The sequence below is a fragment of the Metopolophium dirhodum genome, chromosome 1, assembly GCF_019925205.1.
Source record: "Metopolophium dirhodum isolate CAU chromosome 1, ASM1992520v1, whole genome shotgun sequence".
NCBI lineage: Eukaryota > Metazoa > Arthropoda > Insecta > Hemiptera > Aphididae > Metopolophium > Metopolophium dirhodum.
Window position 1 is genome coordinate 101,914,100 of NC_083560.1, and position 72,089 is coordinate 101,986,188.

General features: G+C 28.5%; 2 protein-coding genes, 1 long non-coding RNA gene and 1 pseudogene across 4 annotated transcripts; 1 reads left to right on the forward strand and 3 right to left on the reverse strand.

The window, feature by feature from the left end:
- The first annotated feature begins 5,783 nt into the window (after positions 1 to 5,783).
- On the forward strand, positions 5,784 to 6,969 carry LOC132948953 (uncharacterized). Its single transcript, XM_061019676.1, has 2 exons — positions 5,784 to 6,887; positions 6,946 to 6,969. The coding sequence occupies exons 1-2, from the start codon at positions 5,784 to 5,786 to the stop codon at positions 6,967 to 6,969; spliced, it is 1,128 nt and encodes a 375-aa protein (XP_060875659.1).
- A 123-nt stretch (positions 6,970 to 7,092) lies between these two features.
- LOC132936908 (uncharacterized) lies at positions 7,093 to 8,561 on the reverse strand. The gene is made up of 3 exons (XM_061003720.1): positions 7,643 to 8,561; positions 7,439 to 7,579; positions 7,093 to 7,378 (listed from the first exon to the last, which is right to left on the reverse strand). The coding sequence occupies exons 1-3, from the start codon at positions 8,345 to 8,347 to the stop codon at positions 7,184 to 7,186; spliced, it is 1,041 nt and encodes a 346-aa protein (XP_060859703.1). The 5' UTR covers positions 8,348 to 8,561; the 3' UTR covers positions 7,093 to 7,183.
- Positions 8,562 to 19,414: 10,853 nt separating this feature from the next.
- On the reverse strand, positions 19,415 to 36,220 carry LOC132936846 (uncharacterized). Of its 2 annotated transcripts, XR_009663546.1 has the most exons (5): positions 36,147 to 36,220; positions 35,899 to 36,055; positions 33,565 to 33,717; positions 32,963 to 33,073; positions 19,415 to 21,043 (listed from the first exon to the last, which is right to left on the reverse strand). It is a non-coding gene; the product is annotated as an uncharacterized LOC132936846 (long non-coding RNA). The 2 variants fall into 2 exon arrangements; XR_009663547.1 differs by lacking the exon at positions 33,565 to 33,717.
- An 11,369-nt stretch (positions 36,221 to 47,589) lies between these two features.
- LOC132948962 (uncharacterized) lies at positions 47,590 to 51,635 on the reverse strand (annotated as a pseudogene).
- Positions 51,636 to 72,089: the final 20,454 nt, after the last annotated feature.

Sequence of the window (72,089 nt, forward strand, 5' to 3'; positions counted from 1 at the left end):
TTCAGGTAGATGGAAGCTAATATATTTAAAAAAAAAAACCTTGTAAATGCTGACATATAACTGTATATATGTTAGCATATAAATAAAAACAATGTTAAAGTATAATATTATGCCATGTTTTTTCTGTTTCAGGTAGATGGAAGCCAATATATTTAATTAGCCTTGTAAATGTTAACATATATATATATATATATATAAATGTATGTATGTTAGTATATAAATTAAAAAAAACAATGTTAAAATATAATTATGTTTATTAAATAAAATGTATACATTCACAATTTTTTAAGAATTATTTATAAACCATTTCCTTATAGCAAATACTTTATAGAATGTACATTGTTTTGGATTAAATTCCATATGAAAAATACAACAAGGTAGAGTTTCATCGTCACATAATTGGTCCAAACGTGGGCATCCAAGGTCTTCGATGTTGATTAGTGCGACTTGAGGTATAAATTCTGTAAGCAGCTGTTTTTTCTGCTCACCTTTGACGTAAATGCATGAGAACTTTAAAGAGTTTAATATTCTACTTAGTTCTTCATACTCAACATCACCATATTCTATAGTAAGTTTATGATAGTTATGTTCCAACCACTTATTAGTTTTTCGACTCTTGTTGTCCTGCTTAGATTTAGAATTTTTAAAAATCCAGTGTTGGTTCGCCCATGTTTCAGTGTCGACTATAGATAATTCTTTAATAAAATATTTATTGCCTGCTCCAAGAACGCATTGCATGTCTGCGATGGCCGACGGCATAATTTCAGGTTTATATAACACTGGCAAAAGACTACCAAACACGATGGTGTATACAGCTCGACTGAAATTATATTTACCGTATGACTCTAACCAACTATTTTATTTTGTGTAAAATCAAGTTTTCGTAATATTTTTGCCTTCCAGGATTAACAAACGTGAATTTAATTCTGAAATATATGTTCCGTGATTCGGCAATGAATTTTCATCAAATATTCCGGTTATACGATTTATTTCATCTTTTAATTGGGCCACGTCTTGCCCTCGGATAGCGATCGCTGTACTGTTGTCAGCACAGTCATTAATTAGCTGCGACATACGATTTTCACAATTTAATAAATACTTATTACTTGATTGTATATTATTTTCAAGCAATTGTATCTTATCACTTAGATTAACAATATTATTCTTCAAAGTTTCGATTTCTTTCTGTTGGAGTTTCACGTCATTTAGTATCGTTTTGTTACTCGACTGAATATCTGATATAATTCTTTTAGCATCGCTCGCCTGAGAACTACCGAACACGTTCATAGTTATAAAACGACTGACACTATTTTTTAACATCACGTGTATTTATCCAACTATTGTGTGTATTATCGAATCCTAACCACTTGACGTACATTTGATTATGTTTTTTAAGTATAATTTTTTCAATTAAATATTCGTTTGGGAAATTGGTCTTGTATATTTCTTCAGAGTAAAAACAACCAGCTATAGGTTTACCCATATAATCTTGTAGTTGATAAGTAACGGGTAATGTTTTATTTATTTTGATAATCTCGAATATTTCCGTAGACCAGTTTGGTAAATAACCTTTTGTAAATACGCCTTTTTGTGTACTTATTCGAACGTTATCGCCAACTTTGAATTTGATTTTTACAGTATTAATTTCACGATGTTTTATTACCACCGAAGCGGGGTTGGAATCTGCTTGTATCGGTGTCATTCCTATAGTCCTATGGTATGAATTATTGTATTCGTCAAGTAACTTTGGTAAAATTGAAACCCATTCGTGTGACCCACGTGCAGTGAACTCCTTATACATTCTCCCTTTCAAAGTACGATTCATCCTTTCCGCGATGCTAGCCTTTAGAATACTGAAAGTTGAATATTTGTGTATGCCATACTTAATCATCAAAGCGTCGAAAGTGGTGTTGTAAAATTCTTTTCCGTTATCGAGTTGTAAAAGTTTTGGTGAACGATCGAGTAATATTTTTGACATTGCGTTAGCGACTTCTTTACCTGTCTTAGACTTTAATGGTATTGCCCAAGAAAATTTTGTAAAACAGTCAATTACAACCAAGATGTATTTGTAACCGCCATTTATCTTTGAATATGGTATCATTTCAACCAAGTCAGCTTGCCATAAATCATTTTTTCCATAGACGTTAACTCGACGCCTAGTGAAATTTTTCCTTGCTGGTTTGTGAAGTTCGTTAGCGATTTCCCGTTTAGACATCTGGAATTCGCTTTATTAGTCCGGCCTCGTGTAATTCGTCGAAAATCGATATTATTTCGTTTGAAACGCTTGTATTGCCAGCTGCTTTTGACGCGAGAAGCAGACGTAATCGGTCGACCAACTCGTTTGGATTATCCCAATACACTAAGTTATTTTTCTGTAATTTCATAGACAGCTCGCCACCCGATGGGAATAATTTACTAATAATTGTTGAATATTTAGTACCACCCTTTTTTATTTTATTTCTAACTGTAGATAAATGTACCGATGTTTGAGTTAATATAGATTTATATACCTCTAAATCACCATCAGTAAAAATAAGTGGATTTTTTAAAAATAATAACTGATTAAGACCCGACGTAGATGGGTAAACAGTACCGTCAATAAGTAAAGTGTTTTCTATAAATTTTACTTCTTTTTTACCCAAGATAATATGTCCGTTTGGAAGTTTTTTCGGACCATAGATCTTATCCAAGTCTGTAGACTGAAACCAATTTTCAATTTCTTGTTGATTGTAGTCCAAAATCGAGGATTTATTGGCAATATTTTCTTTGTTCAATCGAGGTTTATTCGATATTTTAGTTAAAGGATCGATAATTGGTTTTAATGTCTGTGTCATTAATTGTTGAACATTATCTGATCCGGTTTTTAATGCGATATATTTACGTTTAATACTTTCCTTAGCTTTAACTAGCTCATCTAACACAGTAGTTGCTTCCGTCATGACTACGTTTTAAATGATAATATTTATTAGTTGTTTCATCTTATATAACTACAAAAGTATCAAACCCAAAACGATAACGTCCGTTATCACGCTCACTATCTTTACAAATAACAACAAATGTAAACCTCTCACGGTTCCAACATGTTACACAGAAATGTTTAAATTGTGTATATGACATGTCCCCAGAACAGTGCTCGTTGTATACATGTTTTAAATTTGTTTCGTCCTGTTTAAATAATACTATTAAATTTGCGTTGTCACGTATCAGCTGTTTTGGTACTTTTGAATAACTCTGGGCCAGATAGAATATATCTATTTTATTGTGGCGACCTCGAGAAAAATAATCTCTTATAACGTTTTGGTGTTCACCAATAACATCGTCCAAGATAAAAATTGAATTTGGTAAAACTTTCTCGGGTGGAATTACTTTATCATTCTCGAAAAAGGTAAAAATGTTCATGTCATCTATTCCATCAATAATACGTTTTAATAATTTATATTTAGGTTGTTCCAGCGTCTTGGAGTATATGTAAACGTTTTCAAATCGTAACCCGTTTTCATCGACTAGTAGAAAATATATCAGATTGGTCTTACCACACCCCGAGCTGCCGAGTACCAACGACCTTATCGTATTTGGGAAAAGCTCTCCATGTCTCTGTTGAATTGTCTCGGGAGAATCAATATTATAAATTCGGAGTTTTTTCTCTTGTTCGATAAAGCGCATTTTTTTTTTTAATTTTTCACTATAAATATAGGTGCTATGTTAGCGATAGCGTCACACGATGTCTCACGTTCGTAAGCGAAACAACAATAAAGGCTCCGGTCTTATTAACTCTGTTATAAATCATTTACCCGTGGAATTACATTTACCTGGTTATAGGTAAGTCGCTACAATATATTATGACTAATAAATCCGTTTTTAAATTTTGTGATTAATTGTTTTTAGATTTGCCGGTCCCGGAACCAAATTGAAACAAAGATTAGCACGAGGAGAACGTGGTATAAACAGACTTGACGAGTTGGCCAGAGCGCACGATATCGCATACGAGGAAAGTAATTTGCTAACTGATCGACATAGAGCAGACGAAGTATTAGAAAATCAGGCTTGGGAAGTGTTTAAATCTAAAAACACAGGTATCAAAGAAAAAGCGGCGTCTTGGCTAGTCACTACAGCCATGAAAGTCAAACGTAAGCTTGGAGCTGGTTGCGGATTTAAACAAATGGTTTTGGCTGCTAAAAATTCCATCAAAAATAAAATGAACGAAAATAATATAACAAAATTAGTAAGAACATGTCTGTCAGCTGCGAAAAAAATTAAAAAGAATAAAAATAAGAAAACTAAAACACCGAGAATTATACCGATACCGAAAAAAGGTGGTGTTCTACCTTTAATTCCTATTTTTGCTGGTTTATCAGCATTAGGCGCGCTTACCGGTGGAGTAGGTAATATAGTAAAAGTCGTGAAAGAGTTAAATTCTGGAAAAAGCACACCTATTCATTTAGGCAAAGGATTATATCTTACTCCTCACAAGGGTAGTTCTTATAAAATCGTAAAAGGTAAAGGTTTATACCTAGCACCACACAAGGGCGGGTCGGTTAAAAAATCAAGGTCAAAAAACTAATTTCTACGTTACCCGATAGAGCGTTGTACGATTATGAGATTATAAAATACGCTGACATGTTGAAAATTCCTCATTTCATCGGTGTATTTGCTAGAGACAAGTTACCTCGACGAGCAAAACATCAAGAGTCAGCTGTAGTTAATTTAGACATCGAAAACGGTACAGGTACTCATTGGGTAGCGTATAAGAAAATCGGAAAAAAAGTTAAATATTATGATAGTTATGGAAATTTAACGCCGCCGCTAGAATTACAGAAATATTTCAACGGTTGCAATATCGAATATAACTACGAGAGACATCAGAAATATAACACAACAAACTGTGGTCACCTGTGCTTAAAATTTTTATCATGTACACTATAACGTTAACCGGTAACTCTAGCGAATTGTCGTGTGACTTTTTTCCACCGATAGAAGTCAGTAAAAATGCAAAAATCTGTCTGTTAGGTTTTCAAACGAATAATTCTATTCCTAACGTAAACGAAAAGTGTAATAAAATATGCTTCACATACAGTAATGATAACAATATGAATAGCGACAGCTATGTGATACCTACCGGCTCTTATGAGTTGAATGAAATTGAAGCAGCTATAAAACGTGTATTGCATAATACAGATACTTTATTCGAGTTGAGAGCAGATAATAATACACTAAAATGTACAATGTTTTGTAGTGAAACTGTAGATTTTCGTATGACTGATAGTATAGGACAGTTGTTGGGGTTCAAAAATCGTAAATATGCTGCTAATGTCAAACACGAATCAGATACGTTGGTCAATATTACCAAAACAAACTGTATATATATCGATTCAAATCTAGTTATGGGTTCATTCGTCAACGGTAAGCAGTGCCATACAATCCACGAGTTCTATCCGAATGTTCCTCCAGGCTATAAAATAATAGAGGTACCAACACATTTGGTTTTTTACTCCATTAATTCTACATCTATAACACACGCAAGTATAATTTTAAAAAATCAGGACGACGAGTTGATCGATCTACGGGGCGAACCGCTATCAATACGATTATTAATTCAAGACTCGTGATGGGGCTTCAATTTTACAATATAAATAGGGCTGTATATGAAAAACCCGTTAGTCGTGTTAAAAACACTATCAAGGTAACAACTCCGAAGAAGAAAAAATATTCGAGACGAAAACAGACTAAACATAGTCTAACACCTGATAATTTGGCTTTTCTACGCTCGATTAACGTCATTTAATATGGACGACACATATTTAGACGTGACGGCTGGTTACATCGACGATTGTAAAATAACACAAATTGATTATCATTCTTTTTTACCGTATTCAACATCGGCTCTTTCTAATAATGATGAGGTGCGTATTGCTTTACATAACACAGAGTCTTATACTTTACCATGCGAGAGTTATATTTACATCGAGGGGACAATAACCAAACCTGCAGAAATAACTGACGAGATTAGATTTATAAACAACGGACTGGCATTTCTTTTCTCCGAAATGAAATATGAAATAAACGGAAATCAAATTCAGAAACTCGTCAATCCGGGTATATCGACCACATTAAAAGGATATTGTTCGTACAATAAAACAAATATTTCCTCACACCAAAACGCTGCCTGGGATAGTGATTTTAAAAATGTTAATAAAGATTTTATTGATAGTGGTAATTTTAACGGATGTATTAATCTTAAACATTTGTTTGGTTTTTGTGAAGATTATAAACGTATTTTAATCAACTGTAACCAGCAACTCATATTAAATAGATCATCCATCGATTTAAATGCTATTAAGCAATATAAAAATAACGAGTTAGTGGACGGTGCTAAACTAAAAGACGCTAAAATAAACATAACAAAAATATTGTGGCGGATGCCTATAGTGAGAGTTAGCGATAGAGAAAAAATTCGACTGTTGAAAGTAGTCAACAGTCAAAAACCCCTGACATGTACGTTCAGATCGTGGGAACTATGTGAATACCCATTTTTACCTCAAAACACTTCACATTCGTGGAAAGTAAAGACATCCAACAAGTTGGAAAAACCTAGATATGTTATAATCGGATTTCAAACTGATAGGAAAAATAGCACAAGTAAAGCAATGTCATACTTCGATCATTGTAAAATTAAAAACTTGAAAGTCTATTTAAACTCCGAAGTATTTCCATATGAAGATTTTCAAAGTGACTTTAACAAGAATAAGATGGCGACATTATACCGCGCGTATGCAGAGTTCCAAAAATCTTACTACGGTCACGACGATGTAACACCTCTATTGAACCGATCAGAATTCAAAAATCACTCTCCAATCATAGTTGTTGACATGAGCCGACAGAACGACAACGTGAAAATGTCAACTGTTGACCTCAGAATTGAACTAGAAGCTGATGAGGCGTTTCCAGCTTCCACTTCCGCATATTGTTTAATATTACATGACCAAATTATTACTTATAATCCATTTAACGGAGAAGTAAGAACCTTGTAAATATTTAGTGTAAATACTTTTTTGTAAACCTTAATATTTTATTGTAAACCTTAATATTTATTGTAAACCTTAATATTATTAAATAAAAAAACTTTTTTCTTATATATCACGTCTTTTTTTTTATTTTACATAAATTATTTATTTTACATAAATTATTAGAAAAGTCTACGTTTTACTTTACGCAACGGTGTTTGGGGTTCAGCACTAGTTGATCGAGATGTCCGTGGTGTCTTGAATTGAGACGATGCATGGTTTAGATTGAAAAAATCAGGCCCATCATTTTCGTCGAACGACAGTTGTTGGCTACAGCTATCATCGGGTGACGTTGGACCATCAAAATGATCTATCGGCTGGAAAAATAAATATAAAATCAATAAATTGTTTTTACTAAAAATTATTTAATAAATTACCTTAGATAAATCATAATCCTCATCCGTCAGATTAAATCCATTACTTCTAATGGGGTCTTCGTACGATTTGTAGTTACCAGCGTTGACAGGTGAATAGCTTGGTATCATTAATGACGGGCTTCTAAAATTCATGTCATATGGCTAAAATAATATAAAAAGTATTAAATATTTTATATAATATGTGATAATAAATTTCTGAATTACCTCTGGGGTGTTTGGTGTCACCAGACGATTCATACAAAGTTCGGTTAATTGTATAGGTGCAAACATTCTGATTTGGTTGAGGAATTGGTTTTCACTGGTTTGCTTAACTTCTTGGTTGTTAATGAAAATTTGCATTTCTCGTACATTATTAGGCGGTGAATCCACTTGAAGAATTTTCCCGATCAAATTCTCGGAATATTCGTTCATTTGTTTTATAATTTTGGGTTTGATGAAAATATCTTTTTCCCGTATACTCGCAGCAATACTCCATTCCAAGTTCTGAAGCTGAATTAGATCTGAACGATTCAAAAGAACTCTACACCCGTCCTCAGTTTTAGATTCTATTACTAAAACATTTACTCCTACATACACCATACTCGATAATTTGAAAAAATCTGTCTCGAGAAATGTATTTCGTTTATATGATGTAGGTATTTCTAGTATAAATGATAGCACGTTACCCATAAGCGAGAATATTCGTCTTAGAAAATCTGTTGACAACTTTACGTAACGTGAAGAAGTCAATATATGGATGACTGTTTGGAAATCATCAGTCGGATCGATTCCAACAAGTAAAAATTTTCGAGAGGTAAAGTCCAATGTGTAGGATGTAGAATCTATTAGGGTAGCCGGAGTTGACGGTGGAACGTACGCAAACGGCTTCTTTTTGTAGATTGCAGCATTGTCAGCGATCGAACCGGCCATGTTATTAGTGATTTTAAAAACTTATAAAAACTTGAAATTTATTAAGACTTGAAAAAACACTAACAAGAAATAAAAATGTACGTGTAGTATAGTATAAGACTCTGAACACACTGAATAAATGGCCGCTCTTGCAGGGTCAAGCGTCTGTCGATTTGAGTCATTATTCGGTGGGGGTAGCATTATTAGGTGGGAGTAAATCACAACAGATGAGAAATTGAATAACAACACCTGCCGTAAAAGGTGTAGGTGGACAAGGCTTAAAATATACAAAGGGTATACATTTATAACCTTGTTGTTGAATGTTAACAAAAGATAGGGTATGTCGGGACACACAAGTCGTTGCCTGTACACAAAGGGGTATAGTCACAACCCTTGTCGAAGAATGTCAACAATAGATATAGGGTATGTCCAACACATGTCTCGCCATAGAACGTTATGGCGACAGAAATTTAAGGTTAAAAATATACAAAGGGGTGAACATGTGTAGTGTTGTTGAATAATGTTAACAATAGATAGGGTATGTCGGGACACACACGTCGTTGCCTGTATAAAATATACAAAGGGGGTGTACATGTTCAGTCTTCTTGAAGAATGTTAACAATAGTTGGGGTTTATCGGGTTACACAAGACGTTTCATTCCTGTAGAATGTAATTGTACAAATATGTTATTCTTAAATGTATTACAAATAATAACGTGTAGCACAAGTCCTTGATCGTTAAATTATTACATCGAGATGTATTAATTCATACAGTTATATACATTAAGTAAACCGGCTCTGTAGCTTAGTTGGTTAAAGCGCCAGAATGTAAGACGGAGATCGAGAGTTCGAATCTCTCCAGAGTCTTTTTTTGCAATATTTATTGAAAATGCGCATGCGCGGAACAATTGGGTGCATACGTCGCGAGAGTTTGAATATATTGCGGATAAGTATAATAAATATATATAATAAATATATGATAAAATAATATGATAACATATTTGATAACCAGATGACTGATATTAGTAGTGTGCACAATAATATGTACGGTAATATAACTAATATTCACCTATATACGTTAAGAATCATAAGAAAAGTATATCAGGTCTGTGGCCTAGTGGGTTAAAGCGTCAAAACTTTAGCTTGGGGGTCGAGGGTTCGAATCCCACCAATCTTTTTTTTCAATATTTAATGAAAAAAATATTACAATAATATGTACAATAGTATGGTGTGTACAATAATATGGTGTTACGGTCACGTGATGAGGCGGGGTTGGTCAGCAGCTGGTGGGGTAACGTCGCGTACGTGCGCGATCGGGCGGCGGCGTGACGAGGACGAGGGACGAGCAATGACGGGGTGGGGTAAAATATACGTCGCGTACGTGCGCGATCGGGCGGCGGCGGTGATGACGAGGGACGAGCAATGACGGGGTGGGGGTAAAATATACGTCGCGTACGTGCGCGATCGGGCGGCGGCGGTGATGACGAGCAAGGTTCAGCAAGGATCAGCGGTTCAGCGGTTCAGCGGTTCAGCGGTTCAGCAAGGTTCAGCGGTTCAGCGGTTCAGGTGTTGAAAGCCCCCATTTCATACTACTAACTTATAAAATCAGATTTTTTTTTTCTAGTTCTTCATTAATCATGACATTTTCCAAGGGCTCTGCTAAACCATAGTTTTCGTCAGGACCTGTAGATATTTTTGCTCGTATTTTTGTTTTGTTTACCTTACTGGTGGAAAATTGTAATTTTCTTTTACGGTTGTTAAGTAGCCTTCTCTGTTTAAAACCTAAATATTTTTTACCTACACATCCTAAACAGACCAAAACCATATTTAATTTTGTATAAAATACAAATTAAACTATATTATTATTTTTTATGTACCTGGACTTTTATTTGTAATTTTTTTATGAACATTTCTTATAATATACTTCCCAGAAGTATTAAAAGATACAACGGCAGCCTCAACGCGATTGTTATAGGAATTTTTCTGGGAAAAATTGATTCGCTTTCCAGCTAAATGTTTATTTATTACGCTGTTGAATTGCTCGCAGATATTGTTATCAACATCTAACAATAAACTTGGTGCATTATCAATGATTCTAGAATATATTTGATTAATTTCGCAAAGCAACCCACACTCTTCAGCTTCTAGTACAAGGTTAGTTTGTCCTATTTTTGAACCCTCGCAAAAATAACTAGCACATTTTGTATGTTGACCAAGTATGTGATAAGGCCCATTTGAAAAATCTTCACGTAAGCCTAAATTAGATTAATTATAAGTATAACATCCGAAATAATTACTAAATTAAAATATAATAAAGAAATATTAATCGATTAACCTTTAACTTGTTCGTTGTTGGAATCCCTTAAAGATTTTCTATATTTTACTGCCATAGTTATAGCTGATCTAAATTTGTTTAATTTTACTTGATTATTCAAAAATGTTCTGATATGGATTGGGTACTTTCTATTTTTTACTAGACCAGATAATTTCTGTTCTAAATTTCTCAAAAGATGGTTTCTACATTCTATTTTTTCTACCAAAAATTTAGGACCGTAAGGCATTATTTGTTTCAAACGAGTAGAAACTGAACTGTCACCATCACCTATAATATTATGTTTAAAAAAGCGGGTAAGTGGGTATCGTTTTGCTGTACATTAGGGGGTAGGGTAGACCTCGGACTATGGTAGGTTAAATTTGAATGCAATGATAGGTATCGTTGTATACGAAAAACGATTCTGAACGGAGATGATTTAGGATATATTATATTTAAATATTGTCATATATTCTATTTTGAAATAAATAGTATAGTTACCATATGTTACTATAGTTACTTTATAGTATCTGTTTATATAATAAAAATGTATTTGGCCAACATACGCAATATGAGCGTATGAAATTTAATTTAAATATTTTAAAAAATATTTTGAAACTTTAACCGTAAATAGATAATCATAATATAAACATTTGGTGAAAATTTTAAGTATTTACAATGATTCGTTTTTGAGTTACAGCAAAATCAAAAAATCGATTTTGTCGAAAAGTGGTTTTTCGTAAAATTGCCGTTTTTCTGTCACTTTTTTTTTGTTTTTCAATTCTCGATTTTTTTGAAAACTGTAGGAAAATGTTTACTTTTGACCCCCCCCCCCCCCCCCCCCAAAAGTACCAACTAGATGAATTTTCTTATTCAAAGAGGGACTGAAGTAAAAAATCGGAGCATTATTACTACTCCAAAACGTGATGACAGACACAAAAAAAAAAAAATATAATATTATTCATAATGAATTTAAAAACATTTTTTTTTCTTAACTAAATATAAATAATATAATATAAATTAAATAATAAATACCAATAAGTTTGTTAAATTTAATCCCATGCAATTCAATACTTTTTGAAAAGCCATCAGCAATAGCATCTGCCTCCATCCCAGTTGCTGAACCTTTCCAGTTCAAAAAACATCTGTGTTCGGATGCTATTGTGTTTTTATTTTTGGCACGCTCACACACGACACAGTATCTATTTCTGATTCCAATAAACAGAATTTTCTTGGTATTATAACCTATTATTGTTGCCTAGTTTGAAATTATAAGTAAAAATATTATTAAGTTAAAGATAATACCTAATCTTAAAATGTAAGATATATTATTAATTTCTTACAACACCAGAAAGAGCATCATATTTCGTTTTATAGCTTCTTTTACACCAAGCTCCATCAGCTACAACTGTCACCATTGGAATACCATCACTATCAATATTACCTTCTTTTATTGCTATTTTCTTTTCCTCCTCTCCTTAATTAATATATTGTAAAGTTTTATAAGACAATTTTAATCTAATGAAAATTAATTTTGTACTACAAACAAACCAGCTAAACGTATTTCATCCCATGATGTTTCTTGTATGTATTCAGTTAAATTAGCTTCAGTTTTTATAAATGTAGAATTGGTCATACAAGGGACGTCAATAGATGCCGCAAACTCTGTCAGTTGTGAATAACCAGTACCAACTGCAATAGACCCACTTACGGCTGCTTTATTAATGGCAATGTACTCTGACTGTGATTGAAGCTCAGAACATAAATTAAATTTTGTAGAACACATTTTGCACTCAAAATTCCATTCAGAATAAAAGCCAAGATTTCGTTCAGAAATGCATTGCATATCCATAAACGTACAATCAAATCCACCTTTATGCCTACACTGAAAAATCTGACGAAATATAAAATTGATGTCAACAATTCTTCTACCAACGAATTTTGAAATACTGAAAAAATATTTTAACAACACGTGTTTTATATACAGCTTCGGAGAGTATTTGGAATCTTTGTTTTTTATTAATTAAATATTTTAATCGTACTACAAAACTTACTCATAACTAGTAGAAACAAAAATATCAGATTCCTCATTTTGAACAGTAGTACTACATGATACATTCAATATTTCTTCATTAAAACTATTAAACAATATGATATTCAATTCCTATACTATATGTTTATGTGCATTACAATAATATTGATTATAATTCTAGTGCTCAGACGTATTAATTGTGTTACACTTAATATATATATACATGATTAATATATAAAACTCCTTACGACAATGTATAAAAATTTATAGTAATTTGAAATATTTTAGGATTTTTTGACTTTTTAAAATCTTACTTTAAAATTCTGATCACCCTAGTTAGAATAAAAATTGAGTGCACTTACTCTAATTGAGACAATGATTGCTCCGTTGTCAATGGTGTGTCAGCTAAATTTGCCATCGGCTCTTCGACATTACTATTGAGATATAAAATTAATAAAAATAGATTCATGTACATATAGAATATAGTACATACCAAATATATAAAACAGCTTTATGAGCTTTATGAGTTTATTTTAAAATTTAAAAAAAATGGTATTCATTTTTAACTTAACTGAGTTAATAAAAACCATTAACTTGCCCAGTCTATTTTAAAATGTTTGATAAGTTTTTAACACGTTTGTAGAATAAGTAATATTCAACTATGGCGATTTTAAATATATAGGTAATTCATGAAAAAATGAATTTAATAGCGATTTTTTCACGATTTTAACGAATTTTGTAAAATTATAATATTTAAATGTTAGGTTAGTTAGATTAGGTTAATCGAGAACTCGCTCTGCTGTATTATAGTAGTTTGAAGAGTAGAATAGCGCGTTTGAAAACTAATGAAACTTTTTCAGTTTTGACCCCCCGAAGTACAATATACATTCACTTTACTATCCGAAACCACCCCTTATTTTTAAGATTAAAGAACTTTTACTGCTCCAAAACGTGATGACGGATACAAAAATAAAAACACATCATTGTAAAATAAACACATAAATCACTCCGTTCAGAATCTAAAATACAAAGAAAAATTCTAACATATGCATAACACTAAAATAATCAATACACTTTTTTATGTACTGCACTATTCTGATTTCGTACTGCACTAACAGTGTTGTATTGCACACTATTTTAGACCGTGCTAATAACTTACCCCGAGAAAGAATCGACTAGTTTACCATTTGAGTCATCTGTCACAGTAATACTAATACTATTAGATTGAGACTCAACAGTTTCTTCTGTTTGTTGAATGTCTATTCTATTCAATATAGATTTTCTATAAATTAATTTAAAAAAAATAATTGTATAAATTACATACCTATTTTGTAAAATGTATTCATTTTAAATTGTAATAAAGTTCAATTAGAAAATTACTTACAACCCTTGTTTCTTTTTTAGATCTTTCATACGTTGACGTATAGCTTTATTTCCGACTGTCCTTTTTTTAGTTCGGAATTTTTTGGGTGACATTTTAATATTTATCACAGAATAAAATACAAAATGAAACAAATTTCAACAAACAATAACAAATTAAAAATAACAATTAAACAATGTTGAATGTTGGCTATTGAAGCACTAGACATGTAGTATTGTAATGCGCGTCATCCGACGTGTCGCAGCAGTATATTATGTCTATGCCACTCTATGGTAGCTAGTCACCAAAATTAAATTGTTTCATATCAAAGCTATACCTGGAAATTATTACGGGCGCCCGGGCGCGCTGATTACCGATAACCATAGCGCGCGGCGCGGCACGGCCCAGACCCGAGCAAATATAATTGCCGTCTATCGTGGTGGGGGAAATCGTATTCGATGTCGCAACGACCGTAGGACAGCAGCACAGTACAGTAAACAATATTCAATAAAATTGAAATCTTTACGTAAAAACTGTTTTTCGCGGGAAAGAACCACGAAAGCTACAATCATAACTAAGTTACGAAATTTTCACACTGCAAACAAGAGAACTTTGTCTATGCAATGTCGTTTTTATTTTTTCGATATCACTTCTACAAAAAAAGTTATTCAAATCTGAAAAACACAAAAATAATGATTTTTAAAACAATAAAAACTTTTTTTTTAGAAGTGATATCGAAAAATTAAAAACGAGGTTGCACAGTCCATGTTTTCCTTATTATTTGGTGAAAATTTCATTTCTTAATTATGACTGTAGCCGTCCCGGTTCTTTCCCGCGCGAAACGGTTTTTACGGACAAATTTATAAATGTGTAGCATCCTCTAAAGTAAATCAAAGACTATTTATTTATTACCTAATAAGATCCTCCAGGAATCAATCTTAAAATAATATAGTTGTTTCCTCATCGAAGACGAACTTACAAACCCGCAACGGATATAACCGAAAAGGGAATACAACACTATCCGACTTTGTCAATTTGCGACGGCCGGGTCACGTCATCAGGTACTGCGTCGGATCGCGGACAACGTTCACTACTGTCACCAAAAAAGCAAAAAAAAGTAATAAATTACGTTAAAAAAATTTTTTTAAATTTCGGGCGTCCATGCAAAGTGGGTACTAATCAATAAAATATATTAGTTTTTATCTTTAAATATAAATACAAAGTTCTTCGTAAATATACCTTTTATTTCTGATAATATTTTCTATACATCTTCAAACTAATCTTTATAAACTTAAATGTTTAATTAAGCACACAAATTGTGCAGTAATTTAATGTACTGTAGGTATACTACTATATAGGTACAGCATTGTTCATCGACAATGTTAGTATGTATATTTATTATTCATCAACTAAGCACACAATGTGTTTAAGATAGTTGCTATGAGTATAGCCTATATTGGTGGTTAAATATTTAATTAAACACACAACCAGGATGGTCTAATTTACTGAATTGGGGCTATAGTGGTTAGGTTATGTCTCCCTACAAATCTCCCAACCAAACTCCAATATGACACGTTGATCCTCAACTCAAAATAATTTGCTAATTTTTCAAATGTCATTGTAACAATATAGTAGTTGCCTTATGCCTTGTATTAAATTAAGCTTTTTTAACCATCAAATAAAGTTTTATTGACATTCATAGAAAAAAAGGTGCATAAGTGGATGTCGCTCTGCTGTACAGTAGGTTACAAGTGGGTCACTGTAATGGATGGTGTTAAATTTGAATTCAATGATATAAAATCATTGTATAAGAAAAACTATTCTGAGCGAAAACGGTCAGTCAGCATATGATATAACCAAGTACCTATATTTGATGATATTATTGTGAATAAAGTAATTTATATAATATAACCTATTAACGTGGAGCCTTGTTTTAAATTTTCAATCCTTAGCCATAAAAGTTAAACATTTTATACATTTTTAACTACAAAATAATTAATAAATTATAAATTTGATAAATGTTGTCAAAATTTGAACTTCAAATGCTTAGGTATAAAAAAAAAAATTTAATATTTTTCAACTGCTATTAGAACGATATATCAGAAGCCTTATATTAAATTTTCACAATTTTTTACCCAACAAATAAAATTTTATTGATATTTATAGAAAAAAAAACTAAAAAAATTGAAAACTTACAATGTCCGTAAACAGCTAAAAAAGAGTCAAAATATTTTCAAAATATTTTATGGTGTATAGAAAATGCTAATATAAACATTCAGTGAAATTTTCAAGTATCTACAGTCATTCGTTTTTTAATTACAATAAAATAAGAAAATTGTTACATGAGAAATCGAGTGAATATCAAATGTTGTAAAAATATAAATTTCAGACGCTCATAAAAATTTAATTTAAGTTTCCTGAAGACATTTTTTTTTTTTGATGAAGGTAGAAAAACTTATGAGTAATCTTAAATTATATTTTCAAAATCTTAGATTTAAAAACAAAAATTGTTATGAATTCTCAACTCAAAATAATTTGCTAATTTTCGTAATTTTTCCGTATTTTGTCAAAATTTGAACTTTAAATGCTTATAAATAAAAACTGTGACTAAGGATTTTTAAATTTTTTCATCTGCCTTTGAAACAATAACCTAGGAGCCTTCTATTAAATTTTCAAGCTTTATTACTCAACAGATAAAATTGTATTGATATTTATAGAAAAAAAAACTAAAACAGCTCAAAAAGAGTCAAAATATTATCAAAATTGTATGGTGTATAGAAAATACTAATGCTAATATAAACATTCATTCAAAATTTCATGTCCCTACGGTCATTTGTTTTAGAGTTACACCAAAAACCAAAATCAATTTTCTCGAAAACAGATTTTGCGTAAAAATGATCCTAAAAGGTGATGACAGACACAAAAAAAAAAAATTAAAATAAAATAAAAAATAAATAAAAAAAAAAACACACATCATTGTAAAATCAATACATTCATCGCTTCGCTCAGAATCTAAAAAAAGAAATATACTTAACCCTTTATACATTTAAAATGGCATTCAACGTTTGTATATTGGCAAAAAAACATACAAAAATGTTTAAATTACACAAATATACAATATTATACATATAATATAGACACTATAGACTATAGTAATATGTCAACCACAGCACTCATTTTCCATTTATGATTTCCAATTATTTTAGAAGCCCTACCAATTTCATTTTTAATATATTTAGTGAACAGTTAATGTGTTATAATATAATATGAATATTGAATATATGTAAATTATTTAATCACACAGAGCAAATGTCTAGTAGAAAATAAATTAAAAGAGTCGAAGTTCTGAATACTTATACAACGTACCTGTATTCCGGTATTCGTATATAATATTATATTATTATGCGTAAAATAAATAGACAATAGATGTCATAAAATAATAAACGATCGAAACGCTACTTGAAATGAAAGCGGTTAAAGGAGAAAAAACGTACGATTTCACGATTTTATAATATTAAATAATTATTACGGTCGACGTTTTCTACCAGAAATATTACTTCAAATGAAAAAAGACAAGAGATATTTTTTGTTGTATTTTAGATTTTGTTCCTTACGGTTTAAAGTTCGGAAAATGTAAGCAATTTTTTAGCTATTTATAGACATTTTAATTTTGGGAGTTTTTTTGTTGTAATTCGGTTACAAACATTCGTAAAAACTTGAAATTTGGGTTGTTTAGTTATATTGTCCATACCTAGACATGGTAAAATTTTCAAAATATTTAAGCGTCTTATGAGCTTTTTCTTTTATTTTATATTTTTTTTCATTTTTATGATATTTCCTAATTATAAAATTATAATTATATAATTTACCTATTTATATAAATCGTTCTTAAGCTGTTCTTAAAACGCTTTGTTTATCACCGTAGAAACGAATAAAATTAAATAAAAAAAATTCTCTCGTCCGCTCAGAATCGTTTTTTATCGAATGCAATCATTGCATTCAAATCGAATACAGTAAAATACTAAAATTACACTATCCTGTCCGTTGCCCGAAGGGATGATAGACAAACATCCACCACCGAAATACACCGACCTACTAAATTTTAGAGTTGGATCCCAAAAAGTGCCAGGTGGTAAAGTCGAAATCCTCTTAATTTTTTTGAAATTCCATATTATCGATCCGTCATAGGTTTTTAGTTTCCGGGATATACGGTCCGGATAAATAATTACCGGGATTATACGTGAATAAAAAATCCGGAAATACATACATTCCGGACAAATACAGTCTTATGTTTTTTTAGATTCCGGTCATACAATACGGTCTGGACAAGTACATTCCAGGTTTATCGGAACGGATGAAGACGTTTCAGAATTAAAATATTCCAGAATTATACGTTTTTTTAGATTCCGGACATAATATACGTTCCGGAATTTATACTTTCGACTGTACATTTTCCGAAATTTATGACCTTCCTAAATAATGTATCAAACCGTTGTGGAGTGGTAGGTAAGCCGGTAACTGGACGGATAACTACGGTATGTCGATTATGTCGATATTGATCCATAATAATTAGGTAATAATATTAATACATACGTATTCAGGTATTGTTTTAATACAATTTTGGACTTTAAGACTATTATATTATTGATAATTGTAAATTGTAATAATCGTTAAAAAATTGTATGTTCGAAAGTAAATATGTTTATTTTTTTCTAGAATTTTAGGATGTTGTGTTGTATTTATTTATATTTTTGATTAAAAAACTCTCTTAAATTAAAATAATACTCTCGTTATTTTACTAGAATATTACTCATATAATTGAAAATCAAATTTACTTTTTAACTCTAACTAACTATTATGCAGAAGTATAATTAAAATATAAATCAAAATAATTTGAGAGGATTAGATGATGATTAGTTTCTGTTAAACACAATACAAATCTAAATTGATCACGTTTTAATAAGACATGGTATTTAGCATAATATTAAGATAAGACTATGATACTATATATTTTGTCATAAGAATATAACCTTCCAAGCTGCTTGTATCGTTTTTATTCACATAGTATTAATTTTTTTAAGGAAAAAATAAATAATAGATCAACTCTTTTCTGATTGAAATTAATTAATTTGTTTTTGTGTTCTAGATGGAATTTAATTATCTGAAAATATTCAGTTGTCCACGAGTTATCCATATTCCTGTGAAGTTGTTATTGTCCGCTGAAATACCCTAAACGGTCAACTATATTTTATCACCTCCTGACATGTACTATCGAGTGCGTGGGCGTAACCATCTACACTACTACACAAACACACAGTACACACTCACGAGATCGTGCGACTACGTAACGATATGTCAATTAGGTTGCCAATAATTTGCTCCTTAATAAATAGCCAGCACCGGGTGCCTTAATTAAAAATTACTAATAAAGAAAATCACAATAATGGTACTAAATTTACCAATTTAATCAACTCCAATTGCATATTGTAGTCTTGATGGAGGAATGTAACTTATTTACAATGTGTAGGTACTATAAATTTAATTTTATCTGTGTATAACATAAATAATGTCTAATATAAATTAAATGTCATCTGTGTAAAATAAATATAAAATATAAATTATAATACCATATTGTTTACTACAACAAATAATATATTTAAACATTTAAATTAAATAAAAGTTATAAACAATTTGTTCAGATGCAACTGCCAATTATAACGAACATCAAGTACAATAATATTCCGAAAAAACATAATATGTTATAAACATAACACAACTGCCTTGACACATGCGACGTTTCGCATTAAAAATAAATTCAAAATTCAAAACAACCTAATTAAATTGTGTTCATTTATATTAAAAATTAATCAACAAGAATGATATATTATAATTAAACTTACAGCTTATTGTTTAAATATAATATTTGATTTTTATATTTCTTTGTACTTGTGAAAATGTTTTCTGAATATTAGTACATTATTAAAATATCTAAAACATTAATGTTTAAGTGGAAATGTTAAAAAGCTATATATTGCTTATAATGTTATGAAACAACATTATAGAAACATAATTTTTTTACCATGATAATTTTATCATAATTTTAATGAATCTTTAAAAAATGTTATTATAATATTCTTTATAATATTATTACTAAAATTTTAACATTGTTTGAATATTGAAGAAACATAATTTAGTTGTCAGGTCAATTTACATAAGAAATTTTTAAGACAAAGTACTTTATTTTTTTTCTGCATAGTGACTTTATTTGAAATTAATAATATTAATTATATCTGAGAATAGGTGACACCAATAATAATAAAAAGAGTTTTCTTAAAGGTAATTAAGTGGTTTTATTTTACATGGCATCAAAACAACAAATAATATAATAGGTTTTTTTTTTTGGGGGGGGGGGATAATAATAATATAAAATATCAGTCATGGGAATATGATAATTGGGGGCAACATGGCAAATACATTTGTATATAATACAATTTGGGGATTATGAGGATAAATCTGGATATATTTTAACATGACAGCTAATATTATGGTATTTTTGCGTTTAGGTTCCACTGGATACTCGTGCATTGCGCAAAATATGATTCATTAAATTTGTATAGTTTTCTGTAAGAAAAAATATTTTAATATTTGTTTGAATACAACGGACCGCGTTGCAAAAAATGGGAAGGTATACGGGAGAGTATACTTGACAACAGGTGAATTGAGTTGTATCCAATGGATTGTCGTTTGTCGCTGCTACGCCCGCCAGGGCACTTATTGTTGTTGTTCAGGTAATTATGGTTGTACTATACGATGGCATCAAAATATATTGGATACGATGAAAAAAACGGTCGAAAACGAGGTGCCGGTGTGGTATGCTTCCTCGGGTTGAGACTTGATGGAGCTGGTCAGCGGTCTCGGACAAAATGCATTGAGTATCCGAGTCATGTTTGGCTGGTTGAAGAATTTTCGTCGGCCGGGAGGACTTTGTACAATAACAGGGAAACAGCCATTTTGCCTTAAAAATAAAAATTCAAAACAACCTAATAAATTGTGATAATTTATATTCAAAATTAATAAACAAAAATGATATATATTTCATTTTAATTTATTTTGTTTTTGAAATGATTATGATTCGGTCAACATAATATTTGTGTAAAAATAGTATCTATTCTATTGTTTTAAAACGTCCCGAACTCAGTATTTTTCAACCGTTTAAATATAGAAAGATCCAGTCCAGTCTTGGTCATAAATCATAATTAAAATAGGGTGACCATACGTCCTGTTTTATACAGGATTATCCTTTATTTCGGCTTTGTGTATTGTTGTCCTGACAAACTAATCTCAGGACGCCTTTTGTCCCGTAATTTCAAGTCTGTCCTATATTAATCCCGTGTTTTGCCTTACTGTTAATTTATAATTTTTGAAATTTTTGAAATGACATTATTGAATAGAATAATATAAAAATCTATACTTTTCAATTGTATTTTTGTTTTTACCATTAGTAATTGGATCACATTGTTGTCGACGACGTAAACCGTACGTATAATAGTATATTTACCGATCGGCGGGACCAGCTCATTATCAAATGTGAGCATATTTCGAAACAAATAAATATTAACAATAGCTCAATTATACTTCTATATGCCGTGCACAAGCGTTATCTTATCGGACAACAAAAGAATAAAATAAATACTTACTAATTTAAAAATATTAATTTTTAAATTATTAAAATATAATAATATGATAGTATTGTTGTCCTGTATTTGATTTTTTTAAATATAGTCAGCGGTCACCCCACTGGTCCGGTCCGGTCCATAAAAATACGGACCAAACAGAGTGAAAATATAATGATAAATAGAAAAATCGTTTTAAAATGTTTCCAAATTGGTACAGTAATATAATTTACATGCAATTATACAATATAAACAATCCATTTCGGAGTTAAGAGGATGTCAACGCACTGTTTGTTTTCTCTCTCTGACCCACGCGCAACATAGACAAAACGTCTTTGCGCAGAACCATTTTTTCTATGTTTTTAAGTAATTTTAGAGTAAAATCACCCATTACAAAAAAGATAGAGAATAATATTTTAGAGGGAATGACATATCGGTTTTATATTTTATTGTTATTTGACTTTGTATTCGACTTTCAAAATAAACAAAAAAATGTTGTAAATTTAAATTATGTTTAAATTGTTTTGAAACAATATTTAGAAAAATCGATATTTCATTCCCTCAAAAATATTATTCTTTATCTCTTTTATGATGAGTGATTTTACTCTAAGATTACTAAAAAACATAGAAAAAACGATTCTGCGCACATGCATTTTGTCTATGTTGCGCGTGGGCTAGAGAGAGAAAACAAATAGTGCGCTGACATCCTCTAAAGCTACCGGTGGCGTAATTACAAATGTTTTATGGGTGGGTATATAAATTTCCCATACGAAATTGACAAATTCTCCCACGTAATAAATTACGCTGATAGCTATCACCGAATACAATGGAGTATACGTATTGCGATTATAGGCTATAGGTATATATACTAATATTATAATAATATGAGTTATAATTTCATATTTTGGAAATATACAATATATAGTTAGGTACTATGTATAATAATTAGTTAAATTGTTATAACTTATAATGCTTGAACTGCACAAATTCTTTTATTGCACTCGCACACTCATAGTTGCATATATTTCAATATAATATTATCATTTCCGTCGCTATCGTGTGACTATATATGTTACGTACATAACTTAGGTGTCATTGACCCGTGTTTGAGACAAATCATATTATTATGAAATATGACACTTATTCAGTGTCAATTTTTTGTGGTTGGATTTCTCTCATAATTGTTATTTATTATTATACATATTATTATTTTATTAAAAGTGTATAAAAAAACAACACAATAATGTGGCTGAAGTACCTATATTCAGCTGACCGAGTGGCGTAAGATATCATTATTATATATAGGTAATATAGGTGCTGATTTGAAGTGTAATTCCTTTATATATAATATTATACGTATGTGTAGTACAGTTAACGACTCAGATAATTAAGACCATAAAACTTCCAAGACGACTTTCTTGTAATAAATGGGAGTGGATATCAAAACTTAATAATAAGAGACGATTGACCATAATAAATGCGAAAAAGCATATGGATTTGTCAAAATAATTGCTTCAAACCCATGGCTATAGAACATACACACAGAAAAATAAATAAGGGGTTATATTTTTGTGCTTATTGAAAACTCGTAATTATATATTATCTAAAACAATAGGATAATGTTACAAACAAATCCATATAGTATAATCTAATTAATCATATTTTGTTTGCATATTCGTCTGGAAAAAAAAATAAGAAATCGTATCGGTATCACGACTAAACGACTACAGCCCACATTGAACTCCGTTGTAAAGTTGTTCAATATTTTAATCTTAAACTTTTAAAATAGGTCTAAAAAAGACAATTTCAAGATTTTTTTTTAAAAACAATTTTACATTATTATTTAAAATAAATAAAAAATCCGGAGTTCAATGCGGGCTGTAGAATATAATATTATTATAATACATACCGTACCCCCTCCTAAATTGGTATTTGACAGTAGATTAGTGAAAAGTATTACAATTGAGGTGGCAAATAAAACATAAAATAGAATTTTCAAATTTTATAATGAATAATTGCCGAAAATTCAGTAAAGTTGCACCGGGTCCAAATTCAATTGAAATAGAGATCATCGCTGCTTTTTCAAAATCAGTTGTATCTAATATAAACAATCATTAAACAATATACGAGTGACAATAAAGATAAACGTGATGTTATCGGAATCGTCCAATGTTACACTATTAGTACATTAATACCAATGTTACGCTATATTAGTAAAAATAACAACAAAAAAAAATTGAATGATTAATAGGTATATGCTTCGAAATGTAGTTGCCACAAATTTACAAGTGTCTACTCGTATAATGTATTGTGTAATTTGTCATATCTCATAGCTCGTAATAATAATAATAATTAGGTAATAATTAATATCTTTATAAATTATTTGGCGTACAAATTAACACATTATAATATACTAACAAGATAATATGTCGTTGCACTGCACACTACAAAAATATTAAAAAATATTAACAACTAAGCAAAGAACCGTGACGCTCATGCATATCACATACATATCACATTTCTATAGACATGTTTACTTATATGTCTATGATTAGTACTATTATTACCTATTATTAACATTATTAATTTTATATTCCTATCATGAACTAAGAAGAAATATATACTTCTTAGTTCATGATTCCCAATTTTTTGTTATACATTATCATAATGATTGTAATGTTGTCGTATATTGTAACAGGGCCTTGCCCGTTTAATACTTAATAAATAAATATATATATATATTATAATATGATATATAAATATAAATAATATCATAAATCAATAATTTTGGGTGTCGTGAGAGAGGAGGTATTTCGTAAGATAATAACTGCGGTCTACGTCTATACGTTGGTCTTATAAATAAATCTATATTAAATATCATACCAACGCCAAAAAATAAAAACCTAAGTTTGTATGTATCTTGACAACTACGCCAATTGTTGTGGGGCTTTTTATAATTTTGTCCTACTTTACTTCAATAGCTGATATATGATTTATACCGGACCACCGAACGATTTTTTTCGATCGTAACGACCTCGTTTATATTAAGATATTTATATTACCTAATAACTTTTGGTGAGAAGCTAATAAAAATAAAATTATTATACGTTAAGGCGCCTCTTCGTGGCTTATTAAAACAATATTTAGACAATTTATAATCTTGTCTGCATCGCCTGTAATCTTTGTGTTAGTCATAAATGATTATTAGTGTGAGTGCGGTTCTATATGTGTAAAACATAAAATTATTATTTCGAAGAAATTCGAAATCGTATCAATAACAATAGATTTCATATTTATCGTCTGCGGGCGAACGGCCACGACTATGTTCCATAGCACACGTACGCGCGTGCACAAGTCAACGAAAGCATTCTCGAAAAATATTTTTGTTCACTGGCGACAGTGAATAATGTTAATAAGCTGGCAAAAAATGTACATACTTCTAGTAATCCAATTTCAATTGTGAAAAAATATTTGAATTCGTCAGCCTCTTTTCTGTGATTTGTAGGAAACAGATTTTGGACTTTTGGATAGTTTACGTATTACGGTTCCAAATTACTTTTCTTAATTTCTCAAAATTAACTTGCACTTTAATGTCTTTAAAGTACTAATAAGACAAAAAAATTTAAAAGTTTTTCCTACAAAACATAGAAAAGAGGCTAACGAGTTTAAATCAGTATTAAAAATTAAAATTGAACTACTAGAAGTATCAGTATGTTTATTTTTCACCAGCTTAGAGTTCTAAATGCATGAAAAATTCAATCGTTTAGAGCCGCATCGACTCTTATAGTGGCTATATAGTAGGGGCAAACTTTAGACAGCTATATCATCTCGTCCCCCGTGGCCACTGTGTCAGTCGTATTAACTCGTAAATTATTATTAATGATTATTTTTGTGAGTGTGGATTCCTTACCCATACTGCAGTTGTGGGTGGACGAAGCGACTACATTATATTATTATAGAACACGACACACGTACACACATCTAAAGCGGCACATGTCATCGAAAATATTTTTGTACTTACGTGAGTACGCGGCAATGAATTATGCTAATAAGCTGGCAAAAAATCAACATAGTTTTAGTCTAATTTTAATTTTGAAAAAAAAATTGAATTCATTAACTTCTGTTCTAATTTTTATGTTTGGTAGGTAAAGGAGATAGATTTACGATATTTTTGAAAGTTTATGTACTGCAGTTCCAAAAGAAATTACCTACATAACTTATACAAATGAATATCTATATGTAGGTACTAGGTATAGGTACTTTAAAGGGCCAATGAGATAAAACATTTAAAAGTTTCCCTACAAAGTATAGAAAAGAGGCAAACATAATATTCAAATAATTAGTATTCAAAATTAAAATTGGAATACTAGAATACCTAGTATATTTATTTTTTTGTCAGCTCATATGCATGGGCAGGTCTAAATGCATGAAAAATCCAATAGCTTAGAGCCGCCATCCCCCTTAAAAATATTTAAGATATATCATATAATATGTAGTCATTATTTTTTTTATAAGGATTTAATGTTCAAATCTCATATAGACAAAACTCATCAAAATCTCAAAATTATGCAAACTTTTTTAGTTCAAGAATGATAAGATTTTTAATTTAACTATACATGTATAATATGTACTATAATACTTTTACTAAATTATATGGTTGACAGGGTTGTTATGTTTAAAACATAAATTAAAAATATTTGTTTTAAACGTTTTGTTAATCATTTAAAACAGTGTACAATTCAAGGACATTTTCTATAAATATCAATAAAATGTTATTTGTTGTGTTAAAAAGCTTGACATTTTAATACAAGGCTCCTACTATATAGTTACAATGACGTTTGGAAAATATTAAAAATCCTTAGTCACAGTTTTTATTTATAAGCATTTAAAGTTCAAATATTGACAAAATACGAAAAAATCACGAAAATTAGCAAATTATTTTGAGTTGAGAATTCATAAAAATTTTCCTTTTTAAATTTAAGTTTTGAAAATGTAATACAAGATTATCTATAAGTTTGTCTACCTTTATCAAGAAAAAAAAATCTCTACAAGAAAGTCAAATTAAATTTTTATGAGCGTTTAAATATTTATGACATTTAATATTTACTTGATTTGTCATGTAACGATGTTCTTATTTTGTTGTAATTAAAAAACATATGACTGTAGATACTTGAAAATTTCACTGAATGTTTATATTAGAATTTTCTATACACGATTAAATTTTGAAAATAATTTGACTCTTTTTGAGCTGTTTACGGACATTGTCAGTTTTCAATTTTTTTAGTTTTTTTTCTATAAATATCAATACAATTTTATTAGTTGGGTAAAAAAGCGTGAAAATTTAATGCAAGGCTCCTGATATAATGTTACAATAGCAGTTGAAAAATATTAAAAATACATTAGCACAATTTTTTTTCATAAGCATTTAAAGTTCAAATTTTGACAAAATTTATCAAATTTAAAATTTAATAATTATTTTGTAGTTAAAAATTTATAAAATTTTCAATTTTTGTAGCTAAGGATTGAAAATTTAAAACAAGGTTCCACGTAAATAAGTAAATATATAAATTACTTTATTCACAATAATATCATCAAATATACTTGGTAATATCATAGGCTGCCTGGCCGTTTTCCCTCAGAATCGTTTTTCTTATACAAATACAATGATATTATATCATTGAATTCAAATTTAATACCATACATTACAGTGACCCACTTGTAACCTACTGTACAGCAGAGCGACTTCCATTTACTCACCTTTTTTTTTTGTTTATTTTGAAAAATGAAAAAATACACTAACTCTGATGGTTGACAATTTGACATTACTATATGACCTATGTATATAGTTACAAATATTTTAAAATTGATTATAGTTAGTTACTCTTCAATATTTTTATACCAACCATTTTATATGGTTAAATTGTTTTGAGTGTTATGTATACAATTATAACGGTCGCTACGTGCGATTATCAAAAAATGTTAAGATAATTCTTAATAATTTCGTAAGTTAGTAGGGATATACCACGGTAGAAGTTATTCAACCTAACCTCGGGACCAGCGACGAGAAAAAGGTCTGCCTTGAACCCTTAACCCAACCCGGCAGGAAGTCACAACAAAACCTAATATAAAGTATAATCAGATATAATTTTAAAAGCGTATAAAAGTTATAAAAATGACTTGGAAGTTAGCATTGACTTTTTAAAAGGAATATAGCGCATAATAAATTGTACATGATTTTAAAATTCCAATATTTTTCAGTAGGTCAATTATCTATAATATATCTATATCATAAATTCGTAACTATAATTCTAGAGTCCAATCTTAAACATGGTAGGTATTGTTAGGAACCACTGCTAATCATGTAATACCATTACTATAGTAATGTAATGCTATAATATCTATAATGTATAGTACACCTATATGGCTATATATTAAGCGTTATTTATTATAATATATAATTATACATTTATGCGCAATAACTCCATGAACTAATCGCCCAGCGAGGACGGGAATGTGCTGACACAACCCTTCTGGTATATACACAGACAGAACCCGTCACCGGGTCACCGACCCGTGCCCCCCGCTAGACGAGTAGAGCAATACTGTGTTGACTATCATCAATAAATTAGACAGAACATCATATAAAACCGAACGTCGAAGTTAACAGACGTTAACTTTCCGAAATCTTTCTTTAATAAAATCATCTTTTCCTTAAGTGGTGTAATCTTTTCACATAAAAGGACCGTTCTAAAACGTTATCAACATTTGAGTGCTGAAATTAAGAAGGTACGAGCTCAACAGTATTAATCCAGGTATTAACAATCATGAGATATAATTATTTTGTGTTAAATTTATTTAAGTTAATATTAATAAAATAATGTATTGATGTTTAGGTACAATCTTTATATAATTGTTTTGGTAAAAAATATATGCTTTTTGGCGATTAAATAGATACAAAATTAAAATAAATATAATAATATAAGATATTAATCGATCAGAAATATTGTGCAGATAGGAACTCGCAAGCAGATTGCCTGGATGGCTTAAAAGTAACAACCAAAAATGCTCAAGTACTTTTAAGTCCGATTTTTTGTACCTATAGGTATGCAACGTAAATATCATAAAATATAATATTGTCCCCCCGATCCACCGCTTATCCAGCCCACTACTGATCATACTACGGCAACATTCACTCTCAATCACGATATCATATTATTAAAATTAAAGCACGTTATTACTAATTTCTAGTCGCGTAACAATGATTTATACAAATAATAAGGTATCAACAAAAATTATGTGATATTCCAATAAAAACACTCTGCCAAACTCCGTGTAAAAAAAAACGATAAGTAGGTATACAAAATCGGCTTTAAAAGTTGTGATATTTATAGCTAAGTCTTTGAACTATAGATATAATTTATGTTAAAATAATCTGCTGAATAATATTGAACTTAGCTTGGTGACGTAAGTTAAAAATTTCAAAATACTATTGCATAATGAGTACATATACTCGCTATAGGTAGGTATACTATCATTGAAAAATGTACAGTGTATATTACTATAACCAAGTCTTTTAAAGTCACCAAGCTAAATTAAATTATTTAGCAGACTATTTTAACATAAATGATATCTATAGTTCAAAGACTTAGCTATAAAATTATAATACAAATTTTAAAGCCATTTTTTTTCTCACAATGGTGTTTAGCGGAGTGTTTTTGTTGCAGGGATATACAAGATATATTGAATTTTAAATCACACCATCGTGTTAAGCACATAAATATACTTAGGATTATGAAAAACAAAATTCTGAAATACTATCGTAAGTTATTAAAATTATTATGTAAATCAAACTACTTTTACACGTAAAACATGGGCGGTCGCTCACTTGTCCGCTCTATGACTTATCTGGATAAATAATAATTTTTTTGACTTCGGATTTTTACAAAAATATTTTTATTATTTCTACCACAATAAAACATCAGTAAACTTAAAATTAAAAAAAAAATGTTGTGTTGTAACTTTAAAAGAGGGCGGCATTTTCAAAATACTGATAATATAATATTGTTAGGGGCGGCAAAATTTGGTTTTGACTAGTTCACTATTTTCGCCTGAGCCGGCCCTATGTATGTTTGTCCACTCTATTTCTCGAGAACGAGCTAAACGTACAGAAATAAACAAAATATAATAATCTGAATCAGGATAAGCTCTAATTTATTGTGCATGACGAAGAGCATTTTCAAAAATTTGGTTGGTCGCCGCCGCAGCGCATTACGCGCGACGTGTATCATTCACGGAGGCGGCGGCGTGGGGTTCGTAAAACATCGTCTGAATGACAGTCTAGTATTTGACTCATATTGACTGTAGACTGTTTAATGTTCATTTAGTAGACCAAAATTCCAAAGTAAACAGTCACGTTATCTAAAAAATAGATTTACAAATAAATTGGTAATTTTGAATATTTCCAAAAACAATTTAATACAAAATATATACAATTTCTAATTTAAAATTGTCAGTTTATATTAAAAAAAAAATGTCATGTTCTAGATACTACTCTATAGTAGATACCTACTTGTAACCCAAAATTCTTATATATATAAAAAAAATGTTAAATTATTGATTAGAACAAAAGTTATTTCATTTGTCAGGTTTTGCTGTTACATTCTATATAATATATTATGTTATACCTAACTTATAAAGGATGATGTGATTTAAACATTATTTTTACAATAAGTTGTAATATATTATTATTAAATTTAAATTTAAAATTCATTTAATTAATTCAACAAAAAAAAAATGATTACTTTCAATACCACGCTTGGGAAATATACGAGTATTTATATTATATTGATACAATTATAACTGTTAGGTACCTAGTAAGATACCATTCCCTCCTATGTAGAATCTAAGACCTACGTTACCTACTTAGATATACAAAATTATAACACGTTTAATATAATTGGTTATGAGTTTATGACTTCAGACTAATTTATATTATATACTTTATATACCTATATAATATTATAAAGTGTCCATTTTTCTACTTTTAATGTTCTACCATATGAAGTAAGGCTATAATAGAACCATAGTGCAATAGGAACCTAGTTGTAAAAGGTACTATATAAAGGTACTATGTAAATGTCATAATGTAGTTGACTCATGAGTGATTTGCTTAGAAATAAGATACAGGCCACTTAAATCATGTTTTAAGTAATTTTATTTTACAATTTAAAAATAAAAATCTTATCGTTAAATAGGTAATAAAAATGTGAAAACCACGATAGAAACAAAATTTAAAAATATGTAATTGTTCCCGTCATTCTGTCTCTGGCATAAAATTGAAATTAAATAAACTGCACCTTTTTGCATCAAATGAAATCACAACAAAAAATATATTTAGAAATGTAAAAATATTCATTGAAAAACCGATTTTAATAAAAAATTACACAATGTATTATAAAAATTATAAAAAATATCCTATTATAAAAAAATGTCATAAACATGACGTTAAGAACAAGAATAAATAAACTTTTAACAAAACATACACAATTAAATATTATACCGGGTAATTCTTTTATCATTTAACACTCATTATTTTAAAAAATATAAATGTTTTTGAAAAAAGAATAATTTTTAACTATGACAAATACAGTTTTATTTTCATATTCCAAAGCAGAAGTATTTGAATACACACAGGGATGGGCAAGTATACTTTAGAAAAAATTAGTCAAAGCCTATGACGCATAGGATTTTATTTAAATTTTATTTATACACAATTAGATAGGTTATGAATCTAGACAAATGCATTTAAATTTAAAATTCCAAATATTAGTATAAATATATTATAATAAGTCAATCGTTAAATTAAATAAATAAATAATGATAAAAATAAATTATAGATAGGTATCATATCATATTCTTAAAGACGTAAAGTCCCATTCAACGTGTATGTGTGATGCGTCCCAGTACACAGATATAACTTAATATGACTAATAGGTTGAAAAATAATTTCGTGCAACTTGCACTGCAATTAAATTATGGATTTATAAATTTAAATTCACAGTGCATATTATTTTACACATATTATAGTATTATATTAAAACATAGTCAAACAGTCACGGTTGGTAAATAGGCCAGTAAAAATTAATAAAAAATTAATTTTTTAAAGTATCGAGTATTTTTTAACAAAATTATTTTGTGAAATACTCGATACATAGTCTAAAAATGTATCTCGTTACAAGATACTCGATACTTCATATAATTGTATCGAGATACAAGATACAAGATACGTATCTTAGATACTGCCCATCCCATGATACACAAAATAGAATTTAGGACGAGTAGATTATAATAAGTTATTAGTTACAAGTATTTTAAGTTTTGAAGAGCACACTAGGTTACCCCACAACATTTTGGTCCAATACACCGCTCATCTCAACTTTAAAACTTTTTATGCGCCAACAATTGGTTCATAATAAAATAATCACCTAGTGTATATTTATCAAAGGTAAAAATTAAATAACGGTATTAACAGAATGACTGTGCGGATTTTATTATACATCCATGTTTAAACATATATTTCAACTAATTTATAATTTATTATGATCATCTTTATATCAATAAATAATCCATAAACATTTAAAATTAAAATGATTTCAAAGTAGTGTATTTGTATACATTTAATTAAGCAATACAACTACCTACCTATAATCAATTTGTTTATTAGAGATTATTTAAAATTTAAATAAAAAGTTAAAAGAAATAAAATTTGACTATTATTCTGTTTTGAATGTTTATGAGACTTATCATAATTCAACTGTAAATAGATTAAATAAAATATATAAGTACCTAATAATATTGCTATCACATTTTTCCTTTATTAATGCCTCAAAGATAAAATTGTTTAAAATCAGAGGAGCATTTGACTTTATGGTGTGGTGGAAATTAAAAGGGCATTAACCATATTAATGAGTATTTTGAAATTTTATTTTTTATAAAGCTGTATAACTTCAGGTCGCAGGGATGATTATTTACCTGAATTATACAACTACAAATCCCCATATATCTCATCTACTCAATTGAATAATTTGTTCAATGCAAGACTATATTTAAAATATTTTTTTTTTTTTTTTATTATTGAACTAAAGCTCGGCAACTAGGGCCATTAGCTGTTGTAGGGGTTATGAACTGTGGTAGGAGTAAGGTTGGTACGGTAGGTTGATTTTACGATTGTTATTTTTTAACAAAATATATTAACTGCTTACTTTTTATTTGAGATGTGTAGGAACATGTTGGTATTTATAGGTATTCCATAACATTAATGTCCATTACAACACATTTATTGAGTTTAGTATTAGGGCTAAGAACTGCACTTCCTAAAATAAACAAAAATTGAAAAATATACATAACTATTAAATTAAATACTATACTTAAACTAAATTGAGACTAATAAGGAAAATCTTAGTACGTTAAGACTCTTTAGAGACTGATCATCATGCAATTATTTAATATCTGTCTCAATACATTGACCTGAATTTGGAATTTATTTTGTAGTCTAAAAATATATTAGGTATACAGTTCAAATTAATGCTACATTACCTACCACTGGTATATTTTAAAATCATTTATTAACATTTTATCGTGTATCCAGCCCAAAAACATATTTATTTTAAAAAAACTATTATAAGTAATTTGAATAAATTGAATATTATATTTCAAAAATAAAAATATAACAAAAAGTAGAAAAGTAATCGTATTCCTCATTAGTACGTAGTTGATTAAAATCGACCAGATAAAATATTTTATTAAATACCAACTACACACAATAAATCATTTTCTAACACATTACACATCATGAATTACTTACATAAACATTTAATGAAGACAATTTGTTCAATTACTAGTATATTACATGCTTCAGTATACTTTGGTATTTGAATCCAACATTTTTTTTTAGAATTTTTAATCAATTGTTTTTATTGGTTTGGAAGCTTATTACAGTACAAGGTTGTGTTGTATTCTATATTGACACCGTAAAATAAACAGATTCTTAAATTATAATGGATTATATAATAATTTTTTTAGCATCGCAGCATTATATTTAAAACGACCGTCCTATTGTTAATTTTGGAAGCTACTAATTGTTGTCAGCTAGTAGCGAGGCTGGGCCAGTTTATGATTTTTTTTAACTCAGTCAAATTAATATGCACCAATAACAAAAAATTAATTTAACTATAGGTTAACTCAGTTAAGTTAAAAGTTAATACACCTTTTTTGTTAACTTTTTATCAAGTTAAAAAAAGTTAATTTGTTTATACAATGCTAGGGTACTTAATTTTTTTCCAACCCAAAACTTAATTAAAGGATATAGTGTTAATACTTCATACAGTATTTCCATAAAAGTTATATAGATTCGAATGATATACATTTTTAACTTTAAACAATTTACGATACATATTTTTTGACATGAAAACAAAATTGACTGAAATAATGATATATTATAAAATTAAAAACAAAATAAATTAACTTAACTTACTTCTTAAAATGAAAAATTAACTTGTTAATTTCACGTTAATAAAGAAAGAAATTTAGTAAATTAACAGTTAAGTTAATGAAAAGCCAAAAGTAACTAGTTAATGCCTAGCCTTGACTGCTTCACATATATATTATAAATTATAATATATAGTGTTGATATACGTAAGTTAACTACTATGAGCACTAGGTATACTACTATGAGTATCCCATATAAATTATTAAATGTTTAACTAAGCACACAAATTGTACTGTATGTACTGTAGGTATACTACTATATTAACTTTTTGACTCGTTAATGCCCAGCCTTGGCTGCTAGGTTGGCTGTATCTGTTTACATTGCACTTAATGCAAACAGATATAACAAACCTAGCAGCTGACAGCAATTAGTAACTTACTAGCTTACAATATAAACAATAAGATAGCTCTTATTTGTGTATTATAAAATCAGTAATTGCAGTAAAGAACTGAAAAAAATTAAAATTAAGTTATGTTATAGAATTCTACTGTTTAAACAACTTTTAAAATAATAAATTACGCATAATGCTTCTAATAGAACACCTTATTTTTGGTTGTCATACTATTATCGACAAAATTTGAATAAATTAAAATACTATCATAAGTTATATTTTAGTTTTTTGTTTTGCTTTTAAAATAAGAGAATATATTTTTCAATCAATGGCTTGATGTATAATAAGCAAATTACATTGACACATGCGAGTAGGTAAGACATCCAGTGATCGCCCTTAACATTATTTAATATAGTTAGGTATTCAAATACCTATCATGTTCCTATAATAATCTCATAATTTATTTGTATAGCAAATTAATAGATTTAGCTACCAATCATTGAACAGTATTGTATTTAAATTAAAACATTTGAGTTATAGCTTTTTAAAATCTTAACTGCCATCAAACTAACAAATTAAGAATGACAATACTTTGTTTAAGTCCTCATTTCTCAACAATTTAAGATAATTTACTAAAATGCTAATTATAAGTAATTTAAGAAAAATACTAAAACTTTATTTTAAAAAAAAAATGTTTGTGTTGAGTAAAATGTTTTGACAATTGTTTGTAGATTTTTAAAATCTAATGTGAAATTATAATGTTTTTAATTTACTTAAGACGCCTGGTGCCGATGTCATTTTGTCCTCAAAAATACACTCTGAGGGAATAAAGATACCGCCTTGTGGAATCAACCAAATTTCATAATTGCTAGAGGGAGATATTCTACAGCCCGCATCGATCTCTGTTTTTCAATATTTTATTTTCAAACTTTATAATATGTTTAAAAAAATATAAGATAAAAAGCATTTTTTACAAATATTTTAATACAATTACTTGTAATTTAATACAAAATAAGAGATTGATGCGGGTTGTAGGAAGTCTTCTTCTTTCAGATGAAAAATAGTCATCAAAATCCGACAATTCTACAAAGTCTCAGAGTTATAACCGTAAAATCATTTTTTTCTCGATATAATACATCCTATCAATCCCCCCTAAATAGGTATTGGGTAATAGAATAGTAGAAAAGTAATTATAATATAATTGAGGTGGCAACTAAAATATAAAATTTAATTTTCAAATTTTATAGAATTGCGGAAAATTTGAAAACCCTTAATATAACTTATAATTCATAACTATTCATGCATTTATAATAATTAACCTTTAACAGTGACATCTAGATCCTTTTAAATCATGTATGTTTATATTTTATATTGTATTTTGAATCCAAATGTTTTTTACTTGATATAGGTAAACAGTTAGTGTTTTTTTATATGTTATCAATTTAGCTAATTTTGTGTCGCTTGCTATACTGGCACCTTAAACAGAATAATCAGTATAATTATGTTAAGTATAATATATATGTATTAATAAAAAACACTATAAGACATAATATATATTGTATCTTACCATAATATATAGATTCGGCAATACAGTACAGTATCATATTTGTTTAAAATTAAAATATTTAAGTTATACATTTTAGATTCTGAGTGAAACGATGAATGTATTGATTTTACAATGATGTGTGTTTTTTTTTTTTTTTTTTTTTATTTTTTTTTATTTTTTTTTTTTTTTATTTTTGTGTCTGTGTACACGATAAGTAGTCGAAATAATGCTTCGATTTTCGACTTCAGTATCTTGTTCGATGGGAAAGTGAATATCGTTGGTGCATTGGGGAGGTCAAAATTTTAATTTCCCAGTAGTTTTCAAAAGCGATGTGAAAAACAAAAGAAAAATTAAGGAAAAACGGGAATTTTTACGCAAAATCGATTTTTAACAAAATCGATTTTGGTTATTGGTGTAACTCTAAAACAAATGACCGTACATGCATGAAATTTTCACTGGTTGTTTATATTAGCATTTTCTATACACCATAAAATTTTCCAAATATTTTGACTCTTTTTGAGCTGTTTACAGCCATTGTCAGTTTTCAATTTTTTTAGTTTTTTTTTCTATAAATATCAATAAAATTTTATCTATTGAGTAAAAAAGCTTGAAAATTTAATAGAAGAATCCTAGTTTATTGTTTCAAAGGCAGATGAAAAAAATTAAAAATCCTTAGTCACAGTTTTTAATTATAAGCATTTAAAGTTCAAATTTTGACAAAATACGGAAAAATCACGAAAAATAGCAAATTATTTTGATGAGAATTCATAAAAATTTTTCTTTTTAAATCTATGATTTGAAAATGTAATATAAGATTACTCATAAGTTTGTCTAGCTTTATCAAAAAAAAAATGTCTAGAAGAAACTTAAATTAAATTTTTATGAGCGTCTGAAATTTATATTTTTACAACATTTGATATTTACTCGATTTCTCATGTAACGATTTTTTTATTTTATTGTAATTAAAAAACGAATGACTGTAGATACTTGAAAATTTCACTGAATGTTTATATTAGCATTTTCTATACACCATACAATTTTGAAAATATTTTGACTCTATTTGAGCTGTTTACGGACATTGTCAGTTTTCAATTTTTTTAGTTTTTTTTTCTATAAATATCAATAAATTTTTATTTGTTGGGTAAAAAAGCGTGAAAATTTAATATTAGACTCCTGATATATCGTTTTAATAGCAGTTGAAAAATATTAAAAATACATTTGCACAATTTTTTTTTATAAGCATTTAAAGTTCAAATTTTGACAACATTTATCAAATTTATAATTTATTAATTATTTTGTGGTTAAAAATTTATAAAATGTTTAACTTTTATGGCTAAGGATTGAAAATTTAAAACAAGGCTCCACGTTAATAGGTTATATATAAATTACTTTATTCACAATAATATCATCAAATATACTTGGTAATATCATAGGGTGACTGACCGTTTTCGCTCAGAATCGTTTTTCTTATACAATGATATTATATCATTGAATTCAAATTTAACACCATCCATTACAGTGACCCACTTGTAACCTACCGTACAGCAGAGCGACATCCACTTATCCACCTTTTTACTGTTTTAACTACTATTTGATTAGCAAACATTGCTTAAAAATATGTTTATTGAAGCCTGAACTATGGAGGCTTAAAAAACAAAGAAACACGTCATTCATTACCTACCTACTCGTCATCGATGTTTTAACTTATATAAATTGTCAAATCTCAATAATGTATTTTTTGATATTATATTTCTTGTATCATGCAGGTTCGGTGTTCACTATCATTTTGTGTGTTGATAATTTATTGATAAGATGATTTGAAATATTTTTTTTATAATTGATAAAGAATATTATAATACTTTGCAACGTTTCGCTCTTCGAACGAATGTACGTCCAGCCATGACAAAATAGATGGTGCCGTACGAGAAAACAATAATAAAAAGACGAAAGAAAAACGTGTTGGTGGTTATTTGTGTGTTTGGATACAGACATAAGAGTAGAGAAAAAATAACAAAACAAACGTCGGCTATCGCGATGACGACCGGATGATGGTGGGGTGCTCGACGCTCGTAATTACGTTAAATTACATTTATTTATTAAAATTCACAAATAAACTTATAGGTGCGGAGATAGGAAAACGGAACGATTCTAGTTTAGGAACCTATCGATTTTCAAATTTTTTTTTTTTCCCAAATTGTGTGTTTTAGGGTACTTTCTAAGAATGTATAAAAAAAATTCCGGACAAATTTAGTTTTGAAGTTATTGATCGGAAACTTCAAAAACTTCATTTTTTCGTTACGCCCATTTTCTTAAAAAAAAAAATACTTAGAATTGAATATTTTTACCTAACATACTTAGAAGTATGGGCAATGGGCATGCCTATACGCGTGTTGCGGCACTCGTCGCTACGCTCCTCGGCGCCGTCGTCGCTCCGCTCCGCAAATCGAAATTATCCCTGGACCAAATTCAAAATTTAGCCAGGTAACTCACATGCTAATTGCCACGCTTGCTGTTTAGACTGTTTAAACTAAATTGAGTACTTAATCTTCAACTTACCGAAAAAATGAAGTTTTTAAAGTTTCCGATCAATAACTTCAAAACTAAATTTGTCCGGGCTTTTTTTTTTTACATTCTTATAAAGCACCCTAAAACACACAATTTGGGGGGAAAAAAATTTGAAAATCGATAGGTTGCTAAACTAGAATTATGCCCGAAACACGTATAGTTTGTCACATTACAACTTTGTTATCATTTCTATCATTTTTGGTAATATAAATGAATAACAAATAACAGCAGTATTGCAATAGGTATATACTATGTTATAATAATTATATTATAACGTAGGTAACCTAGGTACTTATTTTGTTTAGATATCGTTTTAGTTCCAAATTCCAAATTTTTTCATGCTTCCAAGATCATTATTTTATCCATTATTTGTTGACAATGTGTTGTACAACATATGTGTTGACAAATTATATTTTTACAAAGTGTAGGTACCCACCGAATATGAAATTACAGTTACACAAATTTGTTTATTTACCATTCAATCAATTTTATCTGGCCCTTGCTACATTTTCAAACAACTTTTTCAACTTCATACAATCTTAAGGTTATTCTGTAGGATGGTAAGTAGTAAGTACCTACTACCCATACAGAAATGTCATTGTTCTTAAATAATAAATTCGTTCAATAATCGTATGGCCAGTGGCGTAGAAAGGAATTTTCATTGTGGGGGGGAAGGCTATATATTTATAGTTTTTAAGGTAAATCACAAGGTAGTGCCCCCGCACTAATATTATATATAAAAAAGTTGGCAAGTTTTCAAGTGGGTAAGTGGCTGAATAGTAGGGAGGTGTCTGCTGTCTAGATAAGTAAATCTAGAAATGTATTGACAATTATAGAAATAAAACTTAAAAAAATTAATATTTCTATTAATAGTTAATTTTAATTTTCTATTTTCAATTTTCATGTATAGAAAATAATAAAATAAAAAAGTTTTGTGAAAATTTTAAGTAGGCACCTACGGTGATTAGTTTTTGAATAGTGAATACAATAAAATAAGAAAATTCCCACGAGATTTTGTTAATTTACGGGTGAATAGGTATAGGTATCCAATGTCTAATAACTTATAAAAAATATTGTTGATTTACGTTCAATTTTTTGTTTAATCTCCACTAAAAAATACTTGTGAGAAACCTTGTATAAGATTTTTAAGTATTTAGCCAAGCAAAAAAATGTTGATAGACAATATTTAAAAAAAAAAAATAATAAATTCAAAATTTTTAAATAGCTAAAAAGAGTCAAAATATTTTGAAAATTGTATTGTCTATCAAAAATGGTAGTATAAACATTCAGTGAAATTTTCATTTATCTACGGTACGGTTTTCTTAGAGTTACACTAAATACCGCTAAATAGATCATGAGTCTCAAAATTTCGATATTGAAAAGTTTGCTTCAGAAAAACAATGTAAACATTCACCACATAAATGTATTTAAATCATTATTATGGTATTATATATTTAAATTAACAAAACAAAAATTAAATAGGTATAAAATATTTATAATTTAATAATAAATTTAAATTTTCATTTTTTCTTTTTCTTTTTGGCCTCTACATCAACTTGATCGTATGCAGGGTTCTGCGGTGTTAAACGTGTTGGATTACTTTGATCTACAACATACAAATAACAACGATAATCATAAACTAGTAGTCTCGTAAGCAATTTAACAAAATTAATATGGTAATCTAAATATAATAACATCAATAATCTTGAGCTAGACTAATTTTAAGAAATTATTATAGTATTGAAACTAGTCTTTTACCAAAATTTTACAAAAATATTAATCAACACAGGACTAGAAAGTAAGATACATTTTGATTTTGTCGGTTTAAATTTAAATAAATAATTCATTTAAATATTTGGAGTAGGTATGTTTAGGTATCTAATAGCTTTAACTTTAAACCACAATAATACATTTTTAGTTTCACAACATACCTAATTATCATCAGCAATGTTATAAACAACATGGATTATATGAGTATTAAGTATGGAGGTTCCACTTATAAAATATCACCTCCTGATGACGAATTCAACAACTGATATAGTGTACCTCGGGATTGAGTAAGGCACTATAATATTTCTGTTAGATTTGTTGTTTTGTATGCAATAAGTGAGTTATCTTATTGAGTACTCACTTATTGCATACAAAACAACAATTTTGATCAAATACACGGTTACGATGTACTCATTGGTAGGTACTATTGTATTAAATATATTTTATGATATATATATTGATATAATAGTTATTTATTTTAATACATATATTAATAATAGGTCTTAAAATTGGCTAAATATTTTTAAAATGTCATTGCGTATAGTATAATATCATTAATATTATGTATAATAATAAAAATAGTTAAAGGTTTCAAGTCCCCACAGTTAATATTTTTTAATTACAACAATTTAACTAAAATCCTTGTTCTTCGTTTAAATATCTTATCTGGTCCAAATTTGAAACTCTAAATGCTGAACTTTAATATTTTTAGATTTTTGGTTTCATTATGAACTAGAGGGACTTAGAGGGACTTTGTATTAAATGTTCAAGCATATTATATATAAAAATTGATAAATTTTGTCAACATTTAAACAACAAATATTCTTTAAAAAAAAAAAATAGATATGTCTATGTACCTATCTTGTATATTTTTAAATATCTTTAATAACCGCTTACGAGGAGAGGAACTTTGTAAATGATTTTCAACTTTTTTTATCATTATAAGGTAATAGAAATAAAACAAAAAAAAATCGATAATTGATATCAATAATGTACCTATATTTAACTCATAAATAGTAAAAATATTTTGAAAATTATACAATATACCTATTATATAGGAAATGCTAATGTAACCTTTTGATGAAAATTTTAGATAGGTATTAAAAATTAATTGTATTTGAGTTCCAACTTACAACAAAAAAAGAAAACCGACTTTGTAGAAAACTGATTTTACGTAAAAAATTGCGTTTTTTTAAGATTAAATTATTTTGTTGTAGTATATTATATAAAGTGTATTATATTTTAAATTTCAAGGCAATAAATCTTTTTAAAAAAATGTTTAGTGGAAACTATTTTTGATTCGTAATTTTAATTTAAAAAACCTCCCAATGATTAACGAACAATATAAGATAGCATATTATTATTACGGACTACGCGTATTATAATATTATAATATATTATATTCTTATTTTATATTCGTATACGAATTTAATTTGGTATTTTGTATTATGTGTAGCCATACGAATCTTTTAACCATACGGATATTTTTTGTACGGATATTTTTTGTAGTTATACTACCGGCTAACACAGCTATAATAATACAACTTATACAGTTAAAGTGTTGAATCAGTTAGTTTATAACTAGGTAATTTATAAAGTAACTTAAACGTGTAGGTTATGTATTTAATTTATACTTTAAAACTAGTTATTTTACACATTCCCTGGCATCACTTCGTTAATGTGTCAAATTGTACAAAATATGTACAATATCGTTATTTTACTGTCCAGCATACCTAAATAAATTAGATAAGGCTGACGTCCTTGTAGTCGGTGACCACAATGTTCATGTACGTTTATCGTGTTAAATAATATTATCGTTGTACATGTATTATCTATTATTCTTAGTAATAGTTTTACAGTCACACGCGTCCAGTTTATAAAATGAAAGAAAAGTTTTATATTAGTGTTAAAAATCATACGGCCGAGAATGTTGTAATGAAATTGTATATAAATAAAATAAATATATTATTATTATAAACAAAAATATTATAGGTACTTAAATTATTATACAGTACATTAAAAATAATAAAATATTATTTTTAATTAATTACAGTATAAATATTATAGTAGTTATGTAGTAGTACCTTAATTATAATATTTTTTAAATAACGTTATTATTGCTGTACCTATATAAAAAATATTAAAATAATAGTATTAATTGATTTCTAAAAAAATGTAAATTACGTAATTGTGATATAGTTATGAAATTATTTTTGTAATAATATTATATTATTGTCATTACACATTTTCTATGGGGGAAAATAATATAATTTAAATAAAACAATTTCAAACTTGATTCTTAAAAAAATTAATTTTTAATCATAATATAAAATATTATATATTATGCCTAGTGGAAATCATGGGTAGTTTCAAGTATTTTAAAATATAAAGAAAAATACACTGATAATAAATTTCAAACACATCACATCATATTATTTTATAACAGAATTAAATATTTAAATATTTGAAAATCATTCACTCAACGTAATTTATTAAATTTCACAAACACATTTACATTTATACAAACTCGCCAATAGAACAGACTATAATAATACTCACTGTTGAATACGATGTCCTCTAGTTGGTTTTGCAAATAGATGTTATCTAGATTATTATCTAAATGTGAAGAAACACGTGCAGAAAAATTTGCACCTTATCCACTAGATTGTCATTAGTTATAGATTTCGGGATGTCTTCAGTTTTCTGAAAATAAAAAATCGTAGGTAATTCATATTTAGGTAATCAAACATGAAACAAATTGTCAATAATTAATATTTTGAATAAAAAATCCCTGGTATAATAAAAAAAAATTCCTAATTTTTCAACAATAATAACACAAAACATAAGAAAGAGATTTTTTGGATTTGGTTTATCATCATTTACCATAATATTACTATATTTAAGTCAAAATGTTTGTAAAATAAAATTATTTTTTTAGTTTATCAATATATGACTGCAATACACTACTTAAGTATTATAATAAATACTTAATAAATTATTAATAATCATTTTTTCGGTGACCTTAATGTTATGGTTCTTAATGGTTATTATATTTTTTAATAACTTATTAGAGCGCGGATTTATATGCATTAAAAACCAACCAAATATGCGCTAAATAAATCCTAAATATGCATAAATATATGCACTAAAATGTTAAAATATGCACAAAAAATAAAATTATGCATAATAAAATTAGCAAAAAAATTATCGAACCCTACTATATAAATACTCATCTACTTTTTTTTTTTAGGTAGTTAATCTAAAAGAAAAAAATAGGAATCAATTTATATCAACAATGTATCCTAAAACAAATTATTTAATAGTCTTTAAAATCTTTATATTATTATGTATTTTATTACCCCGATTATTGATCTAAGGTCATATTTGGGAAATCCGTTTATCCCTACAAGTATACCTATATTAATATATTAATTTATTTTGTTATTAATCGAAACTATAAAGATATGATATTTGTTTCTTATATTATAATAGGTACTATATATTTTAAAAATGTCTAAAAAAACATCAAAATATGCACTAAAAGTCTAAAAATATGAAATATACTATTAACATTGTAAAATAAACCCTTAAAATAGAAAAATGTCAAAATATGCAAAAATATGCGTTATTAAGTTTCATTGTTTAAATCGTCATGTCATGAAACAAATTGTGTGCTCACTTAGCATATCATACGATCAACCAGAATAAATATGCAAATGCATACAAATCCGTGCTCTACTTATAACTTACTACCTACTTAATTAATACATAAAATATATCATTGTTATAACATGTCTAAAAATTATTAATCTAATTTGGTAGATAATTAAAATTTGTATAATGATTACTTATTTAGGTATCATAAGTAATAAATAGGTAATAACTTATAAGTTAGGCTCGGATTTTAAAGCATAATATGCTCTTTTTTATATATGTATATGATATAGAAATCTAATTTTTATCCATAAATTGGTTTCATGTCATTCTGATTCCAAATAAACCAATTTGTTTTTGCATATTTTGGGTTTTATTATGTAAAAGTGTTTTTTTTTTTCATTGCTTTTTTGCATTTATTCCAGATCTGACATTTTAATACGTTTATTATGCTATAATGCTATAGTAATGAAAAAAAATTTAAATTGAGTAAAGAAATGTAAAAACCGTTCGTTTTTTATGTATAAAAACATATTGTCTTCAATCAGTTTCACAAATGCAAATCGTGCAAAATACACGGTATATTATTGTTAATTTTAGATTATGAGCGGAGCGATGAATGTATTGATTTTATAATGATGTATGTTATTTATTTTTTTATTTGTTTCTGTCATCACCTTTTAGACGGAATGGGACATTTTGGCGTGGCCGTTTTGGCGTGGCCCTTTTAGCGTAGCCGTTTTGGCATGAAGCCATTTTGACGTGAAGCCGTTTTGGCGTATTATAACGGTTATTATATTAACTAATTTACCATTATAAGTATATTTTTTATTTTTATTTTTTGATAGTAATTATTGTATACGTATTGTTGGAATTTAATGATAAGTTTATATTACTATGCTGTACTTGTGCCCTATGGGTTTTTAACTAAAGTTAAAATTGACCAGTTGACCAGTCAAAACGTATACTATCGATTAGATCGATTATCTACGTTTTGAATGATTTGTACCCGTTGTCGTTTCTTATCTGCCGTGCGATAAGTTTATCATTTCATTATTTCTTGTCCTTTAATATTCCTAGCTAGATACAGCATAAATATTTCACACAAATAGTGAGTTTTTACTTTTTATATACATTTAAATCTTTTATACAAGTAGTGAATTTTATTAAATTATTAAATTAATTAATATTTATTGTTGAAATGGGAATGATTCAAGCTGGAAGAGATACATATTTATTTCAATCGGAATCAGGAAGGAGTCCCCCTAAAAAGCTCAAAAAATATATTGATACAGACAAACGTCTTTTAAACATAGTTCAAGAAGCAGATACACGAGACATTTTAACATATTTAAGAGGTGTAGCACATAATATTTCTTTACAATAATAATGTTTTTTTAGTAAGTTTATTAATATGTCAATTGTATTTTTTAAATTTTTTTAATCAACTGAATTTTTTTAAATCGAATAAATAATAATAAATAATTGTATTTTATTTATTTTTATTTTATACTATAAATAACCTGAGAAATTTACGCCAAAACGGCTTAAGTCAAAATGGTTTCATGCCAAAACGGCCACGCCAAAATGTCCTAGATCCCCTTTTAGAACAGTAAAAATGATTAAATTTTCTTCAATAGTATCTTTTCTGATAGGAAAGTGAATCTATTTGGTACTTTTTTTTTTTTTGGGGGGGGGGGGGGGGTCAAAAGTAAATACCCAATAGTTTACACAAGTGCAGGGAAAAACCAGGCACGTATCAGGGACCTAAGCTGTGGGGGGGGGGGGGGGCAATTCATTTGGTTTAGGAATACCTGTCCAAATCCAAATCTATCTCAGTGTAAATCATTATCATGATTTAACTATCACGATACTATCTTAAATCGTAAATACGTAATATTATTATACACATTTATTAAGTAAGTGGATGTCGCTCTGCTGTACAATAGGTTCCAAGTGGGTCAATGTATAATGAATTGTATTTAACTTGAATTCAATGATATAGTATCATTGTATAAGAAAAACGATTCTGAGCGGAGACGGTTTTTCAGTCTGGATATTTTATATTATTATTATTTATTATAGCCTGTAAGTTGAATTGATATTATAATATTATAATAATTTTTTATTCGTTTCTATAGTGATACACAAAGCATTATAAATTAAAATTGTTAGCGGTTTTTAGTAATTTGTCGGTGGTTTTAAATAATTATTGAGAAAATCGAAAAATTACCTCTCTAAAGTACCATCGTAATCCAATTTGCTAAAAAATAAGAAACAATAGTATGTTAAAATCGAAGCACTGCTTCTGGTAGAAATTTTGTATACAGAATAAAAAAAAAAAAATAAATAAATAAATAAACACCAAACCACTAGCTTCCTCGCTCCGCTCAGAATCTAAAATAGTAGATCATACAATTTTTAAGAATCTTAAAGTTATAAGTGACATACTAATATGGACTGTAAACGGGATTTAGGGGGGGGGAGGGGGAATCTCCCCCATCACCCCTTCAAAATATGTGCTTGGGAAAAACAAAATAAAAATTAAGGGAAAACGGGCATTTTTACTCAAAATCGATTTTTGTCGTACCTAACTCCAAAACAAATAAACGTATATTCATGAAATTTCCATCGGTTGCTTATATTAGCATTTTCTATACACGATAAAATTTTCAAAAGCTAGATTTCCTTGGTTTTTTTGTTATTTACTCAAATTCTTATTTTTACAATTTTTAATTATCCGTTAAGACCATAATATTATTAAATTTCTGACATTTTTTGTACCAACTGCTTACTTAAGGAATGTCTTGAGACAATACAAACATCTAATTTTTAAATGAATACTCCCCTTTTTGCAATTTATTTAGCGGAAATTCTAATGAGTAAAGTTTTTGAGTTATTAAAATGTTTATGCTAAGGATAATAATCCTTAAAAATGGTTTTATAAAAATATAAACTATATGTAATATTAGATAGATGTAGATAAAAATAATTATGTAGTATTTATTGGTATCATTCTTACAGATTATTTATATTGTTAGATCAGTAGTAATAACCAACATTTTAAAATCATCTAAGCCTCCATAGGTATGTATCTACTTAACCCATTATGATATGAATTGGACACTATAATAGTAGGTATATAATTTGTATACTAAGAGCCGTATTATATTCTTGAGAATCGGCTATATGAATACAGCCCTAAGTTACATATAACTTAAGAACTACTTAATCGAATTTTGATTTAGACACATCAAATTTTTAAAAAAAAGTGTGCATTGTCAAAGGATCATCCTTAAGTGGTATAAAAGAATCTAAAATATTCGAAATATGGTCTTTAATTTCAAATGTATATTTAAAAATTCCAAAAATCAGAATTTGAATACATGCATAATTTAAGCGTACAAACAGAGCGAGCATGCTTAAAAAATCATACTATATAATATAGTATAATAATATTATAGTGTAGGTATACTCAGTACTCACATTCGATTAACTTACGCAGGTATATCGTCAAACACAACTGTTAATTCAATACAATTTGTAGTAGTTGAATCCAATCCACTAATGTCAATTATATGAAACATTTTCTGACACTTGACAGTTGATTGTTGACTAAACTATAATAAATTATATAATTATCCCGTAAATTATAATAGCCAAAATAACGTGATCGTAAAGTTGATACATTTTCTTGGTATAAGTGCTAAAATATAGGTACTGCTAATAATGTACTAATAATGTAATCAATCAAAAAATTAGAACTCGACCAATCTTCATTATTGTGCGATTTTTACGAATTAATGTGGTAGGTACGTAATATTATTTTAACGTTTTATTATTGTGGTGTCGAAAAAAAAAACATAAGAAACCACTATATTGTACCTACGCAAGGTTCTTTACCATTTGTGTGATACCTAAATGTGATTATTCGATAAAAAGTTGTAATAAATTACTCCCGATTGCAATCTGGAAGTTTGTTTATAATGCAGGCAAACATTATAATATGATATTACCTATATCAATAACGAACTTCACACGTCATATTAATTTAATATTTTGTTTTTTTTTTGTCTAAAAGTATTATTAATGGCATAATTCCCAATTAGTTATAGAAACCTTATAGTTATCCGATAACATTTCTAAAAACATATTTAAGAAGACGTTTACTTGAAATCAACTTTCTAACATTTGTTAGTTAATTATTAAGATCAATATATTATCGATATTTTAAAATTTAAAAATTTAATTTTGAAGTATTTAAGCGTCAAAAAAGTGAAAAAGTAATTTTTAATAAACTTTATATCAATTAATTTAAACATGTTTTCAGAATTGTTTCACTAGGACAGTCGGAACAATTGGCAGATGGGTACATTTTTGTAGAAAACACAGGTGAGATTGAATTCCTTAAACATCAGTACCTACCTATATATTATTACAAATTACAATGTTAGATGTACTTCATATATTTAAATGATATGCGGGCCGCGTACTTTGTCATGTCTAGATCTGCCTTGTTTTCCTTTTTCAAAGCAGATTCAGAAAAATACAAATAGAAATCGTATTTTTTTTTCAATTCCTCCATTAGCAATTTATTTTTAGTCAAATGCTCCAATTTTACTTTATAATACGATTCTACATAACCCATCATTTTATCTTCGCTCATTTTCAATTCGCCACGAAACCTGTAACGTATAATATTATTTTGTTAATTAGAAGATCGACACTTATGAAAATCGAGTCATAATCATAATATTATCATAACATTACATTATCATTCTATTATAATAATTATTATTATGATAATAATTTATGTTATTGTACAACACATACACAAGTGTATATTTTACACGACACATGTTTATAATATGCATTTGTACTCGTAATATGTTTATACATATAAGATTATAGACTAATTTTTGTCTTAATATACTGCATGACTGCTGTGTTTAATATTAATACAAGTTATTGAATTAAAACATACATTTATATGACTAAGATAATATTATAGGTATAACTAAATAGCACAGCTGGATTAAAAACGAGATTTTTAACAGAATGGGTGATTATTTAGACGCGTCTATGTACGATAATGACAGGAAGGCAGGTATAGGTAATCATTTTCGATAACCGATATAGGAACGAGTAACGACAATAATTATCATTTATTATATTTTTATATGTGAGATGTATCTTTATTATTATTATTATTATTATTATTATTATTACTATCATGATTATTAGAAATTATTTTGTGGTAGCCGGTAGGTATATATATAATATTTATAGGTAGCCAGGTATGTATATGTTCTTTGTTGGGTTTTTTATGGTATTAAAATCTCAGGTCTTATTATAAATTGTGTATTTTACAAAAACAATAATTATTAACAATACATTAATAGTTTTAATTTATTCTGTGTTTATATTAAGAAGATATACGTTTTAAGCAGTTAAAAATGATATCAGAAGTCGTAATAGTAGTAAGTTATTATCAGTTTTATCTTTTAACTGTGATAATGGTTTACAGTTATTTAAAAAAAAAGGCTCTGCTGAGATATACCCCCATTCCCTCACCACAATCATAATTATGCCACTGGACAAAATGTTACTATAGTTTTCAATAATTACACAAGTGGGTGTAAAATGGAGATGTACGCTACATTGGAGTCGTGTACCTACCACCTATAGTACCTACAACAGCTACAAACTACTTCAAAACAGTATAGGTATCAGTGAAGATGTAAAAGTTCTTTTAAAATGGGTTATCGAACATGAACATTCACTGCTTAAAAATTTAATGAAAGAACCGATTTATAATATTCTGAACGCTTATTAAAATTAACGGGTGAAATAGTTCAATCAAATGTCGCATTCAATGTAACATTGAACGATGTAAATAATTTCATTCGTAGATGTATTTATCGTTCGAGAAAAAAAGCGCATTCACAACTACCTAACCTATTTATTTTTCTAAAAAAATAAAAAATTACAAACATTTAAAAATTATGAGGATTTGAAGTACCTATATTATATGTATTTAAATTATAATTTTTATAAAATTCCTATACCGTTGTTATTTTGGCTAGCCGCCGGACGTTACGTATTGGTATGTACACTTTATAACTTTTTGAGGGCAGAATATAAATCTTAGTTTACGCACAATCTATTATCTACGTTAAGAAAATTCAAAATTGCTATTAGAGCTGAAATGGGTATACCCATAGGTACCTAGATTTTTTTCAAATATATTTTGTAATAATATAGGTTAAGTATGTCTACTCAAGTACCTACTGGGGTACCTACGTAGGTTAGGTTATAGTAGTTAGATAATAATATGATAATATGTAAGTGCGAATATTTCATATTTCATACTTAATATTAAAATTGTCTACATTTTACTGAATTATCCACTAGGTGATATGCTTACTCAACAAATTTTTTCTGTATTTCTTCTTTTATTTCACACTTCTGCGTTCTTAACGTATTTATATTTAACGCTAAGCATGATTTTACTTAATTCGTAAAATTTGATTTTTCACTGTTAAAAAAAATATATAGGTATATATTATTCGTAAAAAATTCAAACAATATAACAAAAAATATTGTCGAAGTGCATACTATAGGGTTTTAAAAAAAAATAATTATATTGAATTATAAACATTTTAACCAACCCATAAGTTAACTTTATTTTTGATTAAATTTGAACGGATCTCCTCGATAACTTTGCTTTTAGTTTTACAACGGTGAGTTCTATGACTCACTAATTAGCACAGTGCACAATGCGGTTATTGCATTTAGTACAATATGCCTCAATGTATTTCTGTAACGTAAATAATTATAAAACTGAATTATATTATGACAATATTACAATAAAGTTACGACTCATTATAAGATTTATTTTTTAAAACATTTAAAATAAACATAAATTCAAATACTCATAAAAAATTAATATTACTTTCCGGTAACGTGTTTATTAAGGTTAAGGTTACCTACACTTGTTATCTGTAGGGAATCATGTATTTAATTTTTAAATGTTAGCTACCTATCACCTATGAAAAGAAAATTTTTATAAATTTCTAACTGAAAAATAATTAACAAATTTTCGGAATTTTTTCAACATTTTAATTTCATATAATCTATACTCCGTCAGCTTACATTAGTGCTACACGAGTTAAAACTATTGCAATTAGGTAGGTACATAATATTAAAATTGTTGACCAAACTTTACATATTATAATCATTGATATTGTATATAATATGATGAATATTATCTTATGTCTTTAATGATTGAAATTTAAAACTATGTATATAATATTATAGATAAGCCGATAAGCAGAATATTAAGAACACCTTACCTGGTTTGTCAAAACCCAAATCAATACATTTGTTGCATACGCCATGGAGGCAATTCAATAATTTTAAAGTAGTGTCCAAAAGCTTTGTGTAAGTCACATATATGTTCAATTCCCAAAGTTGTTTGGCACTCACGGTGAGCTTGCTTTTATTTCTGGCAGACTCCATTACGAAGGTACTCTGTAATTAAAAAATTGTATGTTTATTCATTATTGTAATACATTTTGTAGGTATCTGCTAGCATATCATTATTTAATAATATTTATTACAAAAAACTACGTGAACAAGGTGGGCATCGGCAGTTATCGTAATTTATGAATAATATAGATTATATAGACAATAGAGTTTGGTATTATAATGGTATTAAAGCCGTACCGATGTAAAATTATGTACAAAATCTTATAATTTTTCTTTATAAAAATATTTACATATTCCCTTTTTCACGAACGCCGTTCTTAAATATATATTAAGTTGCAATTATAATGTTCTCGGCACAGTCATCTCGGTCATCACTATATTCTTTCAGCATTATTCATTATTTAGATTACAGTCCGCAGTATTGGCCGTTCGGCACGCGGCACGCCCCGCCCTTTTCTCCAGTACCACTACTCACTTCTAACTATTATAATAGTCAAAAATAATAATAATACTAGTCGGTTTAAGTCGGTACCATCCTATTCAACCTGCTTTAACGATTATTTAGCTATCAAATAGCTATCTCATAGGGTATATGAGTTTATCAGTGGCTTCATTTGGGGGCTGCAGAATTTTCCCCTCCCCCATTTGACAATTTCGAAAAATACTGAGAATTTTCAATTTTGACCTCCGGAATGCAATAACTTGATTCACTTTTCTATATCAGAAAAGATGCGTAAGAACTTACTATAGCAAATCGGAGCATTTTTACTACCCTAAAAGTTGACGACAGGCAGAAAAAAAACACACACATCATTGTATAAAACCAATAAATTTATTGATACGCTTAGAACCTAAAATGTCAAATGTCTATAAATAGCTCAAAAAAATGTTCATGAAAAAATATTGAATTTATATAACGTAATAAATTAACATGTACAGTGAGATATACAGTGAGATACTGAGATCAATAGTAAATATTTATAAATTTAAATATAACAACTTTATACGTTTGCGCACCGTTTTGACAGTATCCCATATAGAAACATACAATTTGTAGTTAAATCTATAAAGTTTTAATAGTTTTATACAATAATGATTTTTATGTAGGTAATGTTTATAAATTATAAGACATAAATACAATTAATAAGAATAAATTAATAATATATTTAAATCATGCTAAACTTTTTATTTAAGTTCATGAGTTCTTTACCAAATACTTTTCTGTGATTGGTTGGTATACATGGTAAGCTTTTGGTATAGGAGAACAATTATTTTTAGTTCTATACTCTATTTCCCGTAAGTTGACCCACTTTTTTTTTGCGCACGCTGCAAGAGTATGATGGTGAAAACGTTGTGACAATATAGCTCACTGCTGTAGTTATACAGTCTCATGTCGCGAAACACCACGGTGTATACGTAGTGAACTATAATATTGTCACAACATATTCAATACATCATGTACACCGTGTGCGCAAAAATAAAAGTGGGTCAACTTACGGGGAATAGATTATAGCTTAAATAAAAACAAAAAAAACAGAAATTAACTAAAATATCTAGGTTTTTGTTAGTGGCGTGTATCATCATAAATCATAATCATGCAAAGAAATGCAAAAAAGTAAAAATAATTTTTAAAAAACTGGGAATAAGCATATTTTTTAAAAAAAAAACACTTTTAAATTTCATAATTTGTGAATCGAACGGGTTGTAATATTACATACATTTCCATAACACTCTGCTTCATGTTGTGTCAATAACCATAAAAATAAGAAAATGATATAAGTGATAAGTCCCGATCCCTGCTAATAAATAATAATCATATTTTATGACTAACACATATTATATTATATAGATACTTACACGCGAGTGTTCAAATCACCTACTCCATCTTCGTATTGGTATTCTTATAATTGGATGCACAGTAGCGTCATTTTAGTTTTTAATAGAGGAGCAACATTTTTGATCAGCCAAACATAGGTAACTTATAAAACTACAGATGACCGGTTGATTCGCTCGCAAGAACATATTAATAATAATTATGTTTCATTTCATTTCATAAAACACACACACATATAGGTAGGTACTTACCAACTTTCATGCACGTCCACGCATATATGCGTCTATATTATATTCCAACTATTAATTAGTAATTACTAATTTATCGCATTATGACAATAATTGGTTAGAACCAAGTGAACCAACATAATGAAATATTTTCCTAAAAATAAAGGTTTGTTTTTGCGCTATGATATAATAGAAAACCGGACACCGACACATCGGGCTGCTTTTAAAATCAGACAGTGACAAATGCCCACCTTGCCACCTCCAAAATAACGCTAATGGGGCATATTGGCACGTAAATTGTCTAATCAAACAAGACAAATGTTATAAATTAATATTTTTTTTCTTGTTTTTTTTAAGACCCATGCCTATATGTAATTTTTCGTTTTTGTTTTCAAAAAGAGGCAAATTCTTTTTTCATTTTTCATAAATTTGAGTATGATTTTTGAAAAATGTTGTTTTATATAAGCTGGGGAGCTTACAAAATTAATGTGGCTTTTGTTTGCGAACATTTTTCCATTTTATCAAAATATAATGAATCTATTTTTCTTTTATTGATGAATCTTTCCGGTTGCTCGATATAATTTAAGAACGATTTTTGAATATAGGAACTACAACAATTATTATACTGAACGACGGGACGTATATCAAATATATTTATATATATATTATCATTGATTATAAATACTTAGTATAGTATATACACATGTTGCCACAGGTTATACAATATAATATAATATAATGTCATAATGTCATATAATACATTGTATAACCTGTGGCAACATGTGTATATACTATACTAAGTATTTATAATCAATGATAATATATATATATATTTATATTTGATATAATAATTTTCATTTAAAATTTTGAAATTTGAAAATTATATTTTACCCCGTGTATGTTTATCCGAAGTTAATAGATTCAAAAACTACTAGACCGATTTTAATAAAAAGTTATACCAATAGATTTCTTAAAACTTAGATGGTGTTTATAGTTTATTTTTTCAATCCCTATACGGCTATACCTATTTCTATGTAAAAGGGTCATATATCTCAAACGTGACTTTTCTTTTAACTCACGAAAAAAATAATACTTTATTGTTTATTTATAGTTAGTTGCTAATATTACTATTATAATTAGTAGAAATATGGTATATTATACAATTTTTTACAAATAAATTTAAAAAAAAAATCCTTGACACGGCTGTGATAGCTAGTACGTAATAACTATCTATAGTCATCGCCCGATTTTACAATGTTGATACTAGTATATTTTATTTTTTATACTTATAACTTATAAGTGCATTGATATTTTATAATAATACAGGGTGTTACTTAGAATAACTTTTGTTCTAATCAATATTTTTTAATTTTTTTTTATATATAATTTATGGTCACTTGCATTACACGTATAATAAAAAAAAATTATTTTAATTTTTTATTACTGAAAATAACAATTTTTAATTTGTATAAATTTTTTTGAATAAATTCAAAATAGCCAATTTATGAATCTGTTTATAAGAACAATTTGGATGGTAAAAACATTTATCTAAGTTAAGTAGCTTATGTTTTAAAATAACAAATTTTTTTGATTAAATTAATTTGAAACGCAATAACATTTTTAAAAATATTTTTTTTGGAAACTTGCTAACATCATGGGTATATTTCTTAAACTATTTACTAATCATTAGTTTTATCAATTTTTGTCATACGTTTAAGTAGTATCAATTTTTTTTTTTGTCAGTTCTTTCTGTTACATCCTATATTACGACTATAATATACATTATATAAATATAAAGGTATACATTAACGAACGCGGAGAAAAAAATAAGATTTTGCGTGATTATTAAAATTCGGGTGTGGCATAGGAATAACTGAATTTGTAAGCTGGGATGCGAGCCTTACAAATAGATTAGAGACGAATAAATGCTTCATGCATCTGGTTAGTCGCCGTTTGAGTGGGTGTGGATAAGATAAGGAAGTCCTATATTAACTAAAAAATAGGCCGTTTTTCGGACTGTGGATGAGACAGCCTGCATGCATTATGTGCACTCAATCTAGCAAGGAGTTTTATCATTCATTTTATTTGTTATTTAATTGATAAGTACCTTTGAAACAGAATGTCCTAAATATCAAAATGTTCATTTTCGCGTTATAGATACTGGTGACTTATTTATTATTATGTTATATTATCTATATTATATTAACTATATTATTATATTATATTATCTATATTATTATATTATATTATCTATATAACTATATATATAATAATTAATATGGTTGTGAAGGCATAAGCGCAAAAAGGAGGGGGGGCTTAGCCCTCCAAAAAATAACCTCCTCAAAATAAATTATTCAATTCTTTCCTAAAATATTAACAAATCTTTGAAAATTAAACTGTATTTCTTATTTTCTTGTTTTTGAAAAAAAGGTAATTTATTATTTAATTTTTTAATTTTTATTTAAACTTTATTTTTATATTGCCTATGATAAAATATGTGGTAAACATCATAATCTGTATGCTTGTATTCGTTTTAAGGAAACAATTTATGTCGGTATGATATAAATTATTTTGTATTTGGTAAGATTATTAAACATAATTTTACAGTATACCTATATGCACTATATGAACTATAACACTGAGATAGGTAATAGCGGAATAAAAATCCCCTGAAAAAAATCCCCGACCCTAGGAAAAATACCCCCAGACAACAATATTATACTGACAACCACATGGCATTTTTAAAACGTAATTAGTGTAATTATTACATTATTAATATTTAATTACAAATAAATTGTTATACTTATATATTATAGGTATACTTTTAATTAAAAAAAATAATATATAATAAATAATATTCAAAAATTAACAATAATATTGTTTTGTTTTATATCACGATTTGAAAAAACATATGTTAATAGTTCTTTTAAAAGATTACTTATCAGGTATATTATTATTATATATTACTTAATACTTATATCGATCATTCAAAATATTTTTATTTTATAATCTTTTAAATATTGTATCTACCTATATTAAGTAAAACTTGTAAAATCTAGGTACTTCTAATAATAATTACTATTATTTACATATCGTATATATTATTAGGTAACGTAATACTTTATTTCAGGGATATACTATAATATTTAATATAAATGTATTAAGCAAAATATATCATTGTTAATGTTTGAAAATTATAATATAAATCTTAAAAAATAAGGTAAATTAAATACTTGAGTAAATAAATAATTGATTTTTTTATATTTTTAAGTGAACATATATATAACAACACATATCGCCTCCACGGGTTACTTTTCATGTAATGTCAGGGGGGGCTACAGCCCCCCAAACATTTCAGCCCTAGTTGCGCCACTGTGTGAATGACATCGTGGGACACCACGGTTATGATAATAGGTACAGACCCGTGCGCCGCCGTCGTTTGTTTAGAAACATAATATTGTGATGTCGTAGTTACGATAACATTTAATTTTAACTGCGCCAGAACTGGTCACATAGGCAGTTACATTATTTTTCAATAAGTATTTAAAATTTAAATTTTTACAAAGTTAGTCATCTTTGGATGGATCTGCGTGTTTTCAATATTGATTGTACCTATATGTGTCTGTATTTTTTTTGTATAATATTAAAACTATATGCTCACTTAATCGCCTAACCTAACCAAAATCACATATTTATCGTGTTTTTTGATCATCCGATAGACAATAGTTAAACACAAATACTTTTACTATTGTGTTAGTGCGCTACTAGATTTAGCGTGAAGTTGGTCGTCACAGCCTGCAGATCATTTTACGGCTGTCAGAAAGGCAATAATTAGTTTGCACACTTTTTAAATATTTCCTTTTAAGACAACACACAATTTTATATAATAGTAATCACTCGTGTGCACTATAATATAGGTACTACGTGTTTAAACGATATACGATATATCTTATTATCTTCTTATTGATAAATATTATATTTTACTAAGCTGTTATTACTCGCCAGTTTATTGTTTTGTTTTTTTAGAAGATAAATATCGTCGATGACGTACACAATAAAACTATGTAGGTAACAATGTTCTACAGATAATTCAGCCCGACAACCATTGGTTATGTCGAATACTAGTAAAAGTGCATTATTATACACGAGTATAAAAACATAAATTTCTTGGTAGATTGATGTAATATTACATAGGTAGGTACCTAAGTACGTATTTTTTCGGTTTGTCGTATTTGCTACTAGAAGAAATAGAAATAAAATATTTTGAAAATTTATTACCTGAGCTCAACCTCATGAATATATATTTGGTGTATATGGTATAAATTACGTAAGTCAAAAACAACTAATTTTCAGAAAGAGAAAACAAAACATTGAAAAATCATTCGAAATCGTTGATAATGATGTCATATACATGTATTTATGTACCTATACTTTTATCTTAAATTTTATGTAGAAATTTAAAATCGTTCGTAAAATTCGTAAAATTATTCGTGGTTTTTGAGCGACTTAAGTTAGTTGGATTATTATATTATATGACCTACACTAACAGGGCATGCATTTAAAATTATAAACATATAATAACTATGTCAATAATAACTTGACTTAAGATATTCAGACCATTTTAAAATTATTTATGTCAGATCCTCAAATATTAACTAGACATACGTGTTTTGTACTTTTGTACCCAATATTATGTGACTTAAAATGTTTAGACCAAAACAAATTCTCTAATATGTTGTTATAGTTGACTTACGTGATGTGTATCAAAAAAATATAAAAATATAAAAATGTTTGATTCTGATCATACTTTTAGCCAAAAATGTAATTTTTGACACTTATACCTTACACCAAAGACTGCCTGATTGTGTTTTTGCATCATATATTATATATTTATCGATTCTAACTTATAACCCATCCCTGTGGGCTGGAAAATAGTTATATATTTTAAGTAGGGCTTGGATTTAAATGCCCTTCATAGCACATATCACATACAATTTTGTTTAAATGTATATTGTGTAACTCCTATATCAATCTGTTTCAATATGTTATTTTGTTCAATCACGCTGTATACACTACTCTGTACATAATGAGTTTTGATAAAAATAAATCAGTACAAATTTCTGGATTTAATATAATTTAGCTGGTATACACAAACATGTTATTGCTTATTATCACTGCATTGTGAATTAAGTAGAAAGAATTTTTTTTAAAAAATTTAAATAAAAATTTAAATATTATGTAAATTATTTTATTTGTCTTATTATGAACACATAAACATAATGTATATACACTATAAGTCTATGACCAATAACATCGCGTTATCGCATTGAAATTCACCCTTTGCGCACGGGGATAGTAAACTTAAATTTAAATACAAATTTGTCATATACATTTGCTTATGACACATTAATTGTTTTATTTAGTTGAAAAATAAAATAACAAGCCACTTATAAGAATAATTGACATAATAAATGGACAACACGGACACACAGTATATACTAAACCCTATAGGTGATTTGAACGTACGCGTTTATGTTTTTTTAACGTCACAATTAATAATAATATTTATATTATTATTATTTTTATTGTTATTATTTTTTTTATTTATATTATAATTATAATATATTATATTATATTATATTTATATTTATATTTATTATGGACATTCAGATATTATAATAAAATATAATATTTTATAAATTCCGGGAAGAAAATACGACGTCCACAACGGACGGACGAAATGTTTTTTTTTTTTTTTGTTTTCGTTTCGAATAGATTCGTATGTAGTTCCATGGCATTGTCGCTACCGAATAATCGCATCCGGGTTAGCACTGTAAGAATTTTGGGACCATGCGGTAGCTGCACGCCAGTCGGGTGCCTTATCGGACACTCTCCTCACGGAACCCCGAAAAGTCACTGGAACTTATGCCATTTGCGAGCTAGGTCCACCGTACCCGTATAGCCGACCGCTTTGCCATAACATAATTTTTAGTTTTTACGAATATACAATCTATTGAAAATACGTAGAAACTAAACCTTAAAAAACGACAGTTTCGAACGCCGCGTGAGCCTTGACGAACGATAAGTGGTTTACACAGATTAGCGGATATTTAGTGATAGTATATATGAAATATTTATATCAAGGTTATTCTTGTGGTGCGTATTTTATTCTGATACGAAAAAATCTAAGAGATATTTGATATTATTATTATCTATATAGGTACATATTTTGTTTTATGAAATACGATATAGCTGGTAATGTAACTATCGTTTATCACGTATTAATTCGTATATACATATACATGTTATAAATAACAATCCGTAACATAGTGATGATAATATAAAAAAATAGCTGCATTTAGACTTAAATTTGGCAATGAAATATTTTAACACAACTACCTAAATTATTAGATTTACTATAGCTGTCATCATCATTTCATGGTATTGGATAGAATAATTGCCAAATTGGATCGATCTATGATAAGAAAGTATTGACTCAAAAGTTAATAACAATATTATAATATAATATATAATGGAATGTATTATATTATATTTATATACAATACATATATTGTATTATATTATAACAATAGTGAAAATAATATACACTATGCTTAATACAAAATATGGTGTGTTAATGTTTTACGTATTATTATTGATTATTATGTATAGATAATATTATTTATAATATATTCAATTATGGACGTAATGTATAATAATGTATATTATATTATTATATCATATATTTTATACTCACGAATAATACAAGTTATATGTGATCAAAAACGATCGATTGAAAATCGACGAATACGACAATGTCAGGACATACCGATGAAGAAGGTGGAAGTGTGAAACCGTATGTTACCGACTATAGTATAATATTATAATAGGCTATATCGTGAGTATAGTGACTACTGAGAACGTGCCCAACAATTCTAACACCAAGGACTGCAGTTTAAAAAATACAGAATGCCGGAAGAACATAATATGTTTAATGTTATGACTTATGGTCGATTTAGCTGTGGAGAGAAAATTGTGATTGCAACGAAATTAAGTTACAATTATTTCGATTACGCGTGACCAAAAACGTAAATAATTACTGTAAAATAATACTAAATAATAACAAAAAACCACTTAAAATAATCTTGTTGATAATACTGTATATTATAATGTAGGTATATACTCATACCGATTACCTATGTAGTATGTATAATTATGACGCGCAGAACTGTAGCAAAGACTTAGCGAGACTGGCCCAGGTCAGGAGGCACAAAATTAAAAAAAAAAATATAGGTACCTACATTATTTTTATAATATACTGTGCAACTCGAGACATATTGGTCATTACTCGAGAGACAACATTCATGTATATGGTACCTGTTTACTTAAATTAACTTAAACAATACAGAAAATCACCACCGCATCGAAGAAACCGCACTCCAGCACCCGTTCAACGACAGCAGTAGACGCTGGACGAAAGTACGGATTCACACCAACTCTGTGACGCAAATATACGCCATCACAACTATAGCAATCAATGTGGAGGTTGAAATTTTGTCCGTGACCAATATTATTGGGTGGATTAATTTCTGAAAAAAAGCAGGCATTATTCCGTTTGGGCAAAACAATTATATTGTACAATCCAGCACGTAAGTATGACGTACTGTGTTTCCTAATATTCACGACATAATGCATAGCGGATAATATTGTAATATAGTATTAATATAATATAATATTATACCTAATTTATAATCATTATAATTCTCAATGAAAAGCTGCGGCAATGCCGTGGCTATAGCGTGCGCACTTAAATAGTTTGCACCGAACATCGACGGTATCGTTATAATCTTTTATATTATAATAATATCATATTCTCGTCGTCATTAATTACGCGATCGGAAAAATTGTATATAATATATTATATACAGATGCCATTATAAGTGGTCTATGAGCAAATGTTATTATTACTATATATATTAGGAAATTATATTTTGAGACTCGTTGTATGTTTTTCGAAAATCCTGGCAAGGTCTGTGACAACTCGAGACATATTGCTCATGAGTTGAGAGTCATGTGGTTGCCCACCGCTTTGAGCAAGGTCACCAACCACGAGCCGAAGGGCCGGAGCATCGTGGATTTCTTATACTGTAATAATATAATGAGAGGCCCCGGGACAAAAGGATGGAACCACAGGTATTGCAGTAATAATAATTACAAAATAGAACTCAATACACAATATTTAGGTAAATAAAATAAAATATATTAAGTTGGTCTCTAGAAAGCTTAACGGGCGTAAAACTCGGACTTATAAAATAACAAAGACAATAATAAAATTTGACCAAACGATGAAATTTTAGTAATAATTCTAGTAAGAATAAATGATGATCCCCAACAGCTCCTCTAGGCTGTACCGGTCGTTCGCTTAGAACGTATATTATATATAAATGTATAATTCACTATACGGATTGTACCGGCCAGATACATAAAAAATAATAATAATACGTGCATAGTAAAAAAAAAGGGATCAGACACCCGTCGATATCGACATATTTCTGATCATCATTTTTCACCAAACGTTCTTCCCGCGGGCATTGCCGAGAAAACTTCAACGATCGCTACTCTATGTTTTCATAAGAAAAACGTTGATATACAATAATAATTTGCGCCCATGTGTCACCGTAGGTGGCAGGTAGAGAAGAGGAGTGAGTACGTAAACCGACGGCGCATTACCTATACGGCTATACCCGATAATATAATATAAATTTAAGATTAATATACACGAATGACCTTAATTGAACCTTAACTAAACGTTACAATACATTTTATTTAGAATATCTGCACAATAGTTAGTCTATTATAATAGCTACAATCAATGGTAATAATCGTTTTTCGTATACTTACAATGATTTTATATCATTGAATTAACATTTAACATAGGTATCCATTACAGCGACCCACACGGCACATAATGTTCAGCAGAGCGGTAACCACTTACCCACCTTATTATGACTATAATTTTAAAAATAAATGTTAAATAAAACTTTTTGTTTAATATTTCACGTATTTTAATACATATTTACAAACAAATAACATTTGTATAATATTTTACGTATTTCAATACATATTTTCAAAAAAATAACATAAATATTTATATATTTTGATTTTTTTTCGTATTAGCCAAGGTGTGCAAACAATTTGAACCACTCTGTTGATTTTGCCAGATCGTTTGTATAAACTATACCTACTTATGAGTTATAACCTGGTAGCTAGTTATAATATGTTGGTATATAATGGTATATATTCTATAAACTATATTATATTTTGAACTTATCCTAGATATCCTAGAATAAAAAAACCATAAGATAAACGGAAATGGAAAAATAACAATTATAGAAAAATGAAGTGTATAGGGTAAATGTAAATGTGTAAATGTATAAGGTGATATTCTACGTGAAATATTGTATGGACGGGGATGTTGATGACCCCACGACAAGCTCTGCTACTAACGTTTATGTGTTAAACGGTATAATAAATTAATATTGGTTTACGTAATAAAATGTATGATATATTATGGATGAACATATTAAATAGGTATGTGTTTACTCGTTCTGGTTTTATTTAACGTTGATTAGTGATTTTATTTCATTAGTCTATAGGGTAGATACGTATAATATTATTCTACTATATACTTTATTATATTTCATATCTTATAATGATGTATAAATAAAAATATATTATGAAATATTATAATTAATTTACCTGAGTATGTAATAATAGGTATTCGTGGATACGGGGTTGAGTTCGACGCTCGAAGTCATTGCGGCGTATATACGTATATGTTACGTGTTTTGATTTGTATATTTTTTTAACACTTATTAGGTATATCATTGGCGGTCAAATGATTTTGTGAAGGGTGGGGGGGAGGTGGGAGGAGGGATATGGGTGATTTTTCAACATGTATTATTTTATCATTAAAAATATAATTTATGGTTATGTCTAATATCAGCTTATAAAAATATGGTATATACAAACTTTATTTATAACTTAGGTATACAGACTTTACAAATATATTATAGTATTAACAATATTTTGATTATGTATATTAGTAAATCTTTTTTTTGTTTTATTTTGCTAATTCGTACAGTACTTCGTTGGATGTTATATTTATAACCCCACAATGAACAGCCATAGTAAAAATATTACCGCTAAGTCCACAACTTGATTTTCTGTAACGATAATAGTGATCTTACTTATTTTTTCATCCGCGGAGCATTTAGAAGTAGAGCAATTTGCATCAAAATAGCTACTACTAGTAGTAATTTTTCTTTTATTAGACATAGTAGTTGTGAAAATGTAAAATAGACAAAATAGTCAATATTACAAAAGACACCGACCGTATGGCGTATAATATAGTATTGCACTTTAGTGCACTAAACGTCTACACGGACACACAGTAGAAAACACGAGTACGAAAGAACAAAGACGAATCACGGTGATAATTAATAAATTAAGTATTATGACTATTATGAATTATGACTAGTGCTCGGAACTGTATGCATTTACATCTTTCTCAGGAAGCTGCATATTTCAAGTCTGATTCCTTACAAATTCGTTTCATGAACTATACTATTGAAATACAAAAATGTATTTTATATATTTTTGTATATTTTATAAAATTTATATGGTTTTGGATATTTAAAGATTTTTAGTATATAAATGCATTTTATATTAAAGTGTACGAGAAATCAATTATAAACAAGTTGTTGAATATTGTAAATTAAATGATTTACAAATAAATAGTACCGTATATGATATAAATTGTGGGAAATCTTTGAACGCACTGTACTCTAAAATGGTACATGTGCTGCTCATGGCCTCCATAGAGTTTCGAAGGAAGTACGAAATCAGTTTGGTACTGTTCATAATATCGTATTCAACGTAAAAAAAAATATTTAAAAAAGCACCATCACGTATACAAATTTTCAAAAATTGCGCACCGGAGATCTCTTTATCTCCAGAACCAATCATAACTAGCTAGGGTACCTGGATCAATGCCGTACTTTATTATTGTAAATACTATGAAAATGTTGTAAATATGTTGGATAAATACCAATATTAATACCTAACATTATTTAATAATCGCTGTATTTGATAAATTCTATTTTTTTTAAATTTAGGAATTTAGGATTCTGGGAATAGATTCAGCATAACAGCTTCAAGTCATCAAAAAAAAAATTTAAATAAGGTATTAATTATGATTCAAAAATATTTTTTTTTTTATAATTATACTTTAAAACATATCTTTTTTATAAAATAATAATATTTGCATAGTATACTGCATATTTGCGTTTTTTTTAGTGCATACGTAGCACATATTTCATTGTTTTTTAGCGCATAAAGTTCCGAGCCCTGGTTATGACAAATAATAAGCAATCGATGTTTCAAGTTTTCAACCAACTAATGACTTGGGGCTGGAGCTACGTAATATTGTAAAATATTCCTACCGATCGCGCTATCGCCCGTATGGGCCAATGTTCTGGGAAAGTGTAGAGCTGGTTGTTATTGAGAATTCTCGATCATCGAGTGGGATAATTCCCAAATTATATTTTGTGTAAACAACTAAATATTAATAATAATAATAGTATCCTAGTTCCTACTGTTCCTAGATAGGAGTCTAGATAATAATATAGTCACGTCATATAAACACGTATAAACATCTTCTATCATTCTGTCGAAATTTACAATAGTTGACAATTTGTTTTAAGAAAAAAAATAGAACGCAGTTTAATGCATTATAGAATATAATTAATTATAAATTGTTATAAATATTGAAAAAAATTCATGGAAGGGGATCTATCCCCCTCACCCCCCCCCCCACGTTTAATCGCCACTGAGGTATATTAAGGGATATTTTTTTCTATGTATGATATTGATATGATTCGAACACCAGTATTATATGAACTTGTTATCTATGATTTGGGACGTGACTATAATCGCGCGTATGCTCTCAAAATTCTTACATTCGTAGCAATAGAGTACAAATGTCAATTCGCCAACCAAATGTAATTTAAGTTAATGAGCATTTATTATTACACATATATTCTAAATAGATAATTGTATAACTGTGTAATAATACTATATCTGGCCTATAATACGATTATAGTAATAGTGTAGAACCTTATATTGCAAAAAGTAAATATATAGGTGAATTTGTTCGATAATGCGAGACTTATACAGTCTTACACTCATGCCGCATGCTAGAATAACTCAATATACATACCTACATAATATATGAACGCACTCGCTTTGAATCGCAAAAAATATTGTCGAAGTGCATATACTAGCATGGACGTGTGCATCGGATCCTCTTGTGTAAAAGACCGTCTGACACGACGATTCTGTATGATCCTTATATTATAGAATGATATTTATGTAATCCCTTTTTTTGATATTCATCGATTAATACGTAATGTTAAAGTATTGATGTGTTTATGATTTTATTTTATTTTGTGATGTGTGACAAAGGTGTCACTGGTCATTTATTGTGTTACTTTTACCGAATGTCTTGATCGTATAATTTTTGAAGGCCGAGGGGGTTTTATAGTATAATACAATATAATATTATGTAGGTATATGAATTACAACGGTGTCGTCTGGCGCCGATGATAATTGATTGTTTTGTTTTTACTAAACGTCTGATCGGAGAGGTGTTGAATATTATACTTTATGTGTTGCATGTGTCGCGTGAAACTGTGTAAGTAAAAGGATTGCGTGTATATGTATATTAAAATATTGAATTACCCCCATTCCATACGACCATCGCCACTAGTTATCCTGTGTTTTTATTTAAGTATAGAAATATTATATACAGTAGAACTTCCATATAACAGTCGCCGAAGGGACTGTAAATAATGACCGCTATTTAGAGGTATCCGTTCTACCAGTAGCGGATCTGAAGCTCATTTATAAGGAGAGGGCGAATTGGTATCATAGAATCTCAATATATACATATTAGTAATAGTCAATTGTGGTTATAACCAAAAAAATATTCTTTTATTATCTATGGTTATAACCAATTTCAAATTTGTTTTGAACATAATCTTGTTATTTAAATTTGATAATTTGTATTGATAATCAAATAACAATATAATTGACAAGATATTAAAAAAAAAATACCTTTTTTATATAATTTATTAAGTTTGAAGTTATATTTATGACTTATGAATTTCATATTCATTATATCTTACAGTGCTATAATTCAAGTAAAAAAATAAAGCCCTAGGGGGGGTCGTCACGTCGCCCCCCCCCCTCAAATCAACCACTGCGTCCTACAGAGGTAGGACAACACTAGGATAACACTCGACGGGACCAAAAAAATTGACCATTACATAGAGGTTACCGTTAACGGAAGTTTTACTGTATTATATAATTATAAAGTCTTGATTTTTTATTTTTTAATCCTTATACTACAGTATCACCAGTGATGCTTAACGCTAAATGTAGGTAACTATATCTAGCTGGTAAAAATCACCGTTTTAATTTAATAATATTATATTACGCTTATAATATTGTATACATATAATTTGCGTTGTCCATCGTCGTTCTGAAAAATTCTGCTGATTAAACATTGACCTATAAACTTAAGTGTTTGTTAAATTTTTTTTACATGGTCATCTATTTGGATAATCCATAATAATTTTGGGCATTGGTGTAGGATACGACAAATTTCAGCATCTTATTACTATGCAGTACCTACTACCTACTTACCTTAACTAAGCGGAAACTTTCAGAAGTATATTTTAAAAATAAAAAAAAAAACGAAATTTGAAGCAGTTCATTGAAACCCGAACAGTTATATAACGGTATTACATTATTACTATATACTATTATTATATCTATATTACATGATCAATAGTACCTATTTATAATCAATGGTAATATGTTAATAAAATAAAATATTATAATCTTTGAATATTTTACAAATATGCGTACAGCTTACACAATATATAGGTAATATGTGTATAATAAGTATACTTATATATTATTATATTTTACGTATTAGGTACCAATGTATAAATTATAAATGTCATAATAATATATTATAACAATCGTTCACATTAACGAACGCGTAGAAAAAAGAATATTTTACGTGGTCATCAAATTCCGGGGCGTGGCATAGTACGGAGAAGTGGCATCGTCACGCACCAGCCATCGACGTTCGTAGCCCGTAACCGAGACTGCATTTGAATACTTCCTATAGCGAGGCTTACAAATAGATTAGAGACGAATTAATACGCATCGTGCATCTGTTTATCGGCCGTTTAAGTGGGCGGGTATAAAACATATAGATAGGTAATAAAAGATAGACCACTCCTTCGTTCCTACTAAAAGATGGATCGCGGCCTGGAATAATGGACAGGCATCTTTTATACTATACCTTTAGCACGCACTCACTCCAGATAAATGTTCACTCTCGACCTATAAAATATTATGGTAGGTATACTATACATTACTAACCACTGTGTGACGGGGAGTATAAGACCATTCCCTCGGGGGTTTTTACACCTTTAGCCAACTGTCGCGAGGGCGGCTCCTTCACGCCTTTGGATGACGCGGTCACGTCCCTCCGACGGGTATACTATACAATAGGAATCCATTCTTATTTTACTATTTACAAATAAATCTTTAAGCTGTAACACCATTACATTAACTATATAAAATATAGCACCAATCATTTAGGCATAAAACAGTGAATTCTAAATATCACTCATTGCTGGATTTCCACTACTTACCTATATAGGTACAACTTAAAACAATGTAGGTACATATAGAGACTCAATATCAGTTACATATTTAATAGAGATTAGAGAATAATTAGTTAGATATTTGCATCTGCAAATTTAAAGTTAAAAGCTTACATTAACTTTTACATAAACTCAATACAGTACCAACCAAGGTTTGAGCAGCCGTGACAGATCGACGGAGTAGTGGGCGTCGTCAGGTATTGCCGGCTGTTGCTGGCGTACGGTTACTGACCCGCGGCGATGTACGGCAGTGCGATGATAGTGGACTGCATATTATACGAGAACGGAAAAAGTGAAAGTGAAAATATCACAATACGATGGGAAGTGAAAAGTGTAAGTAATAAGTATAAAATAGTAAATTTTTGTTGCACGAAATCTCAATGGTATAAATACGCTAATAATTCAAATAATAATAAAACAATAAACTGGTGCTTATTATAATAATATTAAGGTTGGTGGTGATAATATAATAATATTATTATATATATTGCTAATCAACATACGGCAATGACCGGTGGATCAGGAAAGGCGCGCGGGACATCGATGGTCGTGAAACGCGACCTTGACCTGATCTTGGCGAAATTAGCTTATTTGGCATATTATTATACATAATATTATTAATTGTGTTCAGCTGCGACAGCTATCAACCACCAACACTAATAATAAAATAAATTACTTTAATGTCAATGTAAATAATATATCATGAAATAATTTAGTAGTTAATAAAATATAGCATCTTTGCTCAAAATTGTTGCTCGTGAGCAATGATTTATTATTGAATTTATAATTAATACATACATTATAGTGACTTATTCAATTACGAGATACACTCCACACCTACTGTAGTACCTTCTTAGTTCAGCAGAGCGGTTACCTATAATATTGTAACTATATACATTATACATTTAGTAGGTATTAGAGGTGGGTCATGGGTCGAACTCAAAAATATGGTCTCGAACCGAACTTTTTAGTGTGATGTCGAACTCGAACCGATAGTTTTATTCAACATCGGACCACACCAGTACTATTATATTTCATTACCAAACTGATCCCATAATAAACTTTTGAATTAAATGGCATATGAAAGATTTATACTTTATAGTCGTAGGTATGAGTAGGTTTAAGTATACTATATAATATATGTATTATGTTATATTTACATATAAGTTATAAGTATATTATAGTTATCTTTCTCTTTATAGTTTATATAGATAAATTAATAAGATTACCTATTCTGAACACTGGTGAGTTATTATGTCCATAGGCGTGCGCACTGGGCGAGCCGGTCAAGCCCAGGCTCGACCTGAAACTTTGTAAGGACATAGTAAAATGTGCGTATATATTTTATTATAATAATATGTTCGTAGAGATCATGGAAATTTTGTTTGTCGTGAAAGTATAATAAAATCAAAAAAAATTGTGTGTATCTACCGTTATCTACATTTTATTAATCTAACAAAAACATTATACAAACATTAAACCTTTATGCAAATACAATAACTATAGTAGGTAGTAGGTACTAGGTACTATAGGCATTAATAGGTTAATACATTCAGTTGATGTGTTAAAAAAAAAATATGGACGCTGTCAAAATATTAGGGCACTATAATTGCCTAAGCTCGACTGGAATTTAAGTCTGCGCACGCCTATGATTATGTCAAACTAAAATAAGTAATAACCAATTTAATACTATTCAAATTTTAATTGAATTGAAGTCTTATCGGTTCGAACACTTTAGTTTAGATTTTAGAATTAAAGTATTATAGTATTATACATTTATACCCATCTCTTTTGTGTAGAGTAAAAACTGTTAGGTTTTACCAAATGTTTTAAAAATTAAAAAATGTAATAAAATGATTTCAGTCATATAAATGATAATAAATACTAATGATAAACATATTTTAATTTTATGAATAACTATAATCAATATTAATATTAGCTTTTAATATTGTTCAGCGTGTTACGAATTTCGATTATATAAATTATGAATTATAAATAGTACAAAACCAAAATAATTATCCAAGTCTATAAATAATTCAATGGTGGGGGATGGAGTGGCCGACCCGAGTTCGATACCTCAGTCGCGGGCGGCATTTTTCTTCGGGCAAGTCACGGTGTCCGGAGAACAAGTGCCGCCATCCCCCACCCGGGCATGGCAAATACCAACGGAGGCCCAAATTAAAAATTCTTCCAAAACAAACACACACGTGTAAACTAATCTACAGTACCCTCCCCTACAGTACCACAGGCTAATGACCTAGTAGTCAAAGCCTTAACCCTGATAAAAAAAAAAAAAAAAAAATTCAATGGCACAAGAAATAATCAATGCCCGGACAATATCGTGGTTTTAATTTTACTTTTATAATATTTAAAATTTAAGCACATAGTATATAACTATATAGAAATAGACAAAATAAAGATAAAATAAACACAACAATAAACACCAGGAACATTTTTAGTTCAAAACGTTTGACATGTTAGAATTTTTTGCTGCAGCTTGTTCGTACATTTTTTGAGTTCAAACTATTTTAATTTTCGAATTATTTTGATTTTCAAACTTTTTTGTTCGAGTTCGGTTTGGTTTGGTTTTTTTAAAACTTGGTTTGACTTTCAAACTCCAACCGAACACCTAAAGTTTGGTTTGATTTTTGAACTTCGAACAGCTCGACCCTCCTCTACTCTCTAGTAGGTATTTATAAAAGCAGCATGTAGATAAATAATTTAATATTTTAAAAACAATTAAAAATATAAAAAATTAGTTGGTAATAATAAAGTTCACATTTTCAAGTGCAATTTTTAGATTTTTTCAATTGTATTACAATTTCGTTGATTTTACCCATTTATAAAACAATTTATACAATTTTTCAATTTCATTCATTAAATTTTACTTTTGTTTTTGTACTTATTGGAGAAAGAAACGTGTAATACGACCATTTAAAACAAATACCTACTTTTAGTCCAATTCAATTACGTTTGAGGTATCGGTAGTACTTAATATAGTAATTACTATAGTAATTTAGATTGTTATATAACATGTAAAATGTTTATTTATTTTCTATTTCTAATTAGGTAAGCAAATTATTAGTAACTATTTAATATAATATTGAGTATGCAGGTTATTTACTTATTTACCATATGTCGTATTATTTAGGTTTTTCTTTAACTTTAAACACTTAAAGTTATAACTAAATATTAATTAACCACTCGTTAGAAATTCAATTTATGTAACTAATAAGTAATATCTATCTTTGCAAGTTTCAAGTTTCTACAAATACAACTTAGTAGTGTAGATATAATAATAATAAAAAAAAAACTAATAATAATAATATGTTATTATAATTATTATTATTATTATTATTATCTTTATTGACGGAAAAAACTCCATTTACAAAATAATATATATAAAATTGTGTAGTGACACAGATACAATAGGATTAGGTACGAATAATATAAAATTTACATTCAATTGTATCTATAAAAAAGAACATATTATGAGGTATATAATTGTACAACCATAATTAATTATTAACTAAAATTAATATCCATAGTGTTTCCTATAGACATCAGTATATTTGTAGGTGATAATTTTGAGTACGTTTTAGAAATATTATTGATTAAA

What these genes read in the sequence shown, in the direction of transcription:
- LOC132948953 (XM_061019676.1), top strand. Translation starts at nt 5,784, where the DNA reads ATGGACGACACATATTTAGACGTGACGGCTGGTTACATCGACGATTGT. An exon ending in TGAGCCGACAGAACGACAAC is followed by an intron (nt 6,888 to 6,945) that starts GTGAAAATGTCA and finishes AGGCGTTTCCAG; the next exon opens with CTTCCACTTCCGCATATTGT.
- LOC132936908 (XM_061003720.1), bottom strand. Translation starts at nt 8,347, where the DNA reads ATGGCCGGTTCGATCGCTGACAATGCTGCAATCTACAAAAAGAAGCCG. An exon ending in TGACACCAAACACCCCAGAG is followed by an intron (nt 7,580 to 7,642) that starts GTAATTCAGAAA and finishes ATATTATTTTAG; the next exon opens with CCATATGACATGAATTTTAG. An exon ending in AGGATTATGATTTATCTAAG is followed by an intron (nt 7,379 to 7,438) that starts GTAATTTATTAA and finishes TTATTTTTCCAG; the next exon opens with CCGATAGATCATTTTGATGG.